The 72089-nt window shown below is 39.2% G+C and overlaps 1 protein-coding gene, 1 non-coding gene and 1 pseudogene across 2 annotated transcripts; all 3 read left to right on the forward strand.

Annotated features, from left to right (window-relative positions):
* The first annotated feature begins 19881 nt into the window (after window positions 1–19881).
* Window positions 19882–19963, forward strand: TRNAS-AGA (transfer RNA serine (anticodon AGA)). The gene has a single exon. It is a non-coding gene; the product is annotated as a tRNA-Ser (tRNA).
* Window positions 19964–20468: 505 nt separating this feature from the next.
* Window positions 20469–49997, forward strand: CFAP418 (cilia and flagella associated protein 418). Its single transcript, XM_069086596.1, has 6 exons — window positions 20469–20763; window positions 24883–24973; window positions 27714–27778; window positions 28297–28362; window positions 45621–45716; window positions 48390–49997. Exons 1-6 carry the CDS (start codon window positions 20558–20560, stop codon window positions 48547–48549), a joined length of 684 nt encoding a protein of 227 aa, XP_068942697.1. The 5' UTR covers window positions 20469–20557; the 3' UTR covers window positions 48550–49997.
* Window positions 49998–65916: 15919 nt separating this feature from the next.
* On the forward strand, window positions 65917–66559 carry LOC138160051 (large ribosomal subunit protein eL20 pseudogene; annotated as a pseudogene).
* Window positions 66560–72089: the final 5530 nt, after the last annotated feature.

A 72089-nucleotide genomic window follows, 5' to 3' on the forward strand; every position in this document is an offset into this window, starting at 1 on the left:
CCTACACATATGACCTTTCCCTCTGTTCATAACCTTCTTAGAGTATACACCTAATAACTCTATCACTGAGTCAAAAGGCAGGTACAACTTAGTGACTTTTGGGGGCATAATTCAAACGGTTTCCAAAATGTTCCAGCCAATTCATAGCCCCACTATCGAGTATTCTTGCTCTGATCCATGGGTATCCTGGTAAGGCATTGGCCACTAGGTGGCGCAGTGATTAGTGTGATTAAAAATTATCCAAGGTCCACTGATCAGATACTGCTGCCAGTCAGTGAACCAACACACAGAGGTAGTTATCTGTATATTTTATTTACCTTTAGAGCAGAGGCTCATATGTATGAAAAAGTAGAAAACAGAGCATCAGCTTCAGCAAACTTATTAACAATGTGAATGCGTAAGTTGCAGAGAAAAGAGGAATTTTACATAAAGCAGGAGGGTAAGATAAGGGTATACATGTCTGAGGACAAGTAACAGAAGGAGCAAGATATGGACATCTGCCAGCTAGTCAAAGCAGGAGCTTTTCCATCACAGTTTGTCTCTTAATATAGTGGCATGAATTGAGTTCAAATCTAACCTCAGACATTTACCAGCTATGTGACCTTGGACAAGTCACTAAAGCTCTGTTTGCCTCAATCTCCTCAATTGTAAAAATGGGGTTGCTATCTCAGCAATGCAGGGACCGAAAACAATTCCAAAAGACTCGTGATGGAAAATGCCATCCACATCCAGAGAAGGACATATGGAATCTGAATGCAGATCGAAGTCTACTATTTGCTCTTTTTTTATTTTGTTTCTTCCTTCTCATCGTTCCCCCCATTTGTTCTAATTCTTCTTACAACATGACTAATGTTAAAATGTTTGTTTTTGTTGTTGTGTTTGTCCTTCATTCTCCCATGACATCAGGGAAATACTGACATGACTTGCAGTTGACTTTGATTTGTGGGAGGGAGGCCTGTGCAAGGTCACCAGCCTCACTTTCTCCTCCAGAGTCATCTGGGTCCTGTGGCCAGATATTCATTAGGATGACTGGAGATGACCCAGGATGCATTGGGAGACACTGACCCTTTTAGGCCTAAGGTCTTTTCACTTTGAGTCAGGTAATGCCCATTCAGTAAATAGGCCCCTTTAAGAAGTTAGTCAAGGGATAGACCCTTTAATTAAAAAAAATAAATAAAACTGGGAGGAGAAGACCCTCAGGGTTTCTGGCCAAAAAAGAAACAGTTACTATTTACTATTTACATTCACTCTGTGCTAAGAGGGCAGGAACCTATTGTTGTCCAATCTATGAGCTCTGCAGTGAATTGGGTTAAGGCTTGGTCTTTGAGAAAGAAATCTAGCCAGCAACCCCTTTGAACTTCAACTTGCAATGAGACTGGCCAAGATTGTAGGAAGAAACAGTGTAACCAAGCTGTCCCCCACAACTATTCCAACAAAAATTCAACACCAGAGGAAGCAGAAAACACAGAACATTGAGAAATCGAAGGAAGAAATACAGTAAATCATTTTTCTAGTCAAAGGAGCAGAAATAGGAGCCAGCTAGCAGCTATTTCTCTAACCCCAGAGCTAGATTGCAGTTCCAGTGTAGACTTAGGAGAAAATGTGAATTTGAGCACAGGACTGATTTGCAACTGTGTTCCACAAAAAGGAACTGTCATCCATCCAGAAGATCCAGCTCACTGATTTGTGGACAAAGAGCAGGAACTGAAATAAATAGCAATTTTAAGTCACTGGCCCCAGACTAAGGTTGCAAATTCAGCCCCCAACCCAGTCTAACACCTGCAGTTTAGGAACTAGGGTACAGAGTTCAGATCAAGTGACAGTTCTGTTACTTTAAAATCACAGGACTTCCACAGTTGGGGAACAATAACAGTCTATTGGAACACCAACCAGGGGCAAGCATAAAGTTGTTTCCCAGATTCAAAAAGAGATCAGAAACTTGTAAAACTCAGGTGAGAAGAGAAACAATCAGACTTTGTCCTAGATCTGACCTCTTAGGATGCACTGAAAGTGTATAGGTGCCTGGCCTGAGCTACCTCAGAGATCCTTTAAGAACAAAGCACTCAGTACCAAGCAAAGACGTTAGAATATAGAGAATAGAACAAGTGGGAGGTGGGATAGGAGGGAGGGAAATATAGTCAGTCTTTTACAATATATCTACTATGTTATTGTTTTGCATTAGCCACACATGTACAACCTATGCTGAACTGCTTATCTTCCCAGTAAGGGTGGGTAACAAGGGAGGAAGGGAATGAATCTGGAATTGAAAGTTTTAAAATCAAATATTCAAATATATATGTGTGTGTATATATATATATATATATATACTATTATTAATACCATCTTACATGTAATTGGGAAATAAGATATACAGGCACTGAGGCATAGAGATCCACTGGAAAAGTCAAAAGGGGTATGGGAGAAGATATGGGAGAGAGCAGATTGGAGGAGGGGATACCCTGTGGGACTGCTAGTTTGGGGGCGGTGGGTAGGGGAAAAATGGGGAGAAAATTTGTAACTCAAAATCTGGTGGAAACAAATGATGTAAATCAGAAGTTAATAAAGCATTAAAAAAAAAAAAAGATGTTAGAATACCTGAATCTATGGTACAGATTAGTTGCATCAGTTTTTGTGGTTTGCAAATAACAAGAAAATGCAGCTTTAAAAAAAAACCTAAAAAATAAACTCCAAACACACACACACACACACACACACACACACACACACACACAAACACAAAAACCTTCCAGGTAGAATAGTCTGTAACCTTAAAGAGTTGCCTTGGGCATTAAGAGAATCAATGATCTGCCTATGGTTACATTTCTGGTTTGTGTAAGACAGGACATGAGTTCAGGTCTTTCAGACTCCAATATTGGCCCTCTATTGCTATTGGATCATTATCCAACCTTTATTTAGAGAAAGTATATTGCTGTGGAAAGACATGGGCATCAGAAGGAACCTGGATTCAAATCTAGCCTCTGACACCTCTCTGAAACATTTTCCTCATCTCTAAAATAGCAGAAATTACTAACACCTATCTCAGTGGGTTGGAGTCCCAGGATTTGAGTACGAATTCCTATTTTCCCAGTTACTGCTTTGGGAACCTTAGGCAAGTCACTTTAAACTTTTTCAGACCAGTTTTCTCTAATGCAAAAAGGAGGTAGTTGGAGTTCATGGTGTAGTAGATAGAGCTGGGCCAGGATCAGGCAGATCTGAATTCAAATTCAGTCTCAGATTACTTAGTGGTTGTATGACCCTGTGCTGTCATTTAACCTCTGTTTGCTTCAGTTTCTTTATCTGTAAAATGTGGATAATAATAGCACCTACCTCACAGAACTGTTGTGAGGATCAAATGAGATAAAAATTGTAAAGCACTGAGCACAGTGCCTGGAACATAATAGTTGCTATATAGATATTAGTAATTTTAATTATTAATTATTTATGTTATATATTATATATAATTAATATATTACATCATTATATTTAGGTATTATTTTAATTATTAGCCTCTAGCTCTATGATAATAAAACATGTAAACTGCTTTGAAAACCTTTAAGTGTTACAGAGATATCATTTAGTATTATTCCACTAGATGATCTTCATCCCCTCACTCTGTGAGGTAAGCAGAAGCAGATCAAGATTTTGCTCATGGCCATGTCCTGGAAATGGAAGTAAAGTATAGAACTTATACTGGATTGCATGCCGTCTTAGGGAGGGAGGCGGAAAAAATTTAAAACTTATGGAAGTGAATTATAAAAACTAAAAATTAATCAATTTGTAAACATTTTTAAAAATTAGGTTAATGGTAGCACCTGCCTCCCAGAGTTGTTGTGAGGATGAAATGAGATAACATTTGTAAAGCACTTAGCACAGTACTTGTCACAGTGGGTACTATATAAGTGTTATTATTATTAAATGTTTTATCATTATTATTATTATTAGCCATTATTATAATATTATTAGCCATTATTAAATAGCTAGCCAAAGGGGGGAAAAGTACTCATGATTCACTTTAAAGTTCAATCTGCATTATTAACATTTTATCCATCACTTTCTTAAGTCTAGACAATCAACAAAAGAATTATAAATACTCACACTGAAAATTTAACAATCTGATCATGAGAGAGTCCTAGTTTGAGCTGGCTTGAGTACACTATTGTCCTGATCCTATTATTTAAACCCAAATATGACCCCAAACTGCTATGCCCTTAAGAGATTTTTGGTTCCTCTCATCAGGAGGCTGTCAACTTCCATGTCTTGATATCATCATTGGGTAATGTAATAGGAATGGGAATGTGAAGATCTTACCTGCCCTTTAATAGGCTAAATGTAATTACATGGAGCCCATGGAGGAAGGAGCTTGCTGAAAGGGTGGAACAGGAAGGGTGGAGCAGGAAGGAGCAGGAGAGAGAGCCAGAACAGCTGGGAGCAAGCAGCATGGAGGAAAAGCAACTAGCGTGAGAGAGGAACATTTTTGCTTAAGGGAGCCTGTTTTGTTTTAAAGGCCTGACAGACGGAAGGCTTGGGAACATTGGTATTTGCTACATTGGTTATGTGTACCAACTTCTTGGTTGCTATGATGGATTTGGCTTTCTGGTTTGGTTCTGGTATTTGAATAAATGTTTTGGTTCTGTCTTCCATGTGGAGAGTTTGTTACATTTTGTGATTCACAACTATACCAGCATATATATTCATAGCCACTGTGGGTGCTGTGAATATTGCATTGGTGTTATATGTACTCCTAATTCAAATCTACTGCCTTATTTTATGTTATTTTGCCCAGAATTGTGAATTGGCATAGGGAACTCTTGGTGAGAAAAACAAAAATCCCTGTACCAAAGTGGATAAGCACATATTTTGCAAGTTACCTAGTCTTAGACAATTTATTGGGGCACCACAAGGTTAAATGATTTGCTCAGGGTCTCATGGTCAATATGTGTCAGAGACAGGTCTTGAATTCAGGTTTTCTTGTTTCTAAAGCCAGCTCTTTCCATTTTTCCACACTGACTTCTGCCTAACTTTACACAAAATTTCCCGTGGAGGACCTTATAGCAGTTCAGTTGTCCAGAGTAAAGTCATGGTTTTTTCATTTAGCTCATCAGTCAAGAACATATTCATGATCTTGATGGGTGAGGTTTCCAGAATTGGGATTCACTATAACAAGGCTGTGGTGGATTGGTTTTTTTCCCCACTTTCAGACCACTTGGCTGAACAAACATATTGGAGTTTTCTTTCACTTGAATATCTGTTTCTATCTATGCTTTTAGGTTGATTTCTGGAAATTGTTAAGAAGGAATGGACTGATTTTTAACACACATGGGAATTTTGATAAATGTGAAATGCTAAAAACTGGCAAAAGTATTATAAACATATACTGATGAACTCTGACCTGGAAAGATTCCCTAAGGAAAAGAATTTAGGTATCTAAAAAAGGTATCTGGTTGAGTACTATCAGCTGCCAAGGACTCATCAGCAGTTAGAATAACTGGCCACATTTTAAAGGAATGTTTTTTGTATATGGTAGGGGGAGGGGGGAAGGGGAGGAGAAGTGTAATCACATTAAGATAAATAATATATAAAGTTAAAATTTTTTTTAAATACAATGTTAGTATGCCAATGAACCTTACATTGTCTTCAAGACCATGATCCTATCTCATCCAGGATCATATCAACTTCAAAGAAAAAGAAAAGGTGGAAAGAAGCCCAGAGAAAAAACAACATACCATTATTGAGCTTGTTGACTGAAACTTTCCCCTCTTCCAGGGAATACACATTCCCTTTGCCCCCTTCCTTCACTCACACTCATCCCCTCATCCCCCCAGATTAACTGTTAAGGGGGAATCATTCTCCCAACAGTTACAGTATATGTGGCCAGTGGCTCTGACACTTTTCTTCTAGATTTGGAGAAGTTGTGGTTTTTTTGGTGGGAGGGAAGCTGTGAAGAAATTTAATTTTTCTTTTGCTATCCAACACAACAGAGACTTTAGGCAAGAGTGCTCTACTCCTGTTTTGGGGAGAATAGGAGGAAAAAAAAGGAAGTGGAGAAAATATAACCTACAGATTACAGATGCTTAGTTTCCATCTCAGAGGTTAGAGATCTGGCTTCTCTTTAAAATGTAATGCTGGTGCATTATGCAAGAAAATTAGGAATTTGAAGAGTTTAGAACAGTTTCAAACTATTCAAAGGTATATTCTTTTCATCCATTTATTCCTTTGTTCAATAAACTATACTGAATGTCTACCATGTACGTTAGATGTTTTCAGATGACAGAAATATACAAATGACATTATCCTGACCCCTCTGAGTTTATGTTCTAGTAGGAGAGATAAGATACAAATAACTATAATATGTCAGTATGGTTTGTGATAAGACTCAGATAATCAGCTATATTAAGTTCTACAATAGTTCAGAGAAGAGAGAAAAGAGAATTCATTTTATTAGCATCAAGCTATGGAGAGCTCAGACACAGAATGAGCAATCCCCAAGCCTAGTGACAGGGTATTAAAGACAGGTAATTTTATGACCACTAGAAATCTTCACAGCTGAAACAACAAACAGGATGAAAAAAATAAGATAATTTCCACAAGGAAAAGGAATAATCACTCTACTGTACACAACCTTGTTGTGCTTGAAGTGTTTGATTCCCCATGGGGGATTTTGATTGAAATATGAGTCAAAGCCTATCACAATAAATACTGTTACAGTGAAAACCTCTGCATTGTCCAAAGATTCCCAAGTCACTCCTCCTTAGTGGACCTCAGCTTTCTCAATTGTAAAAGGAAAAGTTTAGACCAGATTTTCTCTAAGGCCTATTCCAGCTCTAAGACTACATGGACAGACTAATGGCACTCATAGTGATAGGACTATTGACATGTAGTATCCTATTTCTGAGCATTACAATGGGGACTTCCAAATGCTTGTCTTGCGTGGTTATGGTGACATGGTAGAGAACTTTAATAGATAAGGAAAACTGCTTCTTTTTTTTAGTCTTTTTGGAGGGGGGAAGGCAGGGCAATTAGGGTTAAGTGACTTGCCCAAGATCACACAGCTAGTAAGTATTAAGTGTCTGAGGTCACATTTGAACTCGGGTCCTCCTGATTCCAGGGCTGGGACTCTATTCACTACACCACCTAGCTGCCCCAAAGGAACCTGCTTTTTTAAACCTCAAACAGCATAGAGAATTTTTTTGGAGGGGGAAAATGGAGGTTGGTTTGTGCCTCTTACTAGGACTTTAACTAGGATTGGGGTACCAGGACATTCCCTCAAGGGACTGAAATTTAGAACTTGCTAATAACACTTTCAGTCTTTTATCAGACAGAATCAACTGAGTCTAGTGCCTAGCTAGCAAGAATCATTTGCGAAAACAAAAAGCCTCCAGATACCATACTACTTCTCCAAACTAGCCATTCCCCAGGTGAAATCTTCCCATACCAGCACCATCGTTTCTCCGTTACTCCACCATCAGGCAATAGCAATCACCAATTTCCACAGAAGCCAGTGTACCAGGATTCCCTAAGGACTTACACATGCTGTCTCCCTTATTAGAAAGTGAGCTCCTTAAGAGCCAGCCCTAGCTCTACTTTTCTACTTGTTTCCCCAGGAGCTTAACAGAGTACTGTTAACTACCCCTATTCTTGAGAGTAGGAGCCATGTAGTTTTCGTCTGTACATTTCCAGCATGTAGCATGGTAGTTGGTATTTAAAAGTCACACCAAATTAGACTTCTCGCTGTTCCTCATATATGGCCTATGTTATCACACTGGCTGTTCCAAATGCTTGGAATTCACTCCCTCCTCACCTTCACTCACAAAATCCCTAGCTTCCTTCAAGGTACAAAACAACTTCTATCTTCTACAGAAGACCTTTCCTGATTACCCTCGACTCCCCTCCCCCAAGTACTGAATCTTCCCCTCAGAATCACCTAATATTTATTGTATATCTATTTTATATGTAGGAAGTTAGGTGGTACAGTGGATAGAGTGCCAGACCCAAAGTCAGGAAGACCCGTCTTTCTGAGTTCAAATCTGACCTCAAATACTTATTAGCTATGTGATCCTGGGAAAGTCACTTAACCCTATTTGCCTCAGTTCCTCATCTGTAAAATGAGCAGGAGAAGGAAATGGCAAACTTCTCCAGTATCTGCCAAGAAAGCCCCAAATGGGGTCAGAAAAGTCAAACACAACTGAAATGAATGAACACAACAAACTATTTATGTGTATATATATATATATATACATATGTGTGTGTATATATGTGTATATATATGTGTGTGTGTGTGTGTGTGTATATATATGTGTGTGTGTGTGTGTGTGTGTGTGTGTGTGTATGTACATGTTGTCTCCCCACTCTAGATTCTATGCTGCTTGGGGGCATGGCCTTTTTTTTTTAATTTTGTCTTTATGTGTCAGAACCCAGTATAGTACCTGGCACATAGCAGGTACTTAATAAATGTTTGTTGACTGACTGATTGAATATCTAACTGACAATACAGACAACAAACTAAGCCCAGAACTGAATAGGAAAAAGAGATTATGTTGGATTGCTTTGGGGAATTTGCATGGTTCTTTCAGTGATCTCAATTTTCTCCATGAAACCTTTTTTTTAAAAGAAACATCTTTTTAACCTCAGCATTCTTGTGGTAAGAAGCAATGTAGTGTCATGCATAGAGACCAGCCATGTATAATGGCAAGCAAAGTAGTACTTTGCTGCTTGTTTTAGCTATTCAAGTGTCTTTGAGCCTCACCTTTGATTGTGTCAAGTCTTTGTTGGAAACACTGTATGTTGTGCTGCCCTTGATAGACCTAAGGAAGTTTGGAAAGCTTCCCTGCCTTTAATAGACCTAACATCATCACATGGAGCCCGTGGTGGGAAGAGCTTGCCAAAAGAGTGGAACAGGAAGGAGCAGAGCAGAGAAAAACTTGAGCATGAGCTGGGACCAAGCAGAACTGAGAGAGAGAATGCTTGTGCTGTTGGCACTGTTCATCTGTTCTGTTTGTGTTATTTTGTCAGACAGAAGCATTCTATCTGTTGATTTGTGTTAGCGTTACTTTGTCAGACAAGCACTCTGTTGATTTGTACTGATTTCTCAGACAGAAAGTGAATTGAGATGATAGTGCTGGCAATGTGTGTAAACACTGTTGTAACCCTGTTGAGCTTTGTTTTCCTAGAAATAGAAACTATGGAAGAACTTGGAGTGAGGCAGTCCCCATGAGTTGCAATATGGAACAGGAGCAGAAAGCTGCCTATCTGTGAATCTAGGCAGGAGCTGGAGTGTGGAAGAGGAGTCATGGGGTTTGGAAGTCAGCCTCGAGTTAAGATGAAAGGAGACTTTACTTGGGTACTCAGTGCTGACTGATGATATTGTAACTTACTATGACCTAGGGGGTGGATGGTGTTTATACTTTCTGCTACCCCTTAAGGATAATTGACTTAAGAATGATTTGAAGCCATCCTCAAGTCAAGATGAAAGAAGACTTTACTTGGGAACTCTATATTGATTGAGGAGATTGTGACTTATTGAATGCTATGTTTTGTTTAAGACTATGTGGCCACCTTAGTAATAAGTTGTTATGGTACATTGTTGTGAATGTTGTGCTCTAATTTATTGAATGTTTGCTTTAGTTTATTGCTGAATAAATAGAGTTTACTATTCTATGCAAGTAGATCCTTAAAGTTATTCACAGCATCAGTCCTCAGGAGAGCTGCTCATGATTGGCTTTATACCATGGACTCAAGATGGGAGGACTTGGAGTTCAGGTCCTGTCTCTGACATACACTGGACATGTATAGTAAGTCTCCTAACCTCTCTGTGCCCTGGGGCAATTCTCTTAAAAAAAAGTTGCAAAGTAGTTGCTGATCTGCACTGATAGAGGGAGTTCCTCACTAAGAGTAACTTATACTAATGAAATCAGTCAGGTAGGAAGAATTGTTGCTGTTGTAGTTCATCCTTCATTCCAAAGAGGACCAATGACATCACCAGAGTAATGTCTTAATTGGATTTAAGTGAGGCAGAGTTGTACAAAGTCCTCAGTCTTGCTCTCTCCTCCATAGCCATCCTAGTTCAGTGGTAAGACAAAGGTCAAGATGACTGGAAATGGCCCAGGATTCAGTGGGTGACCTAAGAGTCTCACACGCTACAAACAGGAAGCAAGACAGTCCCTGCTCTCCAGGAACTCACATTCTAATGGCCCATATGAATGTAATTGCCTATTACTATGCCACAAAAATGATGAATGTAAAGAAGTCAGTGAAGCAAGGGGAAACATGTATGAACTGATGCATAAGCAGTCCTAGAAAAGAAAGGTACACCCTTGGTAAATGAAAAATAAAAAAAAGAAAACTACAAATTAGTCGTTCAATGACCAAGAAGCTGGACTTGAATAAGAGTTGAGAAAATATACCTCCTTCTCTTCCTCTTACAGAGGTGGGGAACCAGTGATGTGGAATATTGTATGTGGAGGGTATTCCAAAAGTCATCCTGCTTTAAACTATGAAAGCTTTAAACTGCACTGAGATTTTTGGGACACCCTGTCCTATCATACTGGGTTGATACATTGGTTGGTTTTGCTAAACTACTTTTTTCCTTGATTTTTTTAATTCTTTTTTACATTGGATGGCTTATTGGAGAAGGGGAGAGGAAGGACAAGGATGTCATCAGAAATGGAGAGCAACAAAAGAGAGTTCAATGCATTTGTAGTCAGAGGACCTGAGTTCAAAGCAATCTCTCTGGACCTCAGTTTCTTCATACATAAAATGAGGTTAGACTGAATGGCCTCTGGGGTACCTTGTAGCTCTAAATATATGATTCTTATATATCATAGAATCATAAATTTGTGTATGTATGCACATGCATAACTAAATTTATATATATACGTACACATATAAATTTGTGTGTATATACATACATATATATTTGAAGGATACATTTATATACCCCCACACACATGTGTATATCATAGGATCATAGATTTACATATATAAAGATTTTTATTTATAGATTATGTTTACAATATATTTATATATATAAAGCTTAATACACATATTAAGCTATATCTATATATAGATATATATACAGAGAGAGAAAAGGGTGAGGGGGTTGCTTAAAAACCCCATTAGATCCTTGAGACACACTGCTATGGCAGTGCTAACCTTGGCACTGCTATCATTAAGAGACTGTTAATTGTTTCTGCCACCAAACATCAAATGCATTGACAGAAACAAGATTGATGGAAGGGGAAAGAATCTGTTTTGCAGATAAGGAAAAGCAAGCCCTCAGATTTCTTAGGCCATTTGAAATTCTGCCAGAGAACTTGATTTCTGCATTCTTAAACACTCAATGATGCAGCAAGTGGTCTTTTCACATGTGATGATGTATTTTCAGGACCAGAGTTTCCTCAAGGTTTTCCAAGCCTTCAGGCTCCTGCTCCTTTTTCAAATTACCAAGATGATAGCATCCCATTAGTCTAAACTCTCCACAGCTGTGAGAGATGAAGGCACAAATTCAACTCAAGATTTGGCCTCTTCTGGACTGAATTTACCTACATGACACCAAGGAGGAGCAGAGGGACCACTTAAAAGAGCTGGACCAGCATCAATGCTATTCCATTTCTTCCATCATATTAACTGTTGGGGGACCTGGGGCTCTTCTGCCGGCCACCTCCAGAGTAGCACACACTGATGTCCTTGCAAGAGGCCATGGGAATGGATGGTTAGAAGGCCTGGAGGTGGAAGGAGGAAGCAGAACCCAGTTTGTGTCAAACACAAGTTTATGCTTGGGAATTCAAAGAGGGCTTGCAGTTCATTATTTGTAGAACCAGGAGGACGATAAAACACGTTGTAACAGAAGGGGCTTCACCTGGGGCCAGGCATGCAGGGCAGCCTAGGGCTCCAGCTTCATGCTAGCTAGCCTCTGACTCATCAGCAACCCATGCTGGAAAGAAAAAGCAGCTTTCTGTAAGTTACCTGGAAAAGCCAGCCAGGCTTTATTTTCTTAATTTAACCCACCTCCTCCTTAAAATTGTGTCCTTGGGTTACTAAGCAAACATAATAATATACAGCCTGCCCCTTCATCATTTTTATTAATGTGTTATCCATCAAAGGTGCTTGGCTATGGGCCCACATAGACCATCTGACCTTCCATGAGCCTTTGAAGACTAGGAAAGGGATATGTGAAGAGACAAGGAATTCACATCTTTGTTTATACACACTTATAAATACAGAGATAATAAATTATGTTTTGCACTCTGGAAAATCAAAGGAAAATGAGAAAAGTCCAATATGAAATGTTCTCTTAAGAAAAACAAGAAACAAATTGTCCTCACCAGGTGATTTGTGTGAACCTTGAAGGGGGCAAACTGTAAGGTTATTTTAATTCACACACTGAACTCTACCTGCTGAACAACTGCCCGCTGCAAGTCCATATCTACATCTGGATTTTTAATAGGCTGTTATCTATCATCTTACAGTTTGCAATATGGCCCTACAGAACATATATAATGTGTGACCTTCCTTCTGAGGATTCCAAACCCAACTGTATTTTTTCCTAGGCAAACTGGGAAAAGGAAATGGCAAAAGTCAAGAGACCTATCGAAAATCTGAATGAGCTTTAAAATGAGTTCTCAAAATCCTCAAATCTAGGGGAATGATAGCAAATGGTTCTCCAAGGACATGCCATAAGTTTCACTAGGCATGCTGCAAAACTTGGGGTGCAACATTATTGCCGATAAAAGGTAATGTACAAATTATTTTGTTTAATATAAATTTTACTTACCTGGTATATAAAGCTCAGTAAGTATTCACAAAGTAAATAGAGTTTGCCTTTTAGACTTAACACACTAACCTAAAAACAATTCAGACCTTGAATTGGAAAAGAATGAAGCAAAGATTTCTATTCTTATAAGGAGGAAAAGTGCACGTATATGACTCTCCCAATTCTCCCATACTGTCACTAACTTTAAAATGTTCTCTGCACCACGAATCTTCATGGTGAAGAATACTGTGCCATGAGCAAAAAAAAAAACATGAGAATCACTGACCTACAGTTTGGTTGTACGTATTATTTTGTGAAATCAGAAAGGGGATGGTACTTTATTTCCCATAGGGAAAAAAGGCATACAGCAAAAAACCCTCATCTTAGTTATATTTTCTTTTTATATTATTTATACAAATGCTTGCTATACTCCTATAACTTCTGACAGGCCATTTTAAAGTCCAGTGGGAGAAAAACAGTGAATTTGGAATTCAAGTACCTAGATTTGATTCCAGCTCTGCCACCTGTGTGTTCTGGGGCAAGTCATGGCTTTTCTGGCCTCAGTTTCCTCATCTATAAATGAAATGTCCTCTAATGTCCCTTCCATTTATAAATCTATGATCCTAGGACCACACATTTTCAAAGAGAAACCAAAAGAAAAGTCCCTTTAAACTGGTCAAACTGGGTGACTAGAGAAAGATTTGTGATATTTATCTATCAACCACTATTGGTATTATGGCACCATGTATTTCTGGCAATAACTATAAGCAATTCTGCTATAACAACATATGCATTCCTGAAAATCACCTGGCTATGCAAAATATGCACTAAAAACCATAGAGCCTATGGGAAAAATGGGGTTAGGAGCCTATTCATAGTTTCCACAGGACCAGGGCTGTAGTTGACAAAATCATGTCATTTGGGGTGAGAGGCTGGCCTTGAAAGGTGGTAGAGAATCTGGAGGCACACCAGCCATTCTCTGCCCACAGCTCCAACTACACCAGGAGATATATAATACACAGGGCATTTTACCTTACCAAAGACCTGAACTTTACTCATGGAAGTTGACCTTAGAAGGGTTGCAGATTATGAGGTATTATAAAGTGGTACAGTTTTCTGTGTACTCTCCAAGTTTCCTGTGGATGAAATTACTCACAAACAAGCAAAAATTTTGCTTTATGCTCAATTCATTCCCTAATGTCAGTCAAGTTGGAACAAATTTGAGTTTTCAAAACAAGCAGAGATGACTGTACTTCTAATGTCAATTGTTATAAGGATAAATTATCACTATGAGAAAATCTGAATTTTCTTCCCTCAGGATCCTCAGAATCCTCAATCCCTAGGCCAGAAGACAATCCAGGGATGACCCATACAACCCTCAGCTAGGAATTATTGTGAATAAGAGCAGAACCCCATGGGAACTCTGAGATAACTCAAATAGTTTGTCTGAACCTAGATTCATTAAGGAATACTGCAAGAAGTATAGAGTACCATATACCCAGCAAAAAGTGTGAAGTTGGTGAAAGCAACAGTCCCATCAAACTCATCCCAAGTATGGCCCCCAGTCAAGCAACAAGCATTTATTAAGCACTTACTAAATGCCCAGCACAGTGCCAAGTACTGTAATATAGCCCACTGACTCCTCAGGCTGTATTACACCCAGCTGAGTCCTAGGTTCCCTGTACGCCTTCCCTTCCTTCCTCTTCACCGTAGAAATCAGGATGGAAAACCTTTCCCAACCCCTCCTAATTCTTCCCTCTGGTGATTACTTCCTATTTATCCTGTATATATGTGTGTGTGTGTGTGTGTGTGTGTGTGTGTGTGTGTGTGTGTGTGTAGCTTGTTTATACATAGCTGTTTAGATGTAGTCTCCCCCCGTTAGATTGTGGGTTCATTTTGGGCAGGGAATGACTTCCTTTGTATCCCCTGGACTTAGCACAGTGCCAGACACACAGTAGGGGCTTAATAAATATTTATGGACTGACTATGCCACATCCTACCTACTCAAGTCACTGTTCTCTGGCATTGTGGTATAGTAAAAAGAGTATTGGATTTGGAGTCATAAGACCGGAGTTTAAAACCTGGCTGTGCTGCTCACTGCCTCTATGGTCTTGGGCAAACTCCTTCATCTTTTTCCAGTTCCCTCATCTGTAAAATTAATGGGTGAGATCAACTGATCCCTAAGGTCTCTTCCAACTCACATTCCACAAATTCCTATGAGAACTAGTTAATCTGATGTATTGATCCCTGCTCAAGCATAAAGAACAACAATAAACAATATAAAGTAGAAACCATAATGCAAGGAGGCAAATTTGACTCCAGAGGTCTTGCTAAGACTTGATAGGATATAACTCATAACCTGGGAAATTGCTGTGGAATACTATATTTTATTTAAAAGGAAAAGATTAGGAAAAAAGGAGTAGTAAAACAACACTGTACATTAGAATGTGTGCTCATATGAGGAAATCCCTGAAGCAAAGAGGGAGGCAAGATGGCAGGCTTTGGGAAGAGGATCAACGGAAGAAGAGACTCAAGTAGTATTGTAGTTAGAATATACCACAAAGACCACCTGGTCAAGCAGGAAGAAACAAAAGACGAATCCAAGGAATGAATCACTTGACTTAGAGGTATGATATAGTGTGGTAAGAGACTTCAACTATCCCAGTGTTAAAGATCCCTCTCTACTAATAATCAGTCAGTCAATAAGCATTTATAAGCACTGTTACATATGTGACAGTCATTGTGCTAAGCCTCAGGGACAAAAAAAAAGAGACAAAAGACACTCCTTAACCTCAAAAAGCTCACAGTCTAATGAAGGAGACAACAAGCAAACAAATATGTACAAACAAACTATATTTACAGGATAAACAGGAAAAGAAAAGAAGCAAGGCACCAGAGGTGAGAGGTTGAAAAAGTCTTCCTGTAGAAGAAAGTATTTTAGCTGAGACTTAAGAGCAGCTAGGTGGCAAAGTGGATAGAGAAAATAGGAATAAAACAAGAATTGAATAATTTTGGCTTCTCCATTATCTGGTGTCATCAATCCATTTCCCAACCCCTCCCCCACCAGCAATACTATCCTATACCCCTTTTTGATGAGAATGTACAGGAAACTGTATAGAGTATAGGATGAAACAGGGGTTTGAATAGAAGACAGGTATCTACCTGATGAGGAGAAAAGGTGTCAAACTTGTGTCCCATGGCTGCAAGTCTAAAACTCCCAACCATGGCCTAAATCAGGTTAAAATGTGATTGAGAAATGTTTAATGCCCCACCCCAAAAAAATACAACATAGATAATGTTAATTTATGTTTTTCTAATTCAGCATGTAGGTGGTCAGGATCCATTTCTCTTTGAGTAGATACAGTTTTAGGCCCAAAGTAAGGAAGACGAGTTTGAATGTTGCATAGGACCCTTACTAGCTTTAACCTTGGGCCAATCACTTAATTTCTATCACCCTCAATTTCCACATCTGCAGAATGGGGATAATAGTATTATCCTTCATTCACTTCCAGGCTGCCCTGACTCTCCTATCTTTCTCTGTTCCCTGGTTACTCAAACTAGTTCTTTAATCCAGTAACAACCATGAACAAGACACTCCATTTCTCAGCTCTAGCCATTCTCTCTGGTTGTCCCCCATACCTGGAATGCTCTCCCTCTTCCCTCTGTCTACTGCCTTCCCTAACTTCCTGTAAGTACCAGTTAAAATCCCATCTTTTATAGGATGCCTTTCTCAACTTCTCAATTTGAGTGCGTTCCCTATATACATGTATGCATGTGTGTATGTATGTATATCCCTGCCTTTCAGCCTCCTAGCATGTGTGTAATGGGCATGTAAATTTGGAAGATCTTCCCTGCCCGTAGGCTAAAGTGCACCTGAAGCCTGGGGTGGGAGGCTTGTTTTTCAGTAAATACTTTTTGATTGGCCAGTGGGTCAATAAGGTTGTTACATTCTCTGAGCCAGGAGAAGGCTATATAAGCCCTGATGTGAGGCTTTGTTTTGGGGGCTCACTTTGAGAAGTGTTCTGTGATTTGATCTGGATTCTGGGAAGCCGCTGTCCAGAGGGCCCCCTCCTCCCCCCCAGCTTTGAAAAACCCAGATGTTGATTGGGTATGGATGTAATGGCTGGACAGTTTGGAAAGCTATCTACTTGATCTGTTTCTGTCTTGATAATTCTGCCTGTATACGTTGAAGTTCGGGGTGCTGACTTTTTTCCCCTGAACAAGGTAAACGATATATGTCTGACTGATTAAAGTAAGTTTGTTAACCCATTTTGAGTTGCTTTCCTTTATCAAAGCAGATCCAAGAACCTGTGGTGGCAGCAACCCTGAGGACGCTTGGGGTGCTTGCTGCTACAATGTGTTAGGTCATCTTTTATAGGCAGATTAAGAGAAGGAGAAAGAGTCACTCTTTCCCTCAGGATTACCCAGAACAAATACTGCTTAGCTGTTCTACAGGTCAATTGCCAAGGCCTCCTGATTATAATAACAATAATAGTCAAGTTGAAGGTCAGAATCTGGATTCAAAAAGATTTCAACATACTAGAACAACAAACTGCATCTAAGATAGAACAGAGATAACTGTAAATTAGCCTTATGCTGAGTTTTTAAAAATCAACTATATAAGTTCAGGATTAAAGAATAACTAGACAATGAGCATTTATTAAGTTCCTACTATGTTCCAGGAACTGTGCTAAAGCAAAAGACAGTCCCTGTCCTCAGAGAGTTCACAATTAATGGGCAAGACAAGAAGCAAATGAGTATGTTTGAAGAAGCTATATACAGGATAAATAGGGGATAATAAATAGTACTAGTCAGATTGATCTGGAGTCTAGTGTTCAGTTCTGGGTACCACTCATTAGTCAGGAAGTTGACAAACTCAAGTGCATACGGAGGAGGAAAACAAGAATAGTGAGAGGTCTGGAAATCAGGATAGCCTCAAGAAGAGGAGATAGAGTGTATGGAACACAACAGCTATCTTCAAGGATCATCATGTGGAAGAGGATTCGGCCTGTGCTTAGCCTCAGCGAGCAGAACTAGCAGTAATGCTTTACAGAAAAGCAGATTTGCACTTGCTATAAGGAAAAACTTTCTAAACAATGAGCATTGTCCAAAGGTGAGAAGATTGCCTCAGAGGATACTGGGTTTCCCCTCACCTGAGGTCTTTGCAGAAACTCGAAGACCACTTACTGGGAACATCATAGGGATGTCTTTTAAGGTTTGAGTTGTACTGAAGGACCTCTGAGATGTCTTAATTCTAAAGTTCTGTGTTTGAATAGTAGAAACCCCTTGGACTGGGGGTGGGGGGAAAAGGTGGGAGACAGGATTTCCATTTGAAGAGGGGACACAATAAACCAAAAATAAATGTCTACAGATAGCATTACAAAACCAGTAGTAAAATGTGGCAAAGAGAATTTGGGACAGCAAAAGCCTTTCAAGTCACTACACCACCTAAATGAAATGCTGCCCCTATTTCACTCATTACCTATACTTATAATTAGTCATCGGGAAGATCCAGTCCCTTATATTTTTTTATAGTTCAAGGAACCCCTATGACTATCAAAAATATTTATTAAGAATATTTTTTCATTGCTGCCTGCCTGGGAAAGTTAAGCAGCATCCAGAATGAGATAAAGATATTTTAATCAATCCACAAGCATTTTATTAACCACTTACCATTGAGAAAACAAAGACAATAACAAAATAGCCCCTGCCTTCAAGTTTACATTCTAATAAGAAAGACAACGTGGACCCACATCAATATATAGTCATGCACGTGTCTCCCCTTTCTCTGTATATATGTATACATACATATGTATCCACATATATACTCATGTACAGATATGTGTATATATTATTGCATGTAAATATGTGTGTGAATATAGGGCAATATAGATATCTATAAAGATACGTAGAGAGGATTGGGGGGGGGGTTATATGACATACAAATCACATACAAACTAACACTTTAAAAAAAGTACCCAATTCCACAAACATTTATTGTGTTTACTGTAAGAAAAAGTGTCCTTGGAACTGAGAATACAAAGACAAAAACAAAATATTCAACCTTTGGAGAGGTTTATTGTCTCCTGAACAGAAAGTAGGGGGGTGATCAGAGACAGAGGAAAGCTATAGTTTTATTAGCTTACCAAAATCATTCTATATAGGATCACAGAGCAGGAGCTGGGAAGGACCCCCAAGGGCTCCCCAGTCCGACCCCCTCATTTTATAAAGGAAGAAACGGAGGCCGGAGGAGGCTGAGTTACTGACCAAGGAATTCGGCCTCAGATTTCTCCTCTGTAAGAAGGCTGACCTAGCCCGAGCCGAGGCTGAGGGGTCCTGCACAGAAAGCCTTTGCTGGAAGGCTGGGCCTGCTTGATGCCGGCTCTCGGTAGTCTGTGCTCAGACTCTCTCCACGGAGCAGGATCATCACCGGGCAGTTTTCAGGCGCAGGGGGTCCTTCTACTCCCCCAGTATGTAACAAGGCGGGGAGGGAAATGCAAGCTACCTCCCTTGCCTCAAAGGCTAAATAATGATGCCAACCATCACCAGGCTAAACACAATGCCTGGCACCGGTAGAGTGAACGGCTTTTACAAAGCTCTGGCGGGCCTGGGGGCCAACACTTTGAACTTGCACCGTGGGTGTCAAGAGTGGGTGGTGGGTGGATGGATGTGGGGAAGGTGGATGGAGGTGGGGCGGGGTGGGGGCAAGAAGCGGCCGTGGGATGCAGTGGTCAGGAGGTTTCGAAGACGAGCGCCTAAAGATGGGATCCAGGGAGGGGAGGCGCTGAAAGCTCGGCGGGATGAGATTCCGCCCTTAGACCCCCAGAACAAAACAGGTAAAGGACAAAGCCCAGGGGTGACCCGTGTGCCCGGACCCGCATCCAGCCAGAGAAGGAGCGGGGGAGGGGGTCAAACCGAGTGGGAGCGGAAAGGAAAACTAGCTGTTGGGGGCTCTTAGACTGTCTAACACGAGCACCCGGGAGAAAATGTGCAATGGCCAAAGAGGAGGGGTCCCCGGAGGGGAATGAGGAGCCAATTACAGCTTCGCTTCCCAGGAAGCGCCTTGCTCTGCGGGGAAAGTGCACTGTGACGAAAGAGTCTTATAAGCTAGCTGCCTGAAAGCCACACTGCCAGTAGTCGTGGCCGAGTGGTTAAGGCGATGGACTAGAAATCCATTGGGGTCTCCCCGCGCAGGTTCGAATCCTGCCGACTACGAGGAGTCTCTTTTCTATTTTCCCCCCCATTTTGTTCAGTGTTCTTTTTGAACGTACACTGCTGAGCGTTCTTTCTTTTTGTTCCCCTGCCCCGCCTCCCACAGAATTACAGCAGAGGGGCGAAGTGGAGAATAGTGAAACCCGCCAAGCAGGGCCGCGAGGAGGCCCCGGGCAGTGTGCTGAGCGTGTTTTGCATGTTGAGCCCCAAGAGGGAGAGAAGACCTACAGAGGCAAGCCGGAGATCAAGCGACAGCCAGAAGCCAGGCTTCCATCCCCACACAGACGGGCACGCACCGGAGCTGTGGAGTCCAACACGCGCTCCGAGCCCCCGAAGTGCTTCTCCCGTTTGGCTGTGAGTGCACCCCGGAGAGAAGAGGAGGAAGAAGAGAGGGTGCGCGTTCCACGGCCCCCCGCCGCGCGCCCGCGCCAGAGGCAGAAAGCGGACTGGAAGACAGGGGGCGCGCGAGAGCGGCAGATGGCACGCGCCTGCAGGCCACGCGTTGCCCTAGGCAACCAGCGGGGACTATGGGATGACTACAGAGTGGAGTGGGAAGGGAGAGGGAGGCGGTGGAAGGAAGGGGAAGGACCGGCCAAGATGGCGGAGGATCTGGACGAACTGTTAGATGAGGTGGAGTCCAAGTTCTGCCGACCCAGATCCTTGAGTCCGGAATCTCTGGAGCGGCCACAGGGCAGGGGCAGCACGGTGGCCTGCAGCAGGAACAGCGCCGACCGGGAGACGGAGGACGACGACGACGACGACGAAGACGACGACGAAGACGATGACGACGACGACGACCTCAGGTGATATAGGAAGGGGTGGCAGGGCGCCCAGTACAGCCAGAAGTAGTACTGTCCTTCCCTGAGAGCACCCGCACACCCCCGCCTCCCAGCGCGCGGAGGGGCGCCCCTCGTCCGGCCTCCCAACTTCGAGCTGTCCTCTCCCCGGTCCGCAGCGCCCGCCGCCGCCGCGCGCCCCCTCCCCCCCCCCCAGCTCCGGCGTCGGGGCCTGAAACGACCTGATTTGGTCTTAGTGCCTTGGCTCTATCCCCAAACGTACATAAATTCAATGAGACCTGTCTCCTCCCAAGTACAGTCACAGAATCAGAAAAGGGACCTTTCCCGCACTGCTTGTTTTACAGACTTGAAAACCGCACTCTGAGAGGTTAAGTGATTTGCCCAAATTTGCCACAGGTGGGAAGTGGGTAGAAGGGACAATGGATGAAATGTTGGAACCTGAAGATAGGTCAGCTAGTATTTAGTAAGAGGCTGCTATGTGCCAGGCACTGTGTTAAGGTACTGGGTATTCAGAAAGAGGGGAAAGAGCGCCTTGGCTCACTAGAAGCTTACGTCTTACCGAAGATACTTGTTAGCTCTGTGCCTCTAGGCAATCAATCAGTAAACATTTATTAAATGCTTAGAACATGCCAGACATTGTGCTAATTATTAGTCTTGGGGATTAAAAGAGAAAAAGAAGTAAAAGACAACCCCTACCCTCAAAGAGTTTCCCGTCTAATAGAGGAAACAACAGGCAAACAAATATATGCAAAGTAAATTTATATACAGGATAAACAGGAAATAATTAACAGAGAAGGCACTAGAATGAAGAGGGGTTGGGAAAGGCTTCCTGTAAAAGATTTAAGTTGAGACTTAAAGGAAGCCAGGGAAATCAGTAGGCAGAGTAAGTCACTTAGCCTATGTCTGCCCCAGTTTCCTCATCTGTAAAGAGGAGTTATTAGTAGAACTTAACCTACCCCACATTCCATGTTATTATGAGAATAAAATGAGAGAATTGTAAGAATATTTGCAAAGTACTTTGTGGCAGGATTTGAACCCAGGTCCTTTGCAACTCCTGTTTTGCCTTTGCCTTCAAAGCCAAGTTTAAAACTACCCAAGGGGGAAAAAAATCTCCTTTGAAGCCATACCTCTTCAGTTTGACAGTGGGCCAACATTTATCAATCAACTACCATGTGCCTGGCACTGTGCTAAGTCCCAGAGATGCAAAGGTCCCTGCCTAGGAAGACTTTACATTCTAATGGGGGATCCTTATCTATAGCATGTTTCTGTATAACCAAAGCATTTGGTGTAGTGGAAGGTACACTACCCTGCTCAGGGGAACAGAGGTCCAGAGCCAGCCCTGCAACGAGTTACATGACTATTCATAGTGTGATGATTAAGCAAGTCAAGTAATTTCTCTGGATCTTAGTTTCTTCATATATGAAATAGTAAATGATAAAAGTTAAAATAGGTGATCTCCAAGGTCCTTTCAAGCTCTGAAATTCTGTGATTCTTTTAGTTATTTCCTATTTTTCCTTTATATGTAATTTGTACATGTTGTGTTTGTTTGTTGTCTTCCTCCATTAGATTGTGAGCTCCTTGAGGGCAGGGTCACTGATTTGCCTCTGTATCTGCCTTTGTATCACCAGGGCTTAACACAGTGCCTAGTACGTAATAAGCACTTGTTCAGTTGTGTCTGACTCTCCCAGACCCCATAGGGGGTTTTCTTGCCAGAGGTGCTGGAGTGGTTTGCCATTTCCTTCTTCCACTAATTTTATAGATGGGGAAACTTAGGCAAACAGAATCAGTAAGTGTCAGAAGCCAGATTTGAACTCAGGAAGAAGACTTCCTGATTTCAGGCCCAGTACTCTTCTCCACTGTGCTACCTAGTTGCCTCTATTTAGTAGGCACTAAATAAATCTTTATTGGCTGACTAATTCCACTTAGGTCTTACTTAGTTCTCTGACCCAGTACCCAAACCAGAATTTTACGTAAATGATTGTTTTAAACCATAGAAATATTCTGTTCAGTCAGTACCATTTACAGGTATCCAACTCCATGATATTAAGCACCTGGGTTCACTTCTGGCTCTGTTGGGCACTACCTCTTGTCACTTTAGGCAGGTTACTTTACCCCTGCAGGCCTGTTTTTATACTAGACAGTCTCCAAAGTCCCTTCCAGTTTTAAATCTACAACCCTGGTATTTTGTAGTTCCACTTAAGCCAAGTGTTCGATTTAATATTTATTTAATAATAGCTAGAATTTATATAACTCTTTAATGTTTGCATAGTTCTTTGCAAATATCCCATTTCATCTTTAAAACAGTCATGGGAGGTAGGTGGTCTGTTATCCCTATTTTACAGAAGAGAAAATGAGGCAGACAGTGTTTTAAGTGACTTGCCTAGAGCCATAGAGCTAGTAAGTGACTGAGGACAAACTTAAACTCAGATCTTCCTGACTCCAGGCCCCATACCCTATCCACTTCACCACCTAGCTGCCTAAACAAAATTGCCTAATGCAAGTATAGTGTAGTAAATCAACTCTGTAACTTGGTATATCTATCATTCATTCCAGTCAATAAGCATTTATTATTGTTGTATGCTATGTACTAGGTATTGTGCTAAATACTGGATGTATACACTTTAAAATTTTAAGCACAAAGAATATCATTTGGATATTCAGAGTTTGTAACTGACTTATGCTCTCTAGAAACCATTTTCAATAACGTGAATAATTAAGAATCCCTAGCTTAGATTGGCTTTTAATTTCATTGGTTAAAGGCAAGTGTTACAATGATACAGAAACAATGAGAACATCCAAAAAAATTTAATGTTAATTAATAAAATTAAATTTTTTAATAAAAATTTTGACTAATAAAATGTCCATAATCAAAAAAGTAACTGTGTCCTTTAAGAGTGGTAAAGTGAATTACACTCTTTATAGAGGAGTCAGTAGTAAATAGTTTTTGAAAACCAGAAGCTTTGTTTATATACTACTGTAAGAGTGACCTAGAATCTAGTCTCTAGACAGTCACTTAGCTTTTTCAGGGAGAGGGTTAGGGGTTATATTAGAGTTATAGGAAGTAAGCTTAATGGCTTGTGTCTGAGAAAATCAGAGAGACAGAACTGAAACCAGAGGAATGGGAGCTGTAGCCAGATAGTGTATTTCACAATGAGGCTCATGTAATCTACACACCTTAACTTTCATGGGAAACTGACATAACTGATTTCTGCTATAGTCAGATTTTTTTATCCTTGTCCAGTAATGATATAATTTTTTTTACCTCTATAATAATAGCTAAAGCATAGCACTTTAAGATTTGCAATGCGGTGTGTGTGTATGTGTATATATGTATATATACATATACACACATACATAATTTTATTTATGCCTCATAAGAAAACCCAGTAAGGTAGAGTCAATTAGACACTGGATCTGGAATCAGGAAGACAGGAGCTCAAATCCATTCTCATATACTTACTAGTCATGTAATCTTGGGCCATTCACTTGACCTCTCTGTGCCTTAGCAGCCTCATCTGTAAAATGAGGATAATAATAGCACTAAACCTCTCAGGGTAAGTTTAAGGATAGAGTTGTGGTAAAGAATAAAATGAGACAATATTTGTAAAGCGCTTTGCAAACCTTAAATTGCTATATAAATGCTAGATATTATTAAATACTCAAGAGGTTATTTCTCTGATAATAAAACCCTAATTTTTTATGAGATAGCCCTACTTCCAATATTGACTTTTTTACTAGTAATGATTTTTTAAAATATCATTCTAGATAACACTTTAATGTTGCAAAATATTTTAAATGTTTTTTCATTTTAGTATTGCATATACCCCAGATTGCTAATATAATTTAGCAAATTATATATTCAGCTTTTCTGAAACTATACATTATAACTTTAAGAATGTTCCATTATAAATGTAGGAACAGTAATATATGTTGAATATATAAAATTTGCCCTATACTCCAAGGCACAAGGTATTAATGCTCATAATAGAGAACAATTAGAAAACCTGTTAACTGAAATCCTGTTTCTCTTTATACTATCACTTCAGATTAATGAGTTGTTTAAATAACACTTTTCTGATACTGGTTGATTTCTATACTCTGAAGCTTTTTTTTTTTAATTTTCAGATCAACTAAAATATTATTGAAAGCTGATGATGATCTTGATGGCCTAATTAATGAAATCTTTGAAGAGCCCTGTTTTGACAAAAAGTCTGTTGTAAGTAGAGTCCCATGAACACAGTAATTTTTTTCCTTCTGTATTTCAAGATATATTTAGAACATTCAGAAAATTTGAAGACACAAGTAGCTATGTACATTCAGTTGAGTAAAGATCACAGACTTTAGAATCAAAGAACTGAGGTTCAGACCCTGGCTTTGTTACATATTACCTGTATAACCTGGAACAAGCTAATTATAATTAATCTCTCTGACTCTCAGTTTTTTTCATATAAAAATGAAGAATTTAGTTTAGATGACTTCTAAAGTCTGTTATAATTCTCTAAATCCTGTGACCTTGAATTGAATCATAAAAAATAGCATTGTTATTTTGACAATAAGTGACAAAAGCAATCTAGAAACTTGGTGATTTGCTGTTCATTAGGTGTTGGTAGCAACAAATAGAAGTCAGGAGTGCTTTCAGTGCCAATAATGATCTCATAGATCATCAAAGCCCTTCAGCTAATAAAATGTAAGCTTCTTCAGGACAGGGCTGTTTCACTTTTTGTCCTTGTATACTGAGTACCTAGCACATTACCTTATACATTATTGTGTACTTAATAGTTAGTAGGAATTACCCAGTAATAAACAGTATAAATTATGGAATTGAATCTGCACTTATTTGCAGAAATTGTTTGATCTTGAAAACCACAATCGGTATGATTATGCTTAAGTCCATTTGGTAACTTAGAACAGTACTATAGTTGTTCCAAGAATTTATCTAATATTTATGTGTCAGAATAAAACAAGGAAAATAATCAAAATCAGACTAAAGAACTCAATAGCAAAGTTAAAGAGGAGGTTAAACAAGATCAGCACACAGAAATCACATGCAGTGCTCTTAGAGAATTTGTAACACCATTTCAGTTGTCTTTTGTCAACCAGCGTGAAAATGAACTGAAACAAGAAGCATTGACCAAAGGCTTTGGGGGGACAAAAAAAAAAGTGATATTCCCTCAAGGAACTTACATTCAATTAGGAAAGACAACCTGTACATAAATAAATGTATGCAAAATAAATTCAAGGTAAATGATTGTGGCAGGGGAGGGCACTAGCAACTGGAGGGAGCAAGAAGTTTCATGCAGGTGTTACTTGGCAGTCTGGTAAAAGACTTGGACCCCTTCTCAGAATAACGTCTTTAAAATTATGCTGAAATGCAGTTATTAAAAAAATTATAAGCTAATTCATAGACTCAGGGGTTAAAAATCCCAACTCCCTGGGGCAGCTAGGTGGCACAGTGAATAGAGCACTGGCCCTGGAGTCAGGAGGACCTGAGTTCAAATGCGGCCTTAGACACTTGACACACTTACTAGCCATTTGGCTTTGGGCAAGTCACTTAACCCCAATTGCTGTCCAAAAAAGCAAAAAAAAAAAATCCCAACTCCCTTAAAAGATCTCTCATGACAGGTAATCCGACACTACCTACTGAGGTGGCCCATCACTGTCAGACTCAGCCCTGACCTCCCACCTTCTGTTGTGTGTGACCTTAGTGCCTCAGTCTGACAATACAGAAATTACCTAAGACAAATAAGTGGAATGGCTACAGATATGTGGTTACAGATTGTGATTAGGGGTAGCAGAAGGGACAGAGCTGGTGAGGAGCTGGTACATAGGGGCCCAAATATTCCTGAGAAGAACATAATTCCTAAGTGCCTGATGATACATTTTTGTATCTCAGTTCAAATGAGATCATTTTTGTAAAGTGCTTAACACAACACCTGGCACAAAATGGTGTGTATAAATGCTTATTCCTTACTTTTTCCCTTCTCAGAGTCACATAGCCAGCAGCATATAAGCATGAGCCCAGATGTTGGAGAAAATGTGTTCCTAGACAGAAGTGGTGGCCTAACCACCCATTCACATAGAGCATGCTCCCCAAATAAAAAAAGGGAGATTGAAACACTTGCACCGGGGACAAAATTCTTTTCACTTAAAATAGCAAGTTTACATCTGGAAGGAGGGAAAAAAAAAAGCAGAGAGATATTTTTGTGTTACTTAAAAGTTTGGTCACACACCACACAAAATAAAGGCCTATCTCTGCAGAATTAATCCTGCCATTTCTCTTTCTCTTGATCTCTTTTTGGCAGACAGCCTGCTTCCTGGTTGTTATATGTTATCAAGTATCACATGAATAGTTAACACTTAATAAATGCTACTTAATGATGAGGATGTTATGTAACCATATAGGAACTACTGTTTAGTTGTAACCAAGTATCTGTACATTTTCCCTGAATTTCTGTTGCCTAAGACCATTTCATTTGATTAAAATTAATATTACTGAAATTAACCAGGAGTTGGATAGTTTATTTTGGGTTTAGGTAAGTACTGCTCACATACCTTACAAATGAGTCTGATTTTTTTCCTCCTCTGTTGAATTTTTCCAGAATGTTTTTTTTTTCAACAGCAGGTTCTTCATATTAAATCATTGAAGTATTAACAGAAGAGTTAGAAAGTGACTCTAAATTTCCGCATGTTAATAATAGCAGTATATCATTTCCCTAGACTGAAAATCAACAGGGTGATTTACAAATTCCTCAGGGAGTTCTATTTCTATGTTTTCTGCCTCTCAGGGATTTGGTCGTTGTTATTCCAGAAACTTTAAAATGATTACATTCAAATTTTTGTTGAAGCTATTTTTTAAAAGGTAGTACTTTTCTTATAAAATAAAGCAGAACCTGAGTTTTGCTATTATTTCTCTAAAGCTGTCCTTTCTCTTTTATTGTTTTATGCTTTTTGAACAGAAATTAAAATCTAAATCTTCAAATCACACATCTGTTAGAACTTCCATTCAAGTACTTGGCAAAAGGTAAGTTGAGATTTTAGTGAATTAAGCGCACTAGTGAGCAAAAGCTAGGAATGTGGGTCTAGTCATTTTTTGTTACCATTTAGACCACATTGACATTAAATAACAAAGCATTACTTTTCAGGAGAAAGACCAAGAGCAATATCTTATAATGGGCTGATGGCTTGTGACCCCATAGTGTAAAGCAAGTTTCCATATTGGAGATTATTGCTATTGTAAATAATCTGCCACATGAAAAAGAGTGTGAACAGTTGCTCAGAATGAATGTTCTGTTATATTCTCCAGAGTTTGCTTTTTTCCCCCTCATACTATTTGGCAAACACTATTCTTCTGTGACTCATTTTAACTCCTTGAGTGAGTTCTAGAATGTGCAGGTTACATCCAATAAAGCAGAGCTCATGATCATGAGTAAATATCTCCTTTCCTTAAAAAAATCAGCTTATGGAAAAGAACATTTTGATTACCAAAACATAGTCTTTTAATTGTAATTCCTGTTTCTCACATTTGTTAATCACATTTAGATGCAGTCCAGTATACATTGGAGGAAGCTCTGCTCCATGTGGTATAGGAACAAATACTTCCCAGAGGTAGGAAAACTGAAATAAATGGTATTTTATTATCATTCATTTCAAAAGGGATATGCAGCTTTTAAAGTTTTTAGTATCTAGCATCATTTGCATGACAGTATAATAAATGTGACAAATAATTTTGTTTTATAACACCTACTAACATTTTCTGTAGCTAACCTCAATATACTTTACAGAAATTTTTAGCACTTCTATCAGATAATTGGAGCTTTGTTGGTATTTTTTGTTTGTTTATTTGTTTAATGGGTAAAAAGACTAGGATCTAACCAGAGGATAAGATAATTCTGCATGACTTCTTTCTCTTAACTTGTTTGCCTAAATGCCATCTTGTCTCATTGTTGTGACCACCATTTCTCCTTTGAGCATAGTTTTATTTTTTAGTAATTGCCATAAACACTACTTGAAAAAATTAAGAAGTCTGAGCTTCTATAAATCTTTTCACCATACTAAATTTAAATGTTAGCAGGTAGTATACATACCTTACCTCTGAATGAATTTTTTTTACCATTGAATTTTTTCTGATTTCATTAAAAAAAACAAAGAATAGAGCCATAATATTATGTAAAAGCAATGAGCATTGGCAGACTTCAAACTTAGGGGATTTTAAAGCCCTGGAAAAGGTGCCATAAGTTGAATCTCACTTTGTCATAGAAACAGTATTACAATAAGGGGGTTACATTCCTGATCAAAGGCTTATTATTCAACTTTTTCTAGAAATGACTGCAAACATCATATTTAATCAATTTATATTTGTGAAATATAAAGTTTTCTACACCAAAAAGAGCATCATAGAAACCAGTCACAGAAAACTGTATAAAATATGATATAGTATCATCATCTACCAAATTCTTATTTTCTTAATTCCTGCCTTATTTTTAATGCAACAAATCATTGCATTTGACGATAAAACATTTTCACCAGAGTTGTTGAATTAAGAGAGTGGGCATCTATGGGTCAGTTTGAATGAATATCTTTGACAAGATTTTGGGTACTTAGTGCCCTTTTTTTAACATTTATTTTACGGCCCTTTTCTCATAGCAGCCTTAGTCTTTGGAGTTTGATACCTGGAAAAATTCAAAACATATTAAAAAGATTACTTGTAAATAACTAAGAAAGGAAACAGTGATCTTAGAGAGTTAGAGTGGATTCACGAAGAATAGGAATAGGTCATATAAGGCTAATTTCATTTCCTGTTTGACAGTGTTACTGGTAGACCAAGAGTATGCTATTTAGTTTGCCTATATGTAGTAGAACTAGATATACTTTGCCTAAATTTCAGGAGAGCATCTGGCAAAGTTTTTTGCTGTCTTTTTTTTTTTAATTTTTATGCTTTCTTTTTGAATATCACTTTCTAACAGCTGTCTAGAAGTGGAATGAGTTAATATATAGAAGGTAGCACATCTTCCACTCTAAGTTTTCAAGCAAAGGCTTGATGATTACTCATTAGGAATGTTATTGAAGGGATTTTTGTTAGGTACAGATTGGACCAAGAACACATCTGAGTTTTATAGAGATCAGGTTTTAGTCCTTCTAATATTTGAAAGACTTCTTGCTTTCTTGAGCTATTAATTCACCAATACTAAAAGTCTTACCTTACATTGTGATTTTAAAATTCATGAACTAATGTACTTTCACTGAATTTTCCATTCTTTGATCATTTTTATTACTTCACAATGTCCAAAAAAACCCACAAATTCATTCTAAATTTGGTCTTAATTTCACAAAATTATGAGTCTTTTCATCCCAGCCACAAGTCATAGGATCCAGGATAAGATTCCCTCTCATTCTGTTAATAAGGAAACTGAAGCCCAGGACAGTTAAATAACTTTCCCAAGGTTATATAAGTAGTAAGTATAAGAGGTAGGATTTGAATCTAGGTTTTTTGACCCCAGAGCCAACACTCTTTTCATTCTTCTCAATGCAAAATCTTACAATTTTACCTAATAAACGCATATTGTGGATGTCCAAGATCATGTTAGCAACAAGATAGAGGACTAAATATTTTCTCCAATCCCCATGATCCCTCAGACCTTTCTAAAACAGAAATTATACACCAAAAATGAAGCAACATCAACTGTCTCTATGGTCTAGGACACCCAGAATCCATAAGACGGTTAAAAAACCATGAATTGATGCTCACTGACCCCAAACTCACTCAGCATCCCTCCCCTAACTCCCATGCTACCAGAAACAAGGCTGCACTAGCCAAAAATCCCAGCACATAGCCCCAGACCCTAGTCCCTACACCCTCTTTCTAATGCCTTGGAAATTCTGGTTTTCAGGCTGTAGAAATTTGCTAGTACAGAAGGTGACAGCCCACCAGGAGGGACCTGGGGACCACAGTCTGGTAGCACCAGCACTGCAAAGCTCTAAATTGCTGGTGCCAAGGTGGACAACCCCATAGCGCCAGCATGGCTGCTCTCTGAGCCAGGTCAAACAACTGAGGAACAGAGGGAGTGGGGTAGGATGTCAGAACAACCCTAGTGTGATGAACTATGCCCAATGTGGGAGTATGCTGAGACACTTTGAGATCTAGCCCCTAAGGAAACTGTTATTGGAGAGAGCAGAGAGTGAATAGGACAAAAAGGGTGAAGGAAGGGGATTGAAACTACCAAAGATCCCAGGAAGAAGAAAACTCAAAGACTCTGAACATAAGCAGATAAATCAATAAGAAAACAGTAAAAGGAAATTAACAACAATGTAGCCTCTAGGTGTAGTAAATTAGTTCAGCTATCTGTGAATAACTGCTGAAAAACAAAGGGAAATAATTCAACACTTGAAGAAAAGAGTACCCTGTAGAATGTGAGGAGAACATAGTATACATACTGTTCCTGAGTGGTTCAAAAGAGAAATGAGAATTATGAGAGCAAAATTTTTGACCCACAGCAAAAATAATGGGTAGTATAGAAAAACTAGAATCTGCACTGGCAAGTCTCACCAAAGAAACAAAAAAGAGAAGAATAGATTGGGAATGCAAATGTACAGAATTGAAAGTCTAGAAGAGAAGAAAAAAAAAAACCAAAACATTAAAAAGAAAATGTGCTTGCTATTAAAGCAAAACATATGGACCTTAAAGACAGAATGCATAGAAACAACCCAAGGATTAGAGGTCTGCTAGAATAACTAACAGGACAAAACACCCCTTAATACCATAATGTGGAATAATAGAAGAGGACTACCCTGAATTTCTGGATATAGGAAATGAAATAACAATTGAAAGAATTCACAGATCACCTTCAAGAAAATATCCAAGGCTGCAGACTCCAGGACACACATAGTGGTTAAATTTAACAATTCAGTTCAGAAACAAATTCTACAAGTAATCAGGAGAAATAGCTTGAGATACAAAAGAAAGGAAATTCAAATAACTCAAGCCTTTCGTGTTTTACCAGGAAATGTAGAAGAAAATAGAATAATGTATTCCAAAGAACTGTAGAGCTCAGGATACAGCCCAGGGTGACCTACCCTGCAAATCTGACCTTAAACAAAATGAAAAGAAGATGGACATTTAATATTAAAGATGTGTTAGAAATATTTTTTTTTTGGGGGGGGGGAAGACCTGAAGTGATTATTTGTTTCTGAAATAGCCCAAACAACAGAAATATAGGAGGATTGAATATATTCAGCAACCAAGAATAGTAGTGACAACTGATGTCTGCAGACAAAACAGTAAGAACTTCTTTTTAAATGTACACATGGAGACCAGGGTGAAGGTAGAATTCCTGTGGAGGTTAACACTGAAAAGGTAGGGCTTAGGGCACTATGGACAAAACTTGGTAATATTCTCCTACTGGTGAATCACTGCAGGTTTTTTTTGTTTTGTGGGATTGCCTTACTATATGGGAGAGTACATGAAAGTGGGCAGGGGTCAGCAAAAAGACAATAGAAGGATGTGTGATGTCCCAGGGTCAGATCTAGGGCTAGCAGTCAGGGGAAGGTGACTCCTATAGTCTCAGAAAGAGAAGATCCTACAGGGGAGTGGGTGAGAAGGGGGTGGGGGGAAGGATTAAAAAAGGAAGGAAGGAGAATGAATCCTTGCTTTGATGATGGGAAAGGGTTCCACTGATGAATGATTAAAGAGAGATGGTCTGTGAAGGAAGATCAGGACCTTGTACTGGATGCAGCCTGGTGGATTTGGTGTTTGAAAAGTCAGCTTGTCCTACCTCAGGGAAAGGAAGTTGGAACTTGTAAAGACATGTAATGCGCAGTGTCCATGGTCACTATAAGTATACCTGCATGGTGCTCAGTTGCAAAATAGACTCTCTACATAGAAGATAGAAGCAAAACATTTATTCAGACACCAGAAAACCAAATCCCAACACCAGGAAACCAAATCCATCATAGCAACATAGAAGTTAATGAACTACAACATAGCAGAGAGCCGCACCATCCTTTAGCCTTCCCACAAACCAATACAAGCCTAGCTATCACAGCAGGTGACAAACACTAACTTTTACTCATAGCCCTGTCTGTCTCCCTCAGCAGCACTCTCTCCTCCCATCTGGCTGACTGGCTCTGACTCCCAGTTTTCTGTGGGCTCTGCTCTACCCTTCAGCAAACTCCTCCCACCACAGGCTCCATGTGATTATATTCAACCTATTAGGGGGCTGAGTATATTTTCAATGCAGGGAATGTCATCAAATTCCCTTAGGCTTACTAAGGGGCAGGGAAGATCTTCAAATTCCCATTACCATTACAGGGCAGTTCACACCAGGAACATTGGGAGAGCATGGATATAGGGAGGAGATTTTGAGGCAAATGGGGGGGGGAAAGTAATCAGGGAAAGGGTATAGATCAGTGGTGGACTATTTAATCAGGAACACAGTGGGGGAGAGTATATTCTCTGATACCTACAAAAACTGACATTGTTCTGGGGATGAGACACAATGAAAAGGGAGAATATATGGGGCAAAATCTACAAAGCAATGGCAGAAACGTACTAGAGGAAAAAACCCAGAATGGATGCTTTGGATGTTTGAAGACACAAGGAATACAGAGAAAAGAAAGAAATCAGGGAATGAAAGTTTAGAGTATCCAGAAAGAGAGGGTGGATAATGAATAAAATAAGAAAACTCCTTTATTGGAAAGGGTGAAAAAAAATTAAATTGAAAAAACTAATAGAGTAGTTGAAGAGGAAATGAATACTTGACTGAGAGAAAGAAAGAAAAAGGAATTAATAAGCAAAATTCCAAAGGGAAATGGGTAACAAATGAGAGGAAGAGATGCAGGGTGAGGAGAAGAGGCAGCCAAAAAGATTAAGACAAAGTAATTGAACAAACATAGTACTATGTTTACAGCAGAGGAGGGAAAAATTACAACTTGGAAAAAAACAAATCTTAACATTAGGCACAGATGGAGGAAAATATAATCCTAATTTGTAATTTTTAATGTGAATTTATTAAACAATCCATAAAAGAAATGATGGATTAGATAAGAAAACAAAACCCTACAATCTCTTGTTTACAAGAAGTACATCTAGAAAACAAAGACATACAAAATAAACCTGAAGGGATGGAAAAAATAATGACTATGCATCAAGTAAATCTAAAAAAGCAACACTGCAATCAGGCACTGCTGTTTGACAAAACAAATACAAATATTCAAAAAATAAAAAGGATAAGGAAATTATATCATTCTGAAAGAATCCATAGGAAGCCAAGATGGCAGAGTAGAAGCACAAACTTGGCATGAGCTCCCACTCCAGTCACTTCCAATACATGTAAAAAATGACTCTAAACAAACTTTAGAGCTACAGAACCTACAAAGAGACAGAAACAAATCTCCCACTGAAGGCAGCCTGGCAGGCCAATAGGAAGGGTCTGTGACACCAGACTGGAAGCCAAGCACTGTCCCATGTGAGCCACAGGGTTCAGGCCCCAGGGCGGCCCTAATCAGTGGTGGCCAGAGCAGACTTCAGGAGATTGAATCATCAGCAACTGTGGAGGTTTACAGATTTCTCAACCCATAAATGCCAAAGACAAAGTAAAAGGTCAGTGTGAAATCTGTTGGAACAGGAGTGGACGGAAGAGCGTGGTCTGCCCCCCAGCCTCCCGGGGAGAGAAGCAGTGGAGGCAGAGTGGCTGCACCACTGTGTGGATGCCTAAGGAGCTCCTGGCCTGAAGATTGTAGGGGGACCAAGCAACTATTCAGAAGGTAATTGCTCTTGCTTTGACATGCTTGAATCTGGATCACGGTCATGGGTGGTGGTCCTGGGATATGTGGCCAGGGAGCCAGAGCTTGTGGGGATTGTAGAGAGGATGCCCTCCTAATAACTCTGGCAGCTGTGAAAACCCCAGCAATTTGGGACAAAGCTCTCTACATTCTGGAAGCAGAGTTCTACCATGGCAGAGAGTTCAAAAGTTAAGTAATTGGCTGGCAATATGAACAAGCAGAGGAAGCACAAACAAACCATAGAATCCTTTTTTGGGGACAAAAAGGATTAAGGCATGGAGTGGGAGGAAGGCAACAAAGTCAGAACACCTACATCAGAAGCCTCCAAGAAAAATATGAACTGATTACAGGCCATGGAGGAGCTCAAGAAGAATTTTGAAAATCAAATAAGAGAAGTAGAGGAAAAATTGGCAAGAGAAATGAGAATGATGCAAGAAAATAATGAAAAGAGAGTTAACAGCCTGCTAAAGACCCAAAAATACACTGAAGAAAATAACACCTAAAAAATAGACTAACTCAAATGGCAAAAGAGGCCCAAAAAGCCAGTGAGGAAAAGAATGCCTTAAAAAGCTGAATTTGCCAGATGGAAAAGAAATTTCAAAAACTCAATGAAGAGAATAACTCCTGCAAAATTAGATTGGAGCAATTGGAAGCTAATGACTTTATGAGAAATCAAGATACTATAAAACAGATCCAAACAAATGAAAGACTAGAAGGCAACATGAAATATCTCATCGGAAAAACCACTGACCTGGAAAATAGATCCATGAGAGAATTTAAAAATTATTGAACTACCTGAAAAGCCATGATCAAAAGACACCGTCTTTCAAGAAATTATCAAGCAAAACTGCCCTGATATCCTAGAACCATAAGGCAAAATAGAAATTGAAAGAATTCACCAATTGCCTCTTGAAAAAGATCTCAAAAAGAAAACTCCTAGGAATATTATAGCCAAATTCCAGAGTTCCCAAGCCAAGGAGAAAATGCTGCAAGCAGTCAGGAAAAAACAATTTGAGAATTGTGGAAACACCATCAGGATAACACAAAACCTAGTAGCTTCTACATTAAGGGATTGAAGGGGTTGGAATATGATATTCCGGAGGTCAAAGGAGGTAGGACTAAAACCAAGAATCACCTACCCAGCAAAACTGAGTATAATGCTACAGGGGAAAATATGGTCATTCAATGAAATAGAGGATTTTCAAGCATTCTTGATGAAAAAACCAGAGCTGAACAGAAAATTGACTTTCAAATACAAGAAGCATGAGAAAGTAAACAGGAAAAAGAAATCACAAGGAACTTATTAAAGTTGAACTATTTACATTCCTACATGGAAAAATGATCATTGTAACTTATAAGACTTTTCTCAGTATGAGGATAATTGAAGGAAATATATATATATGTGTGTGTGTGTGTGTGTGTGTGTGTGTGTATGTATATGTATGTATGTATAGGAGGGTATATGTCTATGTAAATATATATGTGAGTGTGGGCATATGTATGTTCATGTATATATAGAGGGCACAGGATGAGTTGAATATGAAGGGATAATATCTAAAAAATAAAATTAAGAGGTGAGAGAAGAATTTATTGGGAGAATGAGAAAGGGAGAGATAGATTAGGGTAAATTATCTCATATAAAAGAGGCAAGAGAAAACTGTTACAATGGAGGGGAAGAGCAGGAAGATGAAAGGGAGTGAGACAACCTTATTCTCATTGAATTTGGCTTAAGGAGGGAATAACATACACACTCAATTGGGTATCTTACCCTATAGGAAAATAGGGGGGAAGGGGATAAGGGGGGATGATAGAAGGGAAGGCAGATTGGAGGAGAGGGTATTTAGAAGCAAACATTTCTTAAAAGGGATAGGTAGGGTCAAAGGAGAAAATAGAATAAGTGGGGGGCGGGATAGGATGGAGGGAAATATAGTTAGTCTTTCACAATATAACTACTATGGAAATGATTTGGGTAACTACACATGTACAACCTATATTGAATTGCTTATCTTTCCAGTGGGGGTGGATGAGGAGGGAAGAAGGGAAAAAATCTGGACCTCAAAGTTTTAAAAAAAAAATGTGTTTTTTACATGCAACTGGGAAATAAGATATACAGGCACTGGGGTATAGAAATCCATCTTGCCCTACTAGAAAGTTAGAGGGGTGATTGGGGAGGTTATAAGAGAGAACAGATTGGGGGGAAGGGATATTCATTAGGGGAATGATGGAGAGAAAAAAATTATAACTCAAAATCTTGTGGAAATGAATGTTAAAAACTAAAAATAAATAAATTTATTAAAAAAAAAAAGAATCCATAGACAAACCAATATGCTCCATATGCCTTAGCTTCCAAATTCATAAAGGAAAACATCTGAGCTATAAGAAGACATAGACACTAATGCAATAGTGGCAGGATACTCAATATTTCTCTCTCAGTTTTGGGATACGTAACAAACCAAAAAAAAAGGAAAAACGTGGAACTGAACAAATTATTGGAAATACTAGGGCTTAAAAACTTACAGTGAACTGAACAGAACCAGGAGAGCATTTTACACAATAACAGCAATATTGTACTATGATCATCCATGAATAACTTAGCTACTCTTAGCAATGCAATGATCCAGAGAAATTCCAAAGGACTTATGATGAAAAATGCTATCCACCTCCAGATAAAGAAGTGGTGGAATCTCAGTGCAGACTGAAGCATATTTTCTTTTTACTTTCTTTTTCTTGGTTTGGGGGGAGGGGCGGGGTTTGTGTTTTCTTTTGCAACATGGCTAATATGAAAATATGTTTTGCATGATTACACATATATATATCAAATTGCTTCCCTTCTCAAAGAGGGGGTAGGGGAGGGAGAGAGAATTTGGAACCCAGAATTTTTTAAAATGAATGTTAAAAATTATTTTTACATGTAATTGGAAAAAATAATTTTTTTAAATAATAAAAACTTATGTCTTCTAAATGGGACAGCAAAAGAATATACATATTTTTCAGTGTCATGTGGCCCTTTAACAAACTATGTACTGTGGGCATAGAGATATTTCAAACAAATGTAAAAAGGCAGAAATAGTTATCACATCCTTTATAAACCATAATGCAATAAAGATAACAATTAGTTTAGGCACCACAAATAAAAGATACAGACCCAAATGGAGACTTAACAATGAAATCCCAAATAATGATTGGTTCAAACAAATCAGAGAAATAGTTACCATGTAAAGAAAATTATAATGATGAAATATCATACCAGAATTTCTAGGATGAAGCTAAAGCAATCATCAGGGAGAAAAATCATATCCTTGAAGACATACATCAACAAAATAGATAATGAATATTAATGAACTGAATATACATTTTTTTTAAAAATTAGCCAAGAAATAAACCTAAAATAAGCCCAAAAGGAAAGAGATTTTAAATTATAAGGGAAATAAATAAATTGGGAAAAAATAAAAATAACTAGTTTCTTTATTTTTTTTATTTTTTATTTTTTGCATTTTGGAGGGCAATTGGGGTTAAGTAACTTGCCCAAAGTCACACGGCTAGTAAGTGTGTCAAGTGTCTGAGGCTGGATTTGAAATCAAGTCCTCCTGACTCCAGGGCCGGTGCTCTATTCACTGCGCCACCCAGCAGCCCCCAACTAGTTCCTTTAAAAGACCTATAAATTGTTAAACATTTAGCTAATCTGATTAAAAAGAAGAGAGCTGGGGCAGTTAGGTGGTGCAGTGAATAAAGCACTGGCCTGAAGTCTGGAGGACCTGAGTTCAATACAGCCTCAGACACTTAACACTCATTAGCTGTGTGACCTTGGCAAGTCACTTAACCCCAATTGCCCTGCCTTCCCTACTCCAAAAATAAATGAAATAGACTAAATGAGAAGGAAAATCAGAAAGAACACAATAACCCAGTATTCAGTAAACTAGAAAACAAATTACCTAGGGCAGGGGTGGGGAACCTGTGGCCTAGAGGCCACATGTGGCCCTCTAGATCCTCAAGCGCTGCTCTTTGACTAAATCTGTTTGGATTGGTTGATGGGGGCTCCTTATTTTATTTATCTGAGAAAACTAGAAAAGTGGTCTTGCAGAAATTAGTCTTAGGCCAACTCCTTACCCCATATTCCACAATTCATTCTAACTGGATATATGACCTTAATATTAAAGAAGGATATTACAAAAAATTTTTTTGAAGAAAAGCATCACATATCTCTCACAGTTTGGGGCAGCAATATTCTTAACCAAACAAAGAGATAAAGTTAATTAATTACAAAAAATAAAAATAGACAACTTTGATTACTTTAAACTGAAAAGCTTCTGTGCTTACAACATTAATGTACAATAGGATAGGAAGTGGAGTGGTGAGTGGGGAAAAAAATCTTTGTATCACATTGATAAGGGTTTGGTATCCAAGATATATATAAATAGTTAATAAATCTTTATGAGTAATAGCTATTCCCTAATAGATAAGTGGTCAAAGAGCAGGAACAAACAGTTCTCAAAAGAAGAATTACAAAGTATTCACAACCATGTGAAAAAAAATGCTCCAACTAGCCAGATAAATAAGAGAAATGCAAATCAAAACAATGCTGAAGTTTCACCTCACACCCTGTAATTTGACAAAAATGACTCCCCCAAAAAAGACAATAGACAAATGTTGGAGGGTTTGTAGAATGATAATGGGCACATTAATGATAATGAGCATACTAATATATCATTAGTGGAGTTGTGAAATGGTACAACCATTTTGGAAAGCAATTTAGAATTACACAAATAAAGTGACTAAAATGTCCATACCCTTTGAACCAGAGACTCCAATTTATACCTCAAGGCAGCCATCAATAAGTAAGTCTACACCAGAATATTTATAGCAGTACTTTTTCTGACAGCTAAAAATTGGGAACTAATTAGATACCCATCAGTTGGAGAATGGATAAACAAATTGTGGTACAGGAATGTAATGGACTGTTACCATAGTATAAGAAATTATGTGTGTGATGAAAAAGAGAAGCTTGGAAAGATCCATGTGAATCTGATGCAGGCTAAAGTAAGCAGAGCCCAGAAAATAATAAACACAGTAACAAAACTAAATAGAAACAACAATAATATGCTAAAAAAAAAAAAAAGTAATAAAGGTAACAAAAGTATCAGGCAGCACACACTCGAAAAGATATGAGAAGACAAGTGCCAAGCCATTGCTTTGTGGAAATGGGAGGGCCACAGGTGTTAAACATTACACATCTTATCAGACACAGTGTGTTGATCAATTGTAGTATTTTTTCCCCTCTCTAAAAAATACTGTTTGTTATATGAAATGGCTCTCTGGAAGGGGGACAGATACCTAGGATAACTTCCTTTTTATATTTCCTATTTATCCTATATATAGCTTGGTGTGTGTGTGTGTGTGTGTGTGTGTGTGTGTGTGTGCGCGTGCGCACGCGAGCACGCGCTCACATGCACATTGTTTCCCCAATTAGATTGAGAGCTCCTTGAGGGCAGGGACTGTTTTTTTGTCTCTTTATGTATTCCCAGCACTTAGCAGAGTCCCTTCTACATAGGCACTTAATAAATGTTAATTTATTGATAACTATGATGATGTAAGAAACAGAAAATATCAATAAAAACTTATTTTTTAAAAAGAGGGGTTGTGTTATGATTCATTAGATCCCAACTTCTTCCTTTTACTAGGCATCTTAATGGATTTAAAGATATCGTAAAATGACATTTGTTATAATCCAGCCTACTCATAGCAATAAAGATAATCTTAAAGTAGAAATTAGTAATATACATCAACACTAAATTTTCGTGTGGTAACCACTATAAGCCTATCATACCATTTCTTCTATTATCCCATCTTCTAAACTGATTTGGATTCTCCAGGAAAATGTTTGCTGTCACCACTGTTTATTTTGTTCTTTTTTTTACTCATTAGTAGTTAGTAACATGTAGCTAGTTCTGAAAAGGAAATTAGCCTCCTTTCCTAGGCATTAGACATCCTCCAGCTGAGAACTTCCTCCTCCCTGACTCATTCACCTCAAATCAAGTCACTCCAGTCACTCTGGAATCTCCTTTGCACTCAGAGTCATATTTCTAATCATCTCTATTAGTTTTTACTTCCATGTCTTCATTGGATCTGTCCTTTGTCTTATGTGTTTGTCATGACTCCATAATATTCATTTAATAAATGTATTAAGCACCAGCTATATTCAAAGAATTCTGCTAGGTGCTATGAAAAATACAAAGGTTGGATAAGACAGGTCTTGTATAATTACATTTTCATGGATTTTCTGGCTGTTCAGGGTATGAAATACTAACAGACATAGCCATAGTATACCATGTTGTGTTATTTTTAGCTGGTTAATATAGGGAGCAGTAGAAGGAGATGGTTAAAAGGGGAAGAGATGGTATTAGTGTGTATGAAACTAATGCAGAGACTTCAAGCCAAGTAGAATTTAAGTGAAGCTAATGATTTTTAAAACTACTTGCAAGGCTGGATTATTCCATGGACTGGTATTAATTATGATCTAATAGAGTGAATCATAGAAATCACAGCACCAGAATGATTTCTTAACTGCAAGTTGGTTTTATTTTTCTCTGAGGATAGTGTGTGTAGGAAAATGTGGTAGTGTGAATAGATTTGAATAAACTACTATATTTTAAATTAAATTCAAAAGCTGTATTCAACATTATGGTTGAGATTTTACACATACAAAATGTCAGGAAATTCAGAGTTATGGTTCCCACAACAGCTATAATTCAGCCAAATTGCACATATGTATTAAGGCATTAAAGTTAACACTCTGTGCAGCCATGTAATAAACTACATATGTGAAAGAAGACAAGTTACGGTAGCTTTGGGAACCGTAATTTTGCATTTCTTGACTTGTGCATTCAGAATTTCAATTTAACTTTGCACTAATATAATTGTGTTGATTTTTTTTATGCATGAATACATCTTGGTAAATTGCTAACAGTCTGATAAGAGATAGTGAACTCTGCATGAACAGCATATAAATTTAAAATAGTTTTTGCTATGTCTGTGAGTATTTTTAGATATAAAGTACTTATTTTAAGTAAATTTTCAGACTATAAAAAGTATGAAGATTTTAAGTTTAACCCACCTCTGAGTTTTTCAGATGTGAACAAGTGATTTTAAAATTTGTTTAAAATTTTAAATATTTTTTTAAAAAGGAATAGTATTGCTAAAATGTTCTTTCTCTCTATAATTTAAAATGATTGGATAAATCATATTTTTCTCAGAAAGCATTCAAATTAAATGTTCACAGCAGGGAATCCAAACTCTTTCTGTACTTGCAGTACACTATAATTTGATTGATTTTTTGACAAAGCATCCACCCATAAAAGCACTGGTTAATACAGTATTTCTTTTTCTCAAGTTAATTAACACTCATTTTGTTTTGAGAATTTCTTGACTTCCCCTTGGGATATTGCAAAACCAGAGCTTAGAAATAACTGGGTTTTAGAGTAAATATGAGAATTTCCACAGGAAAAGGAAATTTTTTTAAGAAAAAAATTTAAGCACTTGAATGCAGTTTAATTGAAGGTACCTTGCAGCAAAATTCACCAGGATAATCAAGATCCTTTACAAACATTCCATGTATTCCCATGAGGAACCACACACACGGGTCAAGCTTATAATTTCATTTTTCATCTATTTATGTGTCTTTTCATTTTCCTGAAGAAGACACTTGGGCAGCAAATTCTTGAAACTTGATTTGAGTTCCAAATTGGAAAGTGAAAGAGAATTGTTTGTAAAGGTTGAGAATCATCAAAGTTTCAGAATTTGAAGGGATTTCAGATTTTATTTAGTATAACCTGTAACTGAATGGGAATTTTTTCTAAAATATCCCTGATAAGTGGATAATCTCTTTTTAACAGTCTCAAATAATGGAAAACTCACAACCATTTAAAGTAGCCCATTCCACATTGAGATAATTCTAATTGTCAGAAAAATTGTGAAAAATTGACATTGTGGTAGGACCAGTCAGTATGTTTCTAATTCCTTTTACACATTTTTCAGATACTTCAGGACAGCCAGCTCTTTTTCAGGCTTTTAAACATCTCCAGTTCTTTCATCCTGCCCTGATATAGTCTGGCCTCAGTCTCTTTGCCATGCTAATCTCCCACCACCGATCCCACTTCTCACTCTAAGGGCCCTATTGGGTCTTGGTGCCTAACATCAGTTGCTTTTTCTTTTGCCAACCATTTCATAGAGATTATATGTATAGACAATGCAGTTCAGTAAAATCTCCCAGATTTAAAAAGTAAGAATAAACTGTACTCTGCTATGCCTCCCCATCATGTTAGTTCAAATGTCAGACTTCACATTTGGTCCTACTAAATTTCATCTTATTAAATTTGGACCATTGTGCCACAATGCAAGAAATTTTTTGGTATACAATGTATTAGGTAGTCCTCTAAATCTTGAGTTTAATCTATAAATATTATAAGCATGTCATCTATACCCTTAGCTGAATCATTTGTAAAAAATGATAAAGAGAATAAAGCAAACCCCCAACTCAAAAAAAAAAAAATCCACTGGCTCACTCTTATCTCCAGGATCAAACAATTAGCAAGCACTCTAGCACACCCAGGATGGCCTGCTAGCACAGGTTCTTTGATCTGTTTTTCTAAAGGAAAGACAACTTTAAGGGGGGGTCAACAATCTTACTTTAATTAAATAGAAAGAAGTGACTATCCAAGAAACAATCCAACAGACAAGGCTCCAGCTGTCTCAACAAAGTAATAACAACCACCTACATATACTCCAGACCAGGAGAACATCAACATCTGGGGGGGGGGGGAAGAGGGGAGTCTTAACAAACAGCCACTCAGAGTCCCATCTAGGGAATCAAAAGGTCCTTCACATGAGCAAGCTCCCAAAATAAAATACCAACCTCCCAGTATATATAGTTTTCAACTAACAGGCTCAGAGCCAGAAGGCACCACAACCCTCTTGACTTAGTGCCTAATTAGCTTAGTACCAAAAGGTGTGAAAACCTTCCTACAAGCAAGCTTCCCTCTAAGCAAGCTCCTCCTTAGGCAAGTTCCTCCCCCAATGGGCTCTATGTGACTCAGGATACTGTGAAAGCAGCAAGACATCCGTGATTAAAATACCTGTGTACCTTTAGACCTGGAAACACGGCTCCTGTTCCAAGGGAAAAGGGGATATATGTGGTCAGTCACATAGGCCTGATTAATGGATAGGGAAGATCTTCCTATTCCATTCACCCTACATCTGTTGATATTTAAAGTGCTTCACAACCTGGTCCTGTCCTGCCTTTCCAGTCTTCCTACACTTCACTCCCCTTCACACATTCTGTGACCCAGTCACACTGGCTTGCTTGCTAGTTCTCACACACAACACTCTTACCTTTGTGTTGAATGTTCCCAAGCCTAGAATGCTCTCCCTCCTCACCTCCACCTCTTAGTTCCCAGGACTTTCTTCAATATTCAGCACAAAGTCCACCTCTTTGTAGCAGGCTTTCCTTCCTATCCCACTACTAATTCCTTTCCCTCCAAGATTACCTTCTGTCCATTCTGTGTGTACCTTATAATGTCATTTTCATGTTTGTCTTCCCCCTCACCCCCGCCCCCCCTTCAGAATGCAAGTTCCTTGATGGCAAGAACAGTTTTCTTTGTATTCCTAGCTTTTGGCACAGTTCCTGGCACAGAGTAAGCCACAAAATGCTTATTAATTGACTGGCTGACCAACTGGAGTCACTAAGAATTCACTGGGCACAGTCATTCAAACAATTCCAAATCTACATAACTATTCTAACATTCAGCTCTTTATCTCTCCATCACATCTGCCAGGAAAACAAGAGAGACTCTTGTCAAATACTTCGCAAAACTCTAGGATTCTCCTTACCTAGAAACCCTGTCAAAAATGTCCAGCCTGATTTGTTCTTGATTAAAACCAGGATACCTCTCAGTAGTCATGACCCTTTCTAAATGCCCACAGGTTCTCCCTTTAACAACAACAACAATTTTTTTTTTTTTTGCCAAGAATCAAAGTCAGGTTCATCAGTCTATAGTTTGAATATCCACTACCTCCCAGCAGCTGGAAAAGTTAATGAGATCCAGTGCTACACTTAAAGAGGCATAGCTTCAAGGAATAAGAAAGTGATAGTCCAAGTATACTCTCTTCCTGTTAGATCTTATCTCAGATATCATTTTCAGTTCAAATTTTGGAAAGGACTGATAAATTAGAGAGTGTCCAGAGAAAAGAAACTAGGGTACTGAAAGGCTTAGAAGGAAATGGAGGTGTTTGGTACAGAAGAGAAGGTCTGTCACTTAAAAGAGAAATTTGACTTAATCTCATTAGCCCCAGAAGGCAGAAATAGGGACCTTGAGTGGGGGTTGAAAAAAGGCAAATTTAGGTTTGATATAAGGAAATGTTTCCCAACTACTAGAATGAACTGCCTGGGTGTAAGTACTTTGCTAGAAGGCATCTTGCTAGAGGAATTCAGGGCACTATTGAATGGCTACCCCAGGATCCATTTACTCAAACCATTCCAAATCCAAGAAGGCTGAATGAACACTTGCTGGGTGTATTGTATAGGGAACTTTTCTTCCCGCCCCCCACCCCCCACCCCTGTTATGTGTTCAATTAGATGTCTACTGAGGTTTTTTTCCATTTCTGAAATACTGTGAAGTTCAGTTCTACAGAAAATTTGGACAATGTTTCTGGTAGAAATTTTAAAAAGCAGCAGGAATAATATGAGCAGTATTAATAACAGAGTTATCATGGTAGATAGGGTATCAGAGTTAAGACTTAAAGTCTGAAAAGATCTATGTTCAAAGCCAGCTTCCAGTACTTATGACTGTGGGCACATCACTTAACCTTATTTTGCTCATCTGAAAAATGGAGCTAATGTTATGTAATATTATCTACATTATAAAATTATTTTGAAGATTAAGTTAAATAATTAAGTTAAATTTAAGTAAGTCTTAAAGTACATTTCAATTAAATTGAAATATCCATTATTACTATCCTTATGTAACTATAGATCAGTTATGAGTCACATCCTATCAACTCTAACATTTTCATGAATCTGTGATCTCTTTGACTAGAACATGTGACCAGTTGCGGTGTACAGCTTGTGATTTCCGTGTATTAAGCTTTGATGACTACATGTGGGATAAATCCTGTGATTATCTGTTTTTCAGGTATGTTCCAAAAAGCTTCAGATTAATACTGTCTTTGAAAAATTTGTGCAGAATAGTTTGATATTGCTTGTTCTGCTTTATAATTTCTTTTCAGTAATAAAGTGAAGAAATTCTGCAATTAGTGTCTATCTAGACACAACTCAGAAATAGCCAGATGTCTTGATTTTCAAACAGGAGTGAGAAAGAAGTGTTAAGATATTTGAAGAATTGTTATCTGGAAGGACATGTCCTGTCCTTGCTTCTGGAGAAGAGAACTAAGAGCAATGGATGGACATTACAGGCAAACAGGTTTCAGCTCAACCTAAGGAAAAACTTTCTCCCTATTAGAACTATCTAAAAGTGAAATGAGCTGCCTTGGTCTGAGTACTAAGTACCCCATCCCAGAAAATCTTTAGGAAGACAGTCATCATCAGCATCAGGTGTTGTACTGTCACAGACGTGTGGAAGGGCTGGTCGGTGCAGTGTTCTGGTTGATAGAATGCTGAGGGATACAGGATTTATTCTAGCTACATTACCATTGAACTCCTCCTGTGTGCCTAGCATTGTGCTGGATACCTTGGGGTGTTAAAAAGAAATAGATACTACTCTTGTGCTCCAGGTGTGTACTACATACTCATTGGAGACATCTATACACAAGGCAACTTAAGAATTAGTATGATTAGTATACAGAACTTATAAATGTTTTTCATGTTGCCAGGCATATTGGCTTTTCCACATGACGGGATGCTTTGTGACCATTTGTTTTCATCTACGTTGAAGCACCATGAACTTAGTTTTGTTTGGCTTATGAAGAAAAGGCATGAAAGAAGAGAACATGCAAATGGCACCCCACTTGTTTTTAAATTCTGTGCCTGTCCACACCACACTTGGCAGAATATGGGGTCACTTATGAGTCTGCATGTCATAGTGCCTAGAGTTCATCTCAGAGATCAGAAACACCTGGGTTTGAGTCCTATTTCTGACACCTTCTGGCTTTAAGATTTCAAGTAAACTGCTCAACCTCTCAGTGTCCCAACGACTGTAAGTTACAGACATGGCCAGTTTGTATGAGTACAAATCAGCAGAAGAAATTGGGAATATTTAATCTGAAGAGATGATAAAATCACAGACCTAGACATCCCACCCCATCCCACTCCTCCAAAAAAAGGCCCAACTAAAGGATGTGTTTCCTTGGGAAGAAATGTTTGGGTGATCTTTTTATTGAAGATTGGCAAATTTTGTGTTTTAAAAAAAATTTTTAGATTGCCTTTATATCTATTCTTTCTATTTCTTAGCTTCCTACTATTCCAAATGCATATTAAATATATTAATGCTTATAAAAATGTTAATTCACATATATACTAAATTGACTAGAGGAAATTGTCTTTAATAACCAACTTCTTTTTCTTCAATCAGGTTTAAAATAACATTTGCTATGCAAAAATACATTTGTTAATTATTGTGCCCATTTGGCCACCAGAGGGCACATTATATTTGTGTGCTACAGTGTAAGTAGCGAATGATGTGTATGATGCTATATGTCCTTTTATAGTTTTGATCAGTTTTACTTTTCCTTTTGATATCACTGGGGACTTTGCTTTTTTCTGTCATGGGATATTTATGTAAGTATCTCAAATTTATTATGAAAATCATAATTGATGAGTTTAGATTAAAGCACAGTAAGTTTTTAAGTACTATTGGTCATGTGGTAACTTAATAGGGTGGTGTCACTATCATTGATTTAATTATTTTAGCCTAATTAAAAGCATTCTAGAACATGCAGTTATGTTGTTAAATAAAAATCATTGTGGCAGAAGGGACTAAAGGCCAGTGTTGGAGTCAGGAAGACCTATATTAAAAGTCCCCACTCTGATACATTGTAGCTTTGTGACTAAGCAAACCACTTAATGTCTCCATGTACCAGACAACTTTCTGAGACTCCGAATTACAGAGAAGTTGTGGGTTTACATTAGTAGAGGGAATTGCTACACCAGAAGTTCCCCATTCTGCTGAAATCACGGATGCTGACTGTGTGTGTGTGTATATGTATGTGTGTATGCACGAGCACGCATGTGTCTGTGGGGGAGGGGGGTAGATGTCTGATACACATGAAAAAGTACTTTGCCAACTTACTATGTAGAACCACCTGTTTACTCTACCCCCAGACCTGCCCTATCTTGTGAAATAATCCCATGATGAGTTCATCCAAAGGAAGATTGATGGACCCACACTTTTCCCCATTATCCCTCAGCACCAACATTGGTCCTTCTGCACAACGACACATTCCAGAGGCAGAGGTGCAGTGGTGTCCTCTTCTGTAACCTGTGATCCTGCTGATAATGAAAGCAGTTACTTATCTGTCCCTTGTGTGTGCCTTTGAGTAGCAAAGAGAACTAGAGGATTTGCTTCACATTCTCAAGACCATTGAGGGCGTAGAGCAGGAAGAAGAACAGCAAACTGTATCTGCTTTTGTTGGAGACAGTGGAATGAGACTTTCATTTGGGCAGTTTTTCTTTTTCTTTTTTTTTTTTTTGTCTTGTTTTTCCTTAAGTCACCTTTAAAGTTGGAGAATTACAAGTGTTAAAATTTTTTTTAAAAAAATAATTTTAAATAATCATTAATTATTACCAATCTAGAAAGTGCCAGACAGGATCACAATGCTAAAAGCTGCCTACTTTACTTTACTATGTATAGGAACAACATGCCTGAATTCAACAAGTTGAAAGCAAAGATGACAAAGCGGAAAGGGACACGAGCCTATGCTTGCCAGTGCAGTTGGAGAGATGTAGAAGAACTCACTGACCTTCAGACTGATCAACAACTTCGATGGGTTTGTGGTAAACATAACAAGTGAAGTTTTCTCACCTTCCAGCCAGTTATTATGGAAAGGCCAACTTTTATGGGAGCTTACTCTGGGATGATTTTATGATTAAGCAAGGAAGACAACTGTGATCATTTGTGCCTCTTAGCCAAAGAGGGTGGAATTATTTGAGTAAATTTTACAAATTTCCAAAGTCCAATGGGCTAGGAAAGATATTCAAGCTTTAATACTTCAGAATCATTATTTTCTCCTTACTAATATGTGTGAATATTGCTTATTATAAACAAAGTCACAAGTTAAATTCTCCCCATTTCTTGAAACCCTGATGTTTCCCCTCTTCGCTGTCTCTTTTTAGGCCACATGTTATTCTTCCACCATTGAGTATTATAAAGTCATATATATGTATGTATATGTATCTATAAATAAATATATATACACACACCACATAATATACATATACATACACATATATATATTTTCCCCCAATCACATGTTAAAATAATTTTTTAACATTTGGGGTTTTTTTCTAAGTTTTGAGTTCCACAGTAATATATATTGTTGAAATGTTGACCATTGCACACAAAAAAGTCCCTCATTCTAAACCATACGTGTATTAGTATCTTCTATATCTGTCCAATCTAGTGTTGCCAAAGACCATGAGAAAATGTAGCAGAAATCACAGATTGACTCTGATTTCTTATCCAGATGATGTTCTCTCATCACCTCTAGAGGCATTTTACAGAACTCTCAAATAGGTTTACCCATTTTTGGCATAACTGTCCTCATCCTGGTCATCTTCAGACTCTCCATATATATATCAGAAAATAATCTTTTAACAGGCCAAGTTACTTGTACATGCTTTTTTTCAGTGTGAGAATTTTCAGGGAACCTAAACTATTAACTATTAATCAAAAACATATACCCATAATATATAAATGCAGTAATGGTATATGGATACCATTGTGGGGTTTTTTGTTTCCATTAGTCCAGTATGCCTGCCCTGTGCCTCCAGTACCCAACATATTATTGACATTTAGCAAGTGAATTAATATCTCAATGTCAGTAAAATAGTTTTGAGTTCTCATAAGCTTTTTAGTACTGTACTATTTTTTGTATCTAAAATGTGGATAAAGTATTATGTTTATGTATAAATGGATATTTTATTATAGGTTGTAATTTGATTAAAATGTGACTTTTAGTATCATTATAAAAGAAAATTATAATTTCTTCAGATCTTAGGGAAAAAAATGAATAGATTTTAAACTTTCCAAATATCCTACCAAAATGCTTAATGAATTTTAGAATCTTTTCTCTATCTTTGCCTAATGTGTATCTTGTCCAAAAAAAAAAGTAGCTAGTCATCTCATCCTGTGCACTCAGACCTTCATCCTGCCTCAATAAGACATCAAAAATTAATTTCATGGTTTGTGTTTGTTCACATTTTCTATATTATTCAATAAAGATAGTACTGTAAGAGTTAATTTGAAGTGCACCTTTGTATGGGGGGAGGGGTGTGCAGTATATACAATATCTATTTAACTGGCTTAGGAAATTTGTATTTATCAGTTTTTATTTATAAAATAAAATATATTTATTTATCAGTTTTTTTTTAATTAATCCAACTGCCCTTTTTTTGCAAATGAGATAACTGAAGCCCAGAGAAATCAAGGGGCTAATCACAGAATAAGAAGTAAAAACCTCCACTGCAGCAGGGCTTCTCATTCAAGCATCCAGTAGGCTATGCCACATTGGCATGCTGGCCTAAGCAAGAGCAGGTTAGGAAAATCATGAGTAAGGAGTCATGTCTATGCACATGCCATACATACATACATGTATAGAAAACATTTATGCATATACCAAAGCACTCAATTATACAAAGGAGGCAAGTACTAATGAAAGAAGGAGCTCATGTAATGATAGTATTGGCTAGGCTCTGATCATTGATTCCAATGGACCTCACCCAGAGGTGACAGAGAGTGAATTTAGATAATCCCATTTCCCTTCTTTAGTGGCCTGGATGACAGAATCCTTGATGTCCATAAAGTAAGAGGGAATAAGTTGTCTGTGCATATTATTTATAACCAGGAAAATCATAATAAAACTTAGCAATACATTTCAATTGCTGACTCAGCAGCTGGCACTTCTTAAATAAGAATCCTTACCTCCAAGTGTTATGATTTAAATTATGCCAGCAGTGACATCACCCCTCATTATTTGTTTGATGCACTCACAACTATCTGGTCCTTCAGCATCCTTTGTAAAAGGCTGTATAACATACATGTTTAATTAAAGTGAATTGAATTTTAAGAACTTCCCAGCATCCCTTGAAATAATTGGAGACAAGCTGAAAATTTACCAGGGCACCAGCTTTTGGCTGCTGCTGAACTGCCAAGCCAGCACCCACAGCTTCCCATCCATCATCCTTTGTCCCAGCCTTCCTGTAACCCCTCCTTGTTGCTCAGCCCAGACTTCTTAGTGTTGGACAGGATTCACACACCAGACCAAGAGGCCATCTCCCTTGGGGTCCAGCAGTCTTGGCACCTTGACCAACCTTTATTCATTCTGTTTCTAGATGAAAGGGAAAAAAACAAACCCAAAACCTCTTATTTTCTTAGTTTTTCCATACTTTAAGCAGAAGGAACACCTTTGCAGCTTTCCCAAAAAATCCAGGTTCATATTTTGGGAGCTGCAAAAATTAAAGAGAGGGGCAGTTAGGTGGCACAATGAATAGAGCACTGGCCCTGGAGTCAGAAGGACGTGAGTTCAAATCTAACCTCAGACACTTGACACAAGCTGTGTCACTTAACCCCAAATGCCCTGCCTTCCCCCCTCCAAAAAAAAAAAGAGAAAATATCTAGTAATATCTCCTTGAGTACAAAGTTAATGAGATGTGTAATGGATACATAATGCTGTTTGACACTTTATACGTTATTGACAACAGAAGTGCTTGATGTAGAAATAAGGTCTAAAAGTTCCTGTTTGCGCTCCCATCTATACGCCCGTAAGTCTCTCCAGTTGCCAATACGATAAAGATAATAATAGAGGAGCTAATTTGAAGCAGTTTGTATGGGGAGAGTTTGGGGGGCAGGGGGGATATAAAGAAAAGGGTTTGCATGGTACCTAGTTCATTGATTTGAAAAGCTGCAAATACAAGTCAGAGTCAAAAAAAGATCCCTGAGAAACCAAATCCAACCCCCTTATTTTACAAATGGAGAAACTGCCCAGAGAAATAAAGGCCAAAATGTAAGCGGGAGAGGGGGTCATTTCAATAATCACTGAACTGGCATTTGATACATAAACTGTGTGAGGCACTAAGAGATATACAGGTGACTGTAAGTGGAGATTGTAGTATTCTTTTATTATTCTATTATTCAATATTATCACATAATATTGAATACAAGACCCCACCTGCCCAGAAGTAGGTCCCCAATTGGCTTGTCTCTCTATTCTCCCATTTTCTTCTACCTGGGCTGAAATTTACTCAGTCGTTGCACAAGATTTGACAACAAAAATGACATTTTCTTCAGAAAGCCATTTAAAAGGAGGAGAAGGGGGACAGTGGAAAACTTGGATTTAGCCCTCTCCGTGTAGCCCATGTGAGCCATAAGTCCACATTAACATGGATTTGTTTTATTAATTTAGCTGTCACTTTGGTAGATAGAAAACTTGAAGGGAAAGCTACTGACCTGGGGACAGAGATGAAATAAAGGAATTTTTTTTTTTTAATTAGGGAGATGGGAGGACAGGAAGAGGTCAAAAGCATGAGAGCCACAGGCATCTTATGGTTATTGGGAAAGCTAGCCCTCATCACTTCACAGTTTTGTCCAAGGCCAGCATGAAATTTAAGACATCAAGGAAATAAAGACATTTTAGGCTCTTCCTTTATACCAATATTTATAAGACACTAAACATTATATAGAAAGATTAATCACTGGATTGGTAATAAGGTACCTGAATTTTAGTGCCAGCTCTGCCACTGATTATCTCTGTGACCTCAGGGAAGTCCCCTTTCAATGCTTAAAATACATTTTCCTATGGAAACAAAGTTATAAGGGCTGGGTAAATTCCCAGGTTAGCCCACAGAACCTGGTCAACATACATGTAGCTGAAATAGGGTACATTTGCCATGAAAGGTAATAGAAATAATTCTGTTACAGTAAGAAAATGAAAACAATTTTAATGACTTTAAAAAGTTAAATGGTGCTGCTTGAGGAAAAGCAGATTTAATTGGAGGAGGAGGAGATAACAGAAAACTTTTAGTGCAGATTCTGAAGGAGCAAAAGTATTAACGAGAGGTCTAGCTCTGAAGATTTCAAGGTTCTTTCAGACTTTGGACCTGTATGGTACTGATTCTGTAGCAGATCTAATTTCATGCGAAGAAAAAAAAAACTTTAAAATTTCCCTTTTCTTCCTACAGATCTATCATTTATAAGGCATGCTTAAGGTCATTTTAAAAAATCTCATAAATGGAAAGGTGGGATAGGGGGAGATGAAGGACTGAGATTTTCCTAAAATAACTAAATAATAGTTGTAAGCAAGAGGGAAGGGCTGAAGGCAAATGAATATTGCAGAGATGTGAAATTGTATCAGCTATAAAGAATGAAAATACAGTTTTAAAAGGAGGAGGGGGAAGGGGAAATACAGCTTATGTATGTATATGATTCCTGTGAAGAGGAAATGAACAAATATCCCTCTGTTGGCCACCAGAGGACAGAATCAGTTTAGGTTTTCTCTCTGGTCCTCAAGTTCTTCATCTGATTTTTTTCTTTTTCTTTTTTTGGGGGGGGGAGGCAGGGCAATTGGGATTACTTGCCCAAGGTCACATGGTTAGTAAGTGTTAAGTGTCTGAGGTCGAATTTGAACTCAGATCCTCCTTACTCCAGGGCAGGTGCTCTATTCACTGCACTACTTAGTCCCCAGTTTCTTCATTTGTAAACCAAGAAGTGGCCTAGATGGTTTATTTCTAGCTCTAAAGTTCTTTATAAGATTCTTGATTTAACAATTATGAAGATTTCAACATTCTCAAATGCTTATGTTTCACTCTGGGTTCAGAATTAGGGAAGAAGAAAGGGAACAGAGAGAGAAGTGGTACAGAGCTTCCCCCTTTCTTACCTAAAACTTTCACTGGAGACTTGCCTTTCTCCTCAACCTTCTAGTCCCTGGAAAAGTCTCTCCCCATCTCACCTTGCCTCAGGGCTGATAGAGGGCAGGACAGGGACCACAGGTTCATAGATGTGGCCAGGATCTCAGAGGTCATCTACTCCAAACCCCTCGTTATATGAATGAGAATCTGAGGCCCAAGGTCATACTGTCACAAAGACAATATTTGAACCCAGGTCCTTTGAGTCCAGAACCAGTGATCTTTCCATTGCCCCCCAGAGGAATTTGAGGTTTGGGGACTGAAAAGTAGTTACAAGGAAATCAAAAGGAAGCCCATTCTCCCACTGCCACTTCCCCAGATCCAATCCTGAATTTCATCTGGCAGCCAACCCTTTTCATCCTCCACTTTCAATCAATATCAAATGGATCTGTGATTTGTGATCAGGATCTCCCTCTATTGATGTGATCTGCATTCATGTCTGCCCATCCCACCAAACACCTGTCCATATAACCATCCTACCTTCCCTTCCAGTTGTCAAACTCAACCCTCTCCCCATGATGTCCCTCACATATATTCTTCATAGCACCTCACTGGTTACCGCTCTCACCCATCATGTACATCTCCATTGCTTTCTGAGTGATAACTCATCTTTCGTTCATCAGAGACAGTGGCATTGCATGTCTGAGTGCCATAAAGAAACACTGTTGGGTAGAGCACCAACTCTGGAATCAGGAGAACCTGAGTTCAAATCGGACCTCAGACACTTAACTAACTGTGTGATCCTGGGCAAGTCAGTTAACCCCAACTACCTCCAAGAAAAAAAAGAAAGAAAACACTGATGAAATGTTAGCATTGAAAGGATGGGTCTTTGTTTCCATGGGTAGCTTGGAGTAAGTAAAAGAGTTTTCACAATTTCCTAGAAGCCATTCAGCCAATACTCTGAGATCTTTAGCTCTGGACCCAGTTTATTATCAGATCATGCTGTCTATACCAAATATACATAGTGCTGAACAAGTCCTTTTGTGTGTTGTGGGTAGAAGCAATATCTCCTAGAACTCTGTCCTATGGTCTTGGCCAGCTCTTCCTATGGCCCTAACCTCTATGAGGACTAGGATTGCTTTTCCTCAAAAGACAGTGAAACCATCCCAGAAATGTAATCGGCTCAGGCTACTGACACCTGTCACAGATGATCTAAGTACCAAGAAGGCCAAGACAGGAGAAATCCTTCAGGTCTTCTGATCAGCTGACCAGAATAACCCATCACAAAGGCAGGGAAGCAAACATATACCTGAATCAATATTGCCTCCTTTCCTTGCTATGGCTAAGTAAGCTTTCTTTTGTTAGCTGTTTAAGTGACAACAATATTGTAAAGTGGACCGCTTTGAAGGATTTGGGATCTCTGATCAGCATAATGACCAGCAGACATGGAACCTAACTCCTGATAGAGAAGTGGGTGCTCTGGGTGCAAAATGAGACAAACACACAATTTTTCTGTTATCTGTACACATTTGTAAAATGTGTACTTTTTTCATTTTTTTATTCCCTTTTTTTGTTTTTTTTTATTAAATTCTATGCTTATTTTTAGTTTACATCATTCATTTCCACAAGATTTTGAGTAACAAATTTTCTCCCCATCTTTACCTTACACACCACCCCAAAAAAGTGATCCCACTGTATACCCCCTCCCCCAATCTCTCTCCTATATCCTCCCCCTTCCCCACTCCAACTTTCCAGTAGGGCAAGATGGATCTCTATACCCCAGTGTCTGTATATCTTATTTCCCAGTTGCATATAAAAAAAAATTATATTTTTTTAAACATTTGATTTTAAAACTTAAATTAAATTTAAAAATTAAATTTAAAATTCCAGATTCCTTCCCTTCTTCCCTTCTCACCCATCCTTACTAGGAAGATAAGCAATTCAATATAGGTTATACATGTGTAGCAATGCAAAACATTTCCATAGTGGATATATTGTGAAAGACTGACTATATTTCCCTCCATCCTATCCCAACCCCCACTTGTTCTATTCTCTACTTTGACCCTGTCCCTTTTCAAAAGTGTGTGCTTCCAACTTCCCTTCCCACAACCTGCCCTCCTTTCCATCATCCCCCCTCTAGTCCCCTTCCCCCCCCATTCTCCTGTAGGGTGAGATACCCTATTTAGTGTGTATGTCACTCCCTCCCTAAGCCAAATTCAATGAGAGTAAGGTTGACCCATTCCCTTTTGCCTTCCTGTTCTTCCCCTCCATTGCAACAGTTTTCCCTCGCCTCTTCTATATGAGATAATTTACCCCATTCTGTCTCTTCCCATCTCCTCTCATTATATTCCTCTCTCACCTCTCAATTTCACCTTTTAAGTATCATCCCTTCCTATTCAATTGGTCCTGTGCCCTCTGTCTTTGTATACCTGTACACATATATACACACACTCACATACGTATTCATACGCCCATATACCCTACTATATAGACATATATATGTACGTATACATATATATATATATACATTTATATTCCCTTCAACTATTCTCATACTGAGAAAAGTTTCATCAGTTACAATTATTGTTTTTCCATGTAGGAATGTAAATAGTTCAACTTTGATAAGTACCTTATGATTTCTTTTCCCTGTTTACCTTCTCATGCTTCTGTTGTTTTTTGTATCTTTTGTATCTTTTTGTGTCAAATTTTCTATTCAACTCTGCTTTTTCATCAAGAATGCTTGGTAGTCCTCTATTCCACTGAATGACCATATTTTCCCCTGAAACATGATACTCAGTTTTGCTGGGTAGGTGATTCTTAGTTTTAATCCCAGCTCCTTTGACCTCCAGAATATCATATTCCAAGCCCTTTGATCCCTCAATGTAGAAGCTGCCAGATCCTGTGTTATCCTGATTGTGTTTCCACAATATTCAAATTGTTTCTTCTTGACTGCTTGTAATATTTTCTCCTTGATCTGGGAATTCCAGAACCTGGCTATAATATTCCTAGGAGTTTTCTTTTTGGGACCTTTTTCAAGAGGTGATTGGTGGATTTTCTTTTTCTTTTTTTCTTTTTGGAGGGCAATTGAGTTTAAGTGACTTGCCCAAAGTCACACGGCTAGTAAGTGTGCCAAGTGTCTGAGGCTGGATTTGAACTTAGGTCCTCCTTACTCCAAGGCCAGTGCTCTATCCACTGTGCCACCTAGCTGCTGCATGGTGGATTCTTTCAACCTCTATTTTGCCTTCTGGTTCTAAAACATCAGGGCAATTTTCCTTAGAATTTTTTGAAGGATGATTTCTAGGTTCTTTTTTTTTTTTTTATCATGCCTTTCAGGTAGTCCAATAAATTTTTTTTAAGCAATTAGGGTTAAGTAACTTGCTCAAGGTTACACGGCCAGTTATTTCTGGGTGTGGTACTAAGTATCAGAGCCTGAATTCAATCCCAGGTCATCCCGACTCTGGGGCCAGTGCTCTTACTCACTGCGACACCTGGCCACCCCTTGTAGTCCAATAATTTTTAAATTATCTCTCCTGGATCTATTTTCCAGGTCAGTAGTTTTTCCAATAAAATATTTCACATTCCCTTCTGTTTTTTCATTTGTTTGGATCTGTTTAATAGTATCTTGATTTCTCATAAAGTCACTAGCTTCCTTTTGCTTCAATCTAATTCTGAAGGAATGATTTTCTTCAGTGAGCTTTTGAAATTCTTTTTCCATTTGGCAAATTCAGCTTTTTAAGGCATTCTTCTCCTCATTGGCTTTTTGAGCCTCTTTGGCCATTTGAGTTAATCTATTTTTTAAGGTGTGATCTTCTTCAGTCAGGTTGTTGACTCATTTCATAATTTTCTTGCATCGTTCTCATTTCTTTTCCCAATTTTTCCTCCACTACTCTTATTTGGTTTTCAAAATCCTTCTTAAGCTCCTCTATGGCCTGTAAGCAGCTTATTCTTTTGATGGAGGAGTTCCTTTTGGTGCAGGATTTCTGACTTATTTGTCTTCCTCCTGTCCCATGCTTTGATCCTTTTTGTCCCCAAAAAAGGAATCCAAAGTCGGACCACCGTGCTTGCCTTGCCTCCCTCGTTTGCTCATGTTGCCACTCAATTACTTGACTTTTAGCTTTTTGCCACAGTAGAACTCTGCTTCCAGAGAAGACAGCTTTATCCCAAATCACTGGGGTTTTCTCAGCTACTGGAGCTATTAGTTGGATGCCCTCTCAGAAGCCTCCACTGGCTCTGGCACACTGGTCACACACCCCAGGACCTCTAGCCTAGACAGTGATCCAGATACAAGTAGGTTAAATCAAGAGCAATTACCCCTCAGAATGATTGCTTGGTCCCCCTACAATCTGCAGACCAGGAGCTCTGAAGCAGCCACACAGCAGCAGCTGCTGCCCCTCAGCCGCTTCTCCCTCCAGGGGACAGGCCAGACCGCACTCACAAAGTCCACATTGAACTCTCACTTTATCTTTGGCATTTATGGGTTGATAATTCTAGAAACCACCATAGCTGCTGGTGATCCACTCTCCCAAAGTACTTCAGCCAGGGCTGGTTGTGGCCACCCTGAGGCTAAAACCTTGAACTCACACAGGGCTGGACTCTGCTAATAGTGCCGTACAATGGACCCTTCCTGTTGGCCTGCTGGGCTGCTTCAGCAGGAGGTTTGTTTCTCTCTGTCACTTTGTGGGTTCTGTAGCCCTAAACTTTTTTTAGAGTCATTTTTATAGGTATTTGAGGTAGTTATGGAGGGGGCATACGGAGTTTTCCTGCTTCTATGCTGTAATCTTGGCTCCACCCCCTTTTTTTTTCATTCTCAGTGGGAAACCAGGAGAAGGCAAATTTTTGCTGATTAAAAAAATGTAGAATATAATGTTAAGTTAAAAGAAAAATTCCAGCCAAGGATCCCTGCCTCTAGAGGTGCATTCCTAGAATTTTCTATTCCCACCCCTGATTCCAGAACTAACCCAATTTTCTTGGGTCCAACTACTCTCTTTTCAATACCAGGGCACCCTGCCCTTTCCCTAGAACCCATGGAATTTCACCTAGTCTCATGCCCAGGCCAGAGTCCCCAGAATTGTCCATTGCAGCTCTATTGGCCTTGGGCCCAAAGCCTCACTCAACTTTTGGCCATCCCAATTGCTGTGCCCAAGAGTAAGCTTCAAACAGCCTTCAGAGTGTCTAATATTTTTTCTCTGGAATGAACTGCTCTCCAACCCCTGTCACCCACCCACCCACCCCCACACCCAATGTGGCTAAAGTTGTATCTTTGTGAAACCAATCAAAATTGTTAAAAATGATGCTGTTATAAGGTTGTATCCATATGGTACCGTAACAATGCTTCTGGTATACCTTGAGTTAAAATTGAATGTTGTGAGCTGTTAACCACCATTGTTTGTTTCTCTGAAGAAAATGCCTTCCTGATTTTCAAACAACAGACAAATGTTGGAACTTTTAAAACACATTATCTGTACCATAGCAGACTATGAAATACATTTCAAAGTCCATATTCCCATCAATCCTTAACCAAACCACATGCTTTTTTAAAGGAAACTTCCAAAATATAAAAACAGTATATGAAAAAACTTAGGGCTCCTAGATGATGAAAAGTTTCTGATAAGAATGCTGACATCATCTGATGATCAATACTAGTATCTCTTATAGAAGTTGTGGAAATTGGTATCTGAAAACCATCCATTTTACAGTAAAAGGCCTGCAGGAAGGTAGAGGCAACTGCTCTCCTGGAAGATCACAAACTTGTCAGTCACTACACAAGTCACATGAGCCATCCTGGAGATGATTTACAGGAGAGAATATAAACAAAGAAAGAGAAAACAGCTGATGCAAATGGAAAAATCTCCTGGAACAAGGAAGAAATAAGCTCCTTGGAGGGTGGCCCTGAGCCAGCCCAGTACAAGGGAGAAAGGAGGAAGAGTGTTTCCCAAGGAGATCAGCCCCTGCAAAACTCACCTTAATCATACCTGTATGTTATTATAAATAAAAGTAATAGCACTTTACAATTTTTATCTTGTCTGATCCTGACAACAACGCTGCAAGGGAGGTGCTATCATTATCTCCATTTTACAGGTAAGGAAACTGAGGCCAACTGAGATTAAGTGACTTGCCTAGGGTCACACAACTAGTAACTGTCTAAGCTGGATTTGAACTCAGATCTTCCTGACTCCAAACCCAGCCTTCAATCTACAGCACCTCCTAGTTCATTATGCCCATCACACGTGTTACCCCTGTGGGAGTGCCCCTGAGATTATTAAGTCTGTTTTCTATGAGTTGCCTTACCAGGTAGATGCACTGGACACAGAGTAAGCCTGTTTATTCAAAGGAAAGGAGCCTGTCAGGAGATGGCAGCGAACTAGTCTTGCTCACTCTCAGACATCTTTGCTGCTATTCACTGGCTAACTTGCAGAGCTATGACCTCCCCAAAATGGCCCAAACCAATCTTGCAGTCAACTGTTCCTGCAAAACATCCTGCTTCTTTGTCTACCTGTTCCTGGGAAAGATCATCCATTCTTTTCCCCAACCCCTCCCTGAACCTCCCTGTTGTGGTTTTCAATCATAAATTTCCCCTGCCTCTCCTGGGCTATGGACTTCTTTGTACATTATATGGAGGTGGCAGGGGGAGGCTTAGCATTAGTGTATGATTCTCCTCCTAATAAAACTTTTCTGCTTCCAACTCAGCTTGGACTCCTCTGCATTTTTAGAAGTAGGCTTCACCCAATTGATACCCCCGTAGTGCCAATGCAATATGCACAGCACTGATGGCTACTGTAAATATGCCAGCATAGTGCTCAATTGCAAAATATAACAGACTATCCATAGAGAAGACAGAAGCAAAACATTTATTCAGACACTAGAAACCCAAATCCCAATACCAGAAAGTCAAATCCATCATAGCAAAGAAGTTAATACACCATAGCACAGCATGAAGTCACACCATCCTTTAGCCTTCCCACAAACATTCACAAGCCTAGCTATCTTCCTGGATGCATCCTTTCTCTCCTACCATCTAGCTGCTCTGACTCCCAGCTTCCTGTGGGCTCTGTTCTACCCATCAGCAAGTTCCTCCCACCACAGGCTCCATGTGCTTACATTCAGCCTATTAGGGGGCAAAGAAGATCTTCAAATTCCCTTAGGCTTATTAAGGGACAGGGAAGATCTTCAAATTCCCATTACCATTACAACCCTCAGATAGTAGTCCACCTTGCTATGTATAGCATCTCATGATTTACAAAGCCCATGCCTCACAACAACTTTATAAATTATATAGTATAAATTATTATCCCCATTTTACTGATGAAGAAACTAAACAGAAAAGTCAAGTGAGTTGCCCTGGACCACATAACCTAATAAATAACTCAGGTCTTCGGACTCCAAAACCAGGGATCATGCTGCCTTCCTAGAGGAATTATGGGTGTGAATTTCTTGGTGTAAGGGGAAGTTGTAGGCTGTGTTCTTCCTGGCCAAGCAGTGATCCAGTCAGCTTTCTTCCAGCAAATACCACAACAGAAACATCGGCCCATAGAAAGATAAAACCATTAACAAAAAATAGCCAGCTAGTAGGAAGAGTCAATGCCTGTGACATCCCAAGTCAAATAAAATCTGTAATAGAAATGAGAGACAGCACCTACATAGCACCTTAATGTTGGCAAAGCTCTTCTCTCCTATATGCTTTACAGGCATACTTCATTTTATTGCATTTCACAGATATTGCATTTTTTACAAATTGAAGGTCTGAGGCAACCCTGCAACAAGTGAGTCTGTGGGCGCCATTTTTCCAACAGCATGTGCTCACATTGTTTCTCCGTATTGCATTTTGGTAATTCTTGAAATATTCCAAACATTTTCTTTATTATTATATCTTTTATGGTGATCTGTGATCAATAATCTTAGATGTTATTATTGTAATTGTTTTAGGGTCCCACAAATCCTACCTATATAAAATGACAAACAATAAATAAATGTTTCGTGCTCTGACTGCTCTGATAGGAATCTGCCATTTCCCAACCCTTTCCCTCTCCTCGGGTCTCCCTATTCCCTGGGACACAACAATATTGAAATCAGGCCAGTTAATAACCCTATGGTAGTCTCTAAGTGTTCACATGAAAAGAATCAACAAGGCAGACTTTGTTTTTGTCTTATTTTAATAAATTGCCACAAGCCACCCCAACTTTCAGCAACCACCACCCTGATCAGTCAGCAGCTATCAACATCGAGGCAAGACTCTCCACCAGCAAAAAGATCAAGATTTGCTCAGATGATGGGTAGCATGTTTTAGCAATAAAATCTTTTAAAATTATGAAACTTTTTTCAGACTAATACTATTATTACGCTTAATAGACTACAGCATGGTGTCAACATAACTTTTATATGTACTGAGGAACAAAAAAATTCATATGACTTTAATATTCATTTTATTTTGTTGGTCTGGGACTGAACGCACGATATCTCTGATGCATGCCTATATCTCATTTGATCCTCACAGGAAACCCAAGGAGTAAGTACCATTATTTCCCTCATTTTGCTGATGAGGCAAATGAATCTCAGAAGAAATTAAATGGCTTCTTAGACGTAGCTAAAACCACCAGACCTCAAGTCAGGATGACCTGAGTTCAAATCTGACATTAGACCCTGGGCAAGTCACCTAACCTGAGTTTGCCTCAGTTTCCTCACCTGTAAAATGGAGATAATAATACTACCTACCTCCCAGGGTTGTGAGGGTCAAATGGGATATATTTAAAGCACTTTGCAAACCTTAGAAAGCACTTTATAAATGCCAACTATTATTACATGTGACTCTCCCAGGATTATACAACTAGGAGATGTCTTTCATTGCTGATGTCAATGTGACCAAAATTAAATTACTCAGCTATTTTATCAATAACTGTACTACACATAAGCACTGCTCCCAAACAGAAATGCTGCAACATGAAGTCCAGTGGAAAGCCTTTGGCCTAAGCTTCTCCATTTTCCATAAGATTCTGACTTTAATTTCAAATCAGCAGATTCGTCACAAAATCATAACCACAGAATTGCACCACCAGTCACACAGTTACAGACTCATTTCACAGTATTGCATCATTTTCAGCCATGTCTGATTCTCTGTGATCACATTTCAAGTTTTCTTGGCAGAGATACTAAAGTGGTTTAGTCATTTCCTTTTTACAGCTCTTTTTACAGATGAGGAAACTGAAGCAAACAGGGTTAAGTGACTTGCCCAGGGCCACACAGCTGGTGAGTGTCTGAGGCCAGATTTGAACTCAGGAAGATAAGTCTTCCCAGCTTCAGGCCCTGGACTCTATCAACTATACCACCTAACTGCCCCCATGTTGCCTCATACATTGACAAAATATCGTCAGGGCAAGAAACTCATTGCATTATGGGCAATGCATACATAATTAGCTTTACAAATTTCCTTCTTGGGTAACTCCTTCTTAGGATGACCTAGACTGACCTAGTTTTAAATGGGCACTTAGGAACCAATTATAGATTAGAGCTAGGAGGAACCTTAGAAGCCACTTATTCTGGCCTCCTCATTTCACAGATAAGGACCCAAAAGCCCTGAGAGGTCCATCTACTTGCCAGAAGTAGCGAGTGAGCTCCCCATGAACAAAAGTCTCTCCAATGATTATCAAATGGGACTGAAGTGGCAGTGCCAGAATTTGAACCCTGGTCTGTCTGCTGACATCCTCCTACCTAGTGTGGCTTGTCATTACATGACACTCTGAACTCAGACATAGCTGCCACCCAAAGGGATTCTGAAAGACTGGCAAAAGCCAGGGCACCTGGGAGAGGATTCTTAGAGTCACCTAATCCAAATAAGAGAAGGAAAAAAAACTTTGCAGAATTGAATTTGAGAATCCAGGATTTTAAATGACCAAGCCTAGCACTTAGAAAGAAAAATGCTGATTTCATCATCTTGGCTATAGGGGGCAGACCTGCATTGAGTAAAAGACATCTTTTTCCATTTTAGGCTTTATTCTCTCTGAACTCTTCCAGAATTTTTTTTTTTAATTTCAATATACATACCTGCAATTTCCAGTTCTTTGCTCCCACAAAGAAAGCTGCTATAAATATTTTAGAACATATAGATTTTTTTTTTCTTTTTCCCTAATCATCTTTGGAAATACACCTACTAGTGGTATTGCTAGAAATGCTACTGTGCCATAAGAAGTGATGAGCTCAATGATCTTAGAAAAACGTGGATAGATTTGCATAAAATAATGAAGAGTGAAATCAGCAGAACCAAAAGAATGCTGTATTCTGTAACAGCAATATTGTTTTAGGAACAACTTTGAACGACTAAATCATTTTGACTATTATAAATAGGCAAATTAACTACAAAGGACATATGTGGGAAATCGCTATCTGCATCCAGAGAAAGAACTGATAAATAGAAATATGTATGGAATGATTTCACATATATATGTATATGTCTAATGGTAGCCATGGGGGGAGGGCAGAAAAAAAGAAATTTATAAGATTACTTTACTATATATATGTATGTATGTATATATATATATATATGTATATGTATGACTTGCCCAAAGTCACACAGCTAGTAAGTGTGTTAAGCATCTGAGGCCAGATTTGAACTCAGGTCCTCCTGACTCCAGGGCTAGTGCTCTATTCACTGAACCACCTAGCCTCCCTACTTTATTATATATTTAAAAGGAATAGTAAGTTATACATAATAGATTTGTAGTTTCATGTACAATCATTTTTTAAAATTATATTGTGTTATGAAAATGCTTTATTTTATAAATTAAAAATAAAATTTAAAAAAATAAGTTTCAATGTACAGAACAAACCTGCTATTGTTTCCAAAGGACACTCTGAAGGCCTCTGGAGTTGACTTTGCCTAATACCGTACTAATGAATCATATCTAGTCTAGCCCACCCCAGTCTATATACATGGCTCGGCTCCTTCAGAGCTCTCTATCACATACAAATTCACATAAACAAGAAGCCCCACATGGGGGAATAAAGAAAGGAAGAGGGGCATAACTAGAATCAGAGAATTTCACAGGTAGAGACTTTATCAGCTGCCAGCTTGTCAAACTCATCCCCACTGCAATACATTGGACAAGTGGCCATTCTGCCTTTGCTTTAAGACTTAAGTAGTAGATTACTACTTAATAAGAAGGATAGTTTAGCATTTATATAACACCTACTATGTGCCAGTCACTGTGCTAAACACTTCCCAAAAATTATCTCATTGGATCAGCACAACAACCCTGGTTATACCCTTTTTACTTCTTATGACAGCTCATTCTAGTTTTGAATAGCTCAAAGTTTTAGGGAGTGTTTCAAAATGAAATTTACCTCTTCTACCTTGTTCTGTCTTCTCTAACCAAGCAGAACAAATCTAATCCTTCTGCCTTTCCAATATTCAGAGGTAGCAATCATGACTTTCCCTTTCCCCCACCTCCAGCAGCCTCCTCTTCTTCAGGCTAAAGATCCTTGGTTCATTCAACCAATCCTCATCATACATATTGGAAGTATTGCCTTAATTATTGCCTTAATTGCTACAGCTTATCAACATCCTTCCTAAAATTTGATACCCAGAACTGAACACAATATTCCAAGTGTGGTCTGACCAGGGAAGAATGAACGGGGACTATTACCTACCTAACATCAAAACACTCTTAATGTAACCTAATATCATCTTAGGTTTTTGGTTTTGTTGGGTTTTTTGTTGTTTTTTTGTTTGTTTGTTTGTTTGGTATAAGGTAGGGGTTGTCAACTGCATTACACAATTGATTCGTGTTAAGTTTCTAGTCCACTAAAGTCCTTAGACTAGTTTCAGTCAAACTGCTTTCTAGTCATCTCTCCCCAACTTGTACTTTTGAAATGGATTTTTGAAAGAAAAAATATCTAAAACTTTATCTCAATTAAGTTTTATTTTATTTCATCCAACCCAACATTCTAGCCTATCAAGATCATCTTGGATTCTTGATTCTGTCATATTCACTACTAACCTCATGTCACCTACAGGGTCAGGTATCTGGAGCTTTGCCCTAGGGTGGCAGATTTAGAGCTTGAGGCAGTATCATCCCAGATCAAACCTCTGATTCTGTTCCACACTGCCCTTAGGGCTGAATCCCTGAGGCACTTCTTTTGCTTTTAGCAATTTAGAAACCTTTCAGTGTCCAAGACTATGCTTCTTCCTTTCACTAGCTATCCCCTACCCCTGCCATTTTGGTTGCCCTAAGTACCAAAACTGCTAGTCATTGGTTTTGTAGGAAGACATAAACATGGATAGCAAACAAAGTATTTCCTCTCCCTCATGTGGAGATTAAAAACCAATGGAGCCTTTTGCGGGTTGGCGGGGCATGAGGCAGCAGCACCATGAAGGCCTTGGCACCCTGAGAGAGTATAAGGTAGTTGGGCGCTGCCTGCCCACTCCCAAGAGCCCCGTGCCGCCTCTTTATCGCATGCGGATCTTTGCTCCTAATCATGTGGTAGCGAAGTCCCGGTTCTGGTACTTCGTTTCCCAGCTGAAAAAGATGAAGAAGTCTTCTGGAGAAATCATATACTGCGGACAGGTCTTTGAAAAGTCCCCTCTTAGAGTGAAGAACTTTGGCATCTGGCTGCGTTATGATTACAGGAGTGGGACCCACAACATGTACAGGGAGTACAGGGCCCTGACCACTGCTGGTGCCGTCACTCAGTGCTACCGAGATATGGGAGCCCATCACCGTGCCCAGGCCCACTCCATCCAGATCATGAAAGTGGAAGAAATTCCTGCCAGCAAATGCCGCCGGCCCGCAGTCAAGCAGTTTCACGACTCCAAAATCAAGTTCCCTCTGCCCCACAGAGTTCTGCGTCGCCAGCACAAGCCACGCTTTACTACCAAGAGGCCCAACACCTTCTTCTGAGATTAGAGACAATGAGGCACCTGTTTGGTTTAAATAAATTTCTCAATTGGAAATCCAAAAAAAAAAAAAAAAACAATGGAAATTTTTAGTATAGCCTAGTAAACAAATTTTAAGGGAGAATGATCTTCTGTTCACAACATTTATGAAGCCAATAAACCAAGATCTCCATGTTTCAATAAGTTATTCAGGAAAGATATCCAGAGTCTCCAAAATATTTTTCTTAATAATAAGAAAAGAAAACTCTATTTGTTCAATTTCATGAGTTTTATTGTATTTTTTTTCTCCCACCATAGGGTAGGAAATTTAAAACACTGAAAATATATCTGTTTTCATCTGTATCCCTTTTGTACCTCCCCATACAATGGGTACTGATTGCATGTTATAAAACTAGCAATTATAGAACCTCTCCAGTAGAAAAATAATTGGATTCATTCAATTATTTCAATTTTTATTAAGCACCTACTTTGTGCCAAATAATATCCTAAGTAGCAGAAATAAAAGATAAAAAAAAGCGATTCCTGCCCTCAAGATGATTACATTCTAGACATGGACACACATTAAAAGATGGAAAATATATGCAAAGGAAATACAAAGTAACATGGGAGTAGGTAAAAGGATATTGCTAACAATGAAGTGCATCCAGCATCTCAGTTTCAATACATTTAACCCATCACGATAGCTGAGGTCTTTATTAGCAACCTTGACAACAACACAGAAATAACAAGTGTGGATTAAATTAGCCCACTCCTTAGCAATCAAACTCTCCACAACTCCTTGTTCCCTCTTACCCTTTCAACCCACCCCCACTCCACTTTTCTGTCTCCCTTCCCTCCCTCCTTTACCTGAATTGGAGGTAAGGAGGTGTATTGGTAATTATGGGGAGCAGTGAATAAGAATAACAGACCTGAGGTCAGGAAGATCTGAGTTCAAATCCAGCCTCATACACTTACTATCTATGTGACTCTGGGCAAGTCACTTAACCTTAGTTTCCCCAACTGTAAAATGGGGATAGCAATAGCACCTACCTCTCAGCATCAATTGAGACAATATGTGTAAAGCACGTAGCACAGTGCCTGGCACGTAGTGGGCACTTGATAAATGCTTGCTCCCTTCCTATCATAGGATGAAAAATGTGTGGGAAACGCTGTTACCTGGTAGACAATATATTCTGCACATAGTAGGCACTAAATGTTGAATAAATGAACACTTTTCCAAACTAGAATACATACAGAGGATTTGAACATTGTACCTGGAAAGTTGAGCCCCTCTGTGCCCATGGGAGCATGGCCCCTGGACTCCAGCCACAATACAGGAAGACCTAGTGCTACTCATTGAATGTACAGCCCAGCTCCATCCCTCGCCCTGCCCCCAGCCCTCCTCCACCCCTCAAATACCTTTGTCCAATCAGCCAATCAGCAGCTGGCCGCTGGCCAAGCACAGGTGGCCAGGGAGGCTGCTGCCAGGGGTAGCAGCTGGCAGGAAGGAGAAGGGAAAAAATGAGAAATCAGGCATCTGTGCCTATCTGCTCCAAGAGCTCTCAGGATCAGTGCCCTTCCCTCAACGTTGCAAATGCTATATGAATTGCCTTATAGGTTAACTACTCCTCTTCTGCCCCATTCCCCCTCCCAGCACTGAACAGTGGCACAGTATTTCTGCCAGGCTCATTCCCTCTTGAGATGTTCCTGATGATCAATTACTAAACAACAGAGCGCTCTTCTCATCCCATAGTATATGCTCTGACTCCCAGGGACTTTATCTCCACTATCCCTGAAGCCAGCTGAAGGTCAACTTTTGCACTGAGACACCTTGTCCTCAAGTGTCCCCTCCCCTCTCTGTGACTTCTCTCTAAGGTCACACACAACAGATCTTGTATTCCTAAAGAAAAAGCAGAGTGGACAAAAATACTCGAAGAAAAAGAGTGATCCTGTCCCTAGGTAGTTAGATGAAATAGCTGGGCCAGCAAATTAGCAGAAATTGCCGCAATCTAAGGAGTTGGAGGGGATAGGGAGGGTGGGAAGGATGGGAAGGGAGTGGGGGAGGGTCAAGACAGAACAGGAAAGACGTCAGCTGCACGCGGGTCATTCATACCCTGACTTTATACTTAACCTTGATAAGCCATGGTTCAACACAGGAAGGAACTGTGAATATGCTCAGTAGATTAGAGAAGGGAAAACACCAGTTCTTAAACACATTCTCAGCACACAGGGTTTTCTCTGGCAGGAGAAATTTCTGTTTGCATGATTAACCACAATTCTTTCTGACCCTGGTACTGGAGCAGAGGGGGGAGAGAAAGAGTATTCTTAAAATCCCAGAATTCTTGAGCTAGAGCTAGACAAACCAAACTGCACTTTGAAGTTCGTGTCCTCTGACCACACCATTCTTTCTCTTTCCTTGGCACTGGTCATCTGCCATCCTCCAGGGAATACTAACTAACCTCGGTGACTTTGAATGGTCTAAAATCTTCCCTGCACCTCTTCCTTACTTAGTCAGCATTCTCAGAAACTTCAACATCCAAACTGATGATTGTTCAAATTCTTCATACTCATAGTTTGCCAAACCCCTCAGCAGCACTTCTCTGAGACCCAGGCATCACTTGAGAGGACTGAGCTTTGGAGGACCCTGCTCATCATAGGCAAGAAAAAATTAAGATAAAAAATAAAGTATGCAGGATAAAACAAAGTAATTTTTAGTGATCAGCACAAGCAAGGAAAGGTTACCTGATTTGTATAAGATGCATTAGACAGGATATGGAAATTCTTTTTTTTTTTTTTTGCTTTTTGGAGAGGGAAGGCAGGGCAATTGAGGTTAAAGTGACTTGCCCAAGGTCACACGGCTAGTAAGTGTTAAGTGTCTGAGACCGAATTTGAACTCAGGTCCTCCTGACTCCAGGACCAGTGCTCTATTCACTGGGCCACCTAGCCACCCCAGGATATAGAAATTCTGAAAAAAAAAACTAAATTGAGTCAGTCCTAGACTCTTGGGGTGGAGGTAATGAGGTGAAGAAATTCGACAAGTCCAACTTGGCAGGGCAGGTAGGTTTCCATTCTCTGCCTAGTCAGTCTGAGGCTTGTCCATGGGAGTTTAATTCACCCCATTAACCCATCCACCCCACCCCAAACCATCACCAACAAAGCTTGAGATGAGGAGGTGGTTGGGAGAGAAAAGAAGAAATGCAATTCTAGAGAACCCTGAGGAAAGCTGGGCAGGACTCAGGCCAGTTGTTGAGTGTCTGCCCCACCCCACTCCCCCACCAGGGAATGGTCCACGGTGCAGCACCAGACAAGAGGTCAGACACTGTACTGAGGTCTGGGGGCCCTCTCATGAGGCTTCTTCTGGGGCTGCCTTGGCTGTTAGAATGCCCCCTGTCCCAGTGGCCTTCCCCAGGATTTGCAAAGGCCTCTATTTGCCACTGGAAAAAAAATTAACTAAAGGCATCCCAAATCTTCCCTCCAGAAACAGAATGGAGTGGGAAAGTGCAGGAGAGTCCTATAAATGTCACGCTCACGTTCCAGGGGCCTCTTTCTCTCTCGCCCCCAAACTCCATGGGATGGGACCATGTAGAGACACAATAATAACATCAACAACAGTTTGTATTTTCAAAGCACTTTGAGGTTTGCATCCCATCAAATCCTCACAACAACCCTGAGGTGGGTGTTATTATTATCCCCATTTTACTAATGAAGATTTTTAAAAGTTAAATGACTTACCCAGGGTCATACAGCCATTAAGTGTCTGAGGCAACATTCAAATTTAGGTCCAGTAATGTATTTAAGTCCAGTAATATAATACTGCATAACCTAGATTAAACATCTCAATCACTGTTTGAAACCTCAGAAATAGTCCATTTGGATTTGGAAATATACTTTTTCATTCTCTATTGCTTCAGTAGGGTAGGGGGAAAGGGGGGGAAGGAGAGAAGGGAATAACTAGAAATGGTGACTATAATCTGAAAGGAAGCAGATTTCAGTTCAATAGGAAACTATCAGTTGAGAGGCAGCTTAGCTTAGAGCAGACTGGCCCCTGACACAGGCTAGACATGACTCATACTCTTCGATGCCCTAGGCCAATGTTCTCCAAATTATTTTGACACTGTACCCCTGTAACATTTTTAAAATTGCCTATTTATGAAGTACATGTATGCACTACTAATGCGTTACATTATGAAACACATAAAAAGATTAAAGAGGAGTGTCTAGGTGGTGCAGTGAATAGAGAACCGGCCCTGGAGTCAGGACCTGAGTTCAAATCTGACCTCAGACACTTACCACAAAAACTAGCCATGTGACCTTGGGCAAGTCACTCAAACCCAATTCCCCTCCAAAAAGCATGATGATACTTAAAAGGTGAAATTAAGAGGTGAGAGAGGAATATAACAAGAGGAGATGGGGAGAGACAGAAAGGGGTAAACTATCTCATATAGAAAAGGCAAGGGAAAATGGTTACAATGGAAGGGAAGAATAGGATGGCAAAAGGGAATGGTGAAGGGGATTGAATATTGTGTTCTCTAAGGTTCCATGCAGCCTTAAATCTACAACCCTATGACCTCTGATGAGCCTTTTTTAATGTCTCATATTTATCAAGGAATTTCGTGTTGATGCTTCATTTATTGCTGAGAATCAGCTGCAGCTATTAAGGAACTTGGTGTTGATATAGTTCTATATATTGTCATATCATGGTGGTGATATGTGGTTGTGAATCATGGAACACCACAGTCAAAACTGCTGGTGACTCAAAGAGCAATGGAGAGGCTCATGGTGAGAGTAAGTAGGTCTCAGCACATTATGTGAAAAAGTTTATTAAATAAACATATAAACAAACAAGGAACATGATTGCCCTGGTCACCAAGAAATTGTAAAAGGCTCCAAGGAAGGCTTCCAGCATTCTGGGAAGATCCTCTTTGGAAGGACCTTGCAAGGGCAAGAATTACAGGATCTTAGGATTGGAGAGGACTTCAGAAACCATTTAGTCCAGGGGTGGGGCCTCAAGGCCACATATGGCCCTCTAGGTCCTCAAGTGCAGCCCCTTTGACGGAATCCAAACTCACAGAACAAATATCCTTAATAAAAGGATTTGTTCTGTAAAGGCCACACACAAGGACCTAAAAGGCCACATGTAGCCTCGAGGCCACAGGTTCCCTACCCTTGATTTAGTCCAACTCTGACCTGATCAATAATTTCTCCCCCCCACTATACCTTCTCGGGATTATAGGATTGTAGATTAGAGCTGAAATCAATTTAGAGGCCATTAAATCTAATCCTCTTGTTTTACAGATGAGGAAACTGAGGCTGAGAGAGATTAAATCACTTTCCAAAGTTACACGGCTAGCATCCAATTCAGAATTTGAACTCAGGTCTTCTTGACAAGAAGCCTAGAGCAGGGCGGCCAGGTGGCGCAGTGAGTAAGAGCACCGGCCCAGAGGGGGAGACCTGGGATTGGTTCCCTCAGATACTTAACACCCACACAAAATAACTGGCCATGTAACCTTGAGCAAGTTACTTAACCCCAATTGCTTAAAAAAAAAGAAGCCTAGAGCTCTATCCACTAAATCACCAAATTTCCTCCAATATCAATCTTGCCTTTGCTTATTAAAGTTAGGGAAACTCCCT

The sequence above is a fragment of the Petaurus breviceps genome, unplaced genomic scaffold, assembly GCF_028583685.1.
Source record: "Petaurus breviceps papuanus isolate PSGF00001 unplaced genomic scaffold, PetGlider_PUasm1.0 179, whole genome shotgun sequence".
Classification (NCBI taxonomy): Eukaryota; Metazoa; Chordata; class Mammalia; order Diprotodontia; family Petauridae; genus Petaurus; species Petaurus breviceps.

Bases quoted from the DNA above. Each gene is read 5' to 3' on its own strand.
- CFAP418 (XM_069086596.1), top strand. From the start codon at position 20,558: ATGGCGGAGGATCTGGACGAACTGTTAGATGAGGTGGAGTCCAAGTTC. The intron at 28,363-45,620 runs GTAGGAAAACTG...CTCTTTGACTAG, and splicing joins GGAACAAATACTTCCCAGAG to AACATGTGACCAGTTGCGGT. The intron at 45,717-48,389 runs GTATGTTCCAAA...TACTATGTATAG, and splicing joins TGTGATTATCTGTTTTTCAG to GAACAACATGCCTGAATTCA.